We start from the raw sequence: 62,153 nt of genomic DNA on the forward strand, positions 1-62,153 counted from the left end.
TGAAATCACCGACAAAAAGGTCACATTTGCCGCCAACACATCTTTCGAGTAAAAACATTTTATTTTTATTTATAATAAAAAATAATGCGTAAGTGATAATTTTGTACAGCGTAAACTTTAATTACGCTAAGTTTTGCAAAAATAAGTTTACCCTGTCTGTAGCGACATGGGGTTATATGAGGACGTCCTACACTAGCAGTGAAACATTTCACAGAAGGAAATATGCTAGAAATGTGAAATTTCTTGACTTTTAGTTTTTATTTTTTGCAAATTTTCTAAACCTACACTGATCATTTTTCTACCTTCCTGTCCTTCACAATAAGCATTTCGTCTCAGATGACTAAACATTTTCGTGCAATGCTAGTTATATATATGTTAATGTTAGTTCAATATAAGTGCTAGTGCAATTAGTTTGAAATGTAAAAACGTCCAATAATGGCTTATATTTATGAGAAAAAGTAATTTTTTGTTTAGTTTAGCATTACTCCATGTTATAATTTAAAAATTACAATTTCAAAGCTATGTATTTTCTGGAAATTAGAGTAAAAACCGACTTTCTGACGGTTTTTCATCTCAAACACTTTATTTCAATAAATTTTTAGAGTAAAAATTTAGTTTCTATACGCACAACACACATGGCTATTATCTTGTAAAATATTTTGGCTCTGTGATTTTTATAGCTCCCGTTATTAGCGATTAATTAGCATGGGGATAAAATAGCCCGTGACGGAGCATACTTCGCGCGTAGGAAAACAGCTCGTACAAAGATTGAGTTAAATTTAATACGTTATAAAGGTGAAGTATTGAAAATTCTCATTATGGTTTCAACGAAGTAGGCTTATTTTGTTTAATGCGTGAAAGCGCTTTTTTTCTTGTATAAAATTATTTCAGTTTGTGAAATATTCCACAAATACTGAGCTTTCGTCTATGTATCGACGCTTTGCTAGCAGTGTTGGGATTCAATGTAGTTAGCATCTGGCTCGCTTTATCAAAAATTAACCACATCTGGCAGCCATGCGTAAGGTGGTTACATAAGTTCTACAAGAAAATGTTGGTCGGAAATCGGAACTGTAAACTTTTTTAGGAAGCAGTCCGCGCAAATCAGTAGGAACCGGTCGAATTTCACCACTCAATTTTCTGCTATCTATTATATTACTGATAAAGTTTATTTCACCATGCCGCAGTCTCACATGACGTGGTAGATTGTATAAAAGCAGAAAATATAGTTGATTGGTATCCATATTGAAAGCTACATCATTGCTTGCTCGCCATCCTCCAACTATAAAGAATTGATTATTGCGACACAATTCAATCACGCGGCTGAATATTTACTTCAGCAAGTAACAGCATCTGTTGATCGTTTCCTAACAGACATCGAGATTTTCGACTTCACCGAAAAGAAAAGTAAAAACAAGCGCAAATATAATTTTACTTTTTCGTTGAAAATAAGCCCTTGTTCGATTTGCTCAGCTAAGTATACTAAACTACATCTAGACTTGGTACAGTTATGGTATTGATAATGGCTAATATGTGTATGGCCGAAAATGTTTATGATTTATAATTTAATATCAATGTGTTGTATTATGTCCAATACCATGTCGCGAGCTAATTTTAAGAGAACTTTCGATTGCGACACCTGAAACCTAAAACAAACGCAATTTGAGTTAAAATATGTTGTTTTTTTGTTTGACTACATTGATTTTATGAATTGATTGAAGAGCACAGGTAAGTTGACAAAACGAGTACGGACATGCTTGAAAATATACGATTCAACAAGTAAGCACTTGTCTGAACACAAGAAGAGAAATTGAATGTTCCAAAGATACTGTACGGTTATTTTAAGCAAAACCTGTCGCCTTTTTTATATGCGAAAAATGTAAAAAAAACACACATACAGAAACTAGGCTATGTCTTCAAGATCCATCTGTTTTAATACAATAGCTTTCCCAAAATAAGGTTTTCTGCTCATCCTTCGCTTCTGACATGCATTTGTTGAGTTGATTCCAATGGTGTACCCTGAGGTGTTCACATTTTTTAGAAAGTTTCAAACAAATCCTTGACTTTCCCGGTGACTCACGTCAGTTTATTTTGATATGATCTGACCAGTTATTGAGCAAACCGAAAACCTAGTGTGTGTTTAAGGCATGCTGGAAAAAAGTAAATACGGAACTTACAACATGGTTCCCGTAAGCCACTGGTAGGTTTCCACCAACCAATGCATAGCTTAATTTCCTCAATAACTCTACACAAAGTTCAGTAACAAACAAAATTGAACGTAGCCTAGTTGTTTCATTTAATTTAAATTGTACCGTATTTGGTTGCAAAAAAGTTGATAAGTTTGCCATATCTGTATGCATTACTTGTGCATCTACAGTATTATAGTTCATAATGCTGACGATGATGATGGTCTACATTAGTATCCTACGTATCAAGTTAAAAGACATCGACAAACGTTCAAAAGCTACTGGGCTGAGAAGTTATAGTCCAGTCAGCCACTTCAAGTGGTACAGGTTGTCACCAGCTCGGATTAAAACTGTACCCGGTCGTGTTAACCTCTGTATCAAAAAAAGCGGTCTTCTGGGAGGAGACGCGAAGCAGGAAAGGTGATCATCTTTCAGATGTTGATCTGTTTGAATTTGTTTGGTGATGGAATAACCGACGTATTCACTATATTATGCAACATGGAGTTAGCAAACATTTAAAAACAGGGTAAAAGTGCAACTTTTCGTGACGAAAACAAGATTTGTTCCGTCTATTAGGCTACCTAGCAGCATTTCATCAATTTCTCATTTGCACTCATGGGAGTAGCCCGCAGCACGCCTCGCAAATTCGAATGATGAACCAATAAACAAAAATTGTTGCAAAAACTTTATATTTATGAATTACGCAATTGGCTGTGCAGGGAAGCCATAAAAAAGAACAAATTAAACTTTTGATATTGTTTATTAAACATTCTTGACAAAAAATAGATAATATGTCGCTTTTTCGTATGAGACAATTTTTCAAAGATTAGGTAAATAACAAAAAACCAGGCTAGCATACCTCTGTCCAATGCTGCTATGCCAAGCATTCTATTTAATGCTTTGTGTAGCTGAGACACTCAAAATGATGCAGAATGATGTTACTCTGCTCTGCATTCACAAGTGTTACTCTGCTCTGCATTCACAATTACATCATCAACGGTTGCACCTTATCACCCAACCAAGCGGAAGGTCTGCGCGTCTTGGATAATAAAATCAAAGATTGACTGCTCTCCAGTAGCCTTCTAGTGTAGCGCGGTAACATCGTGTACCTGGGTGGTAGGCCTAAAGGATATACTCTCGGCCACAGAAGCTCTAACGTGGAAGAACGCAGAAGATCAAAAGCTCCAGATATGTGACATCATAAAAATGTACTGTTTACAATTTATTTTGTTCATCACAACTTCTGTTGTTTTTTATTTGTCTTGTCGTTTGACGATATTACTTTATGTGAGTAGCTTTGATGGCATTGTTTTTCACAATACAGTTTATGTGCGTTCTTTACAATACAATGTGTTCAAACTACAAGTCATATGCCAACCACCTTGTCACTTTGCACACCTTGTCTTAAATCAGGTTTCCCATCACTTGAACTTTGAATGAAGTGTCGTTGTTCCCACTCAAAACCTAGATACTTGAAACGTTTTATTTTTACTTTTCCCCGCCTAAAATAACCCATTTTACTCATATGATCGGTTGAACACTTTGTGCTGCTAAAAGTCAGCTACTTGGTACAAATCGGAAGAGATTGCATTCCAATTGCAAGTGTCACGTTCTTTCTTGACTTGACTTCCAAACTCGGCTCACTGAAGATTCTGGAACGGCTTTCGTCATGGCCTGTGACGTCACGGCGTGATGGCGTAGTTGGGTGGTGTTACATAAAGACCCAGTGATTACAGATGTTTTGGGAAGTAAAGTTTTCTGGAAAAGAAGTATGATTAGTAAAATGCTTTAGAGAGGCCACCAAATAGCTTACATCTGCTATTATACTATACACTTACAGTATGTTTGAAGAATCACTTGTTTTAGACGTTAAATCTATGTCAAAATGACTGACTTTGCTATCTGGAAATACCCATTTGTAGACAATTATATAGTATTAAGCTCCAAAGTAAGTACAACAAGTTAGGAACCTTATGAACAACGTAACTCAAATACGAAGCACAATTCCGCTATGATGCAGTGTTTGATGCGACAGTTGACAATTATGCTTGGGCTTATAAACTGTGATTATTTTTTTTACTTGTTGTCGGTCAACTCCAGCATATAGGATGTCAATAATTAAATATTTGCTTTTAATAATTTGACCAATTTTTGGCCTATGCCTTGAGCCTGCTGTTCAAATCTTATTTTCTAAATTATAACCATTCTTTAAAGTAAGCTAATTTATCAATTTTGATATTAGTATTGTGCTTTCTTTTGTTGTTTTTTTCTCGTGCTACATTGACTATCCTAGCCTGAATAAAATGCGATTTAAAAAAAAACAAATAACAATAAATAAATCTTTTAGCGTAAGTTTAGGTCTAAAATTACCTCAAGCCAAACCGAATGAAGTGAAATCGTTAGTTTTACAACAAGACTTAGGACGGTTTTCAGCTTTTGCAGTGACGTTAACACTTTACGGATGACAGCCGCTTTTCCGCGAACACATATCCGTAAGGAAGTTCTGAGGCATCCGCAAGCGGAAATAATTTGTGACTGACTAGAACAGACGGACGAAAGCAGTTTTCCGGAAACCAGGACAAGTTCACTCTGAAGAATGTCAAAAATTTACGTAAAATCATACGGCAAATAAAATAAAATTTTACAGTGAAGCATTTTGTAAGAATGAGCGCATATAACTCAGGAATCCAAATGTAGCATATACTGTACTTTATAGTTATTATCACTTGTGTAACAGATAAAAGAGAAGGTACGTCCATGCATGCATCATTTGTAAAAAATTCCTTGTTTTATGACAGAGATTATAGAGTTTGCACAACAAACGTTGACACATGATGGAACAAAAAAGAAACTTCTAAGACAAAGGAGTGATGCAGCATTGAGAGGAGAACACTATTTGCAGAGCCAAAGAAGTTGATTATAGTATGAGCTAAGATCATAGAGAGTTATTGGTGTAGTTTGGAGATGTGTTGCAGAAGGGTAATGAGATCTGTGTCAAAACTACGTCTATTATCAAAATTGGTAGCAATTTATAAGCTTTTTATTGAACCATGAACCTGTAATTGTCTCAAACCGACTTGAAGTATCAAAATCCGTACCGGGTCGTTGACAAAGGTCCTCGAGTGTTGAGCATATTCATCCGCATGGCTGTTGATATCCGCTATGCAAGTAAATAGATCAGCTGTAGTCAGAAGAGGTGGTTTTCCTTTGGTGAAATTGAATACGTTCAAAGAATATTCGAATACCTGTCAGTACAAAATGCAATACGTTTTTTTTTCAGTGATTTTGCTTTTTGTAGTTTTCTAGCTAATTAAAAAAATATTGAATCATTAAAAAACGCAACAATAATCAATAAAAAAAAGATTCCTCTTCAATGTGAAACAACCTCTTATTGTTACTTTGATGAAAATGACTTAATTCACGCTGCACATTCAGTAGCATTGAGTTAAGCAATAGGCAAACGTAGGTTTGTGGTCTACTGTAGTGTATAATTTATTGCATATAAATAATATAAATAAAATATTAGCTCAACAAAATAGTGCTCGGGTCAAGCACTTTAAGCAAAAGATTATTATCTTCATTTGCAAGCCTACTGTAAATTTATAAAGTTAGGTTTTCTTAATTTACAATAAAAAAGATGCAAAAGTAAAGTAATCGCTGTATTGTGTTAATAGCCTACTGGAGCGGAAGTAACTCATTGCAAATAATTCTCTTCCAAGTAGCAAAATGAAGCACTTAAATGTGAAAAAGCCTGATTAAGATTTAGATCGACATCGTGAGCAATTCGCAAATATCCAACCAAGTAACATAAGACCAAGCTGACGAGAAGTACCTTTCTTACAGTGACAAGCAAGGGGTTCGTATGAAGATCCGTTTGGGCCCGGCTCCAATGCTCGTATTCGCTTTTACATTGTCCAGAGAGCAGTTTGATCTCAAGGCCAAGTCGGACAACGGCTGTATGTTCTTTTATGCTTTGGAACCCCACCTGGAACATGAGGCAAATTCTCATTGATTGCAAACGACGGCAAGTTAAAATAAATATCTTATGAAAGAAAAAAATAGCCTAACTATAACGTACGTGGTGATGTGCAGATCCACAAAGTAAGCATAACACAAGCAAAACAACAATGAAATAAACTGAACAATTTTGGAACTTTACGAGGGCCGCTTACAAGTTTACAATGTTTTTATTTATTTTGTCAAAGTAAACTATGAACCATTGTAGTGGCACTGCTAGCAGACATGTTTTTTGTAAATAGAAGTAACTTTCAACTCAAGCTGAATCAGTACACAAAAGATGAAACTACAATCTCACTTTGTCTGGAAGATCTTGTCCACTTGAGGTGCTAGTAGACTTTGTGAGAGCAGACACCAAAAATTCCAGGTCTGCTATTAAGGTATTTTGCCAATGTGTTGCAAATAGTTGCAGATTTTCGAAAGCCAGCTTACTGCCTCTCAACGATTGAGCAATATGAACAGACGTCGATACCTGAACGGTGTGCAAGATATTCGCCTTGATATCGTTCATCTCAGGCGGATAAGCGACCGAATTTATAAACAAAAAATATCAAGACCAAACAGTGCTGGTTTAGATTCTGGACAGGTCTTTATTCAGCAACATCTGGTTAATGGACGGATTAACATACAACAACACTTCAACATAAAAAAAACTTCACTCTTTAAATCTTGCTAACGGGCATGCGTCAGTGGGTCACAGTTTCTACAAGTAACACGAAACATACATGATTAGGCTAACAAAGAGGCCTTCGAAATCCGAAGATAAATACTTCTACAATCTACAATCAATCGTTTACATATTTTATAAAGATTACAAATACATCATTACTTACTAAATTTGCGAATCCATCGCTTTTTACGTTTTGCATCATGTGCATCACTTGGTAAGTTTAAAACTAATAGTTTTGTGTCGGTACACATGTCAACAAATCTTTCCACGAACAAACTGTTCCTCCATGTTTCAAATGTGGCCTATCACGAATTTGCTTCCTCTCGTCTTCACTGATGTGTGTTATATCCCATTTCAGAGCAGGTTGTCTACCCTACGTTCTTTGTATCATGGCTGGTGTAGTGGCAACAAAATGACAGCTCCATGTACATTATAGTGCAATAAATGATGTTTAATTTATGTTCGTCAGTCTTACCTGTTCTGTGAGATCATTAACAAACCCAATGATGTGATCAGTGGTCACAATCAGACTCGCGTCAGAAAAGCACTCTCTGGCCAAGCGGCATGCTGTGTGTGCCTACGTTTGAGAGAAAAACAATAAAATATACCAGTGATGAAAGATTATCTTCTTATAGGCCTAGATCTTTTTACTTGTTTCTTGCCTAACATTTTTTTTCAATACCGATCCACTTACCCGTGTAGACAAGTCTCTAAATATTTTCAAGGTTCGTTTACAATTCTCATTGTTTCGGCATAGATCGTCGTTGGATAAGTTTCTTAATATCAATTTGACTTCATTTTTAGTCGAATGGGTCTTTGTCAGAATCATTGCTAGCTCATGCAGTTGAGATATCACTGCCACCCGTATCTAAATTTACAAAATAAGAGTCTTCAAGTCGAATTTATTTAAAGTAGGAGTTCTTAACCAGCCGTGCTCACAAAACTAATGGGTACGCGATCTGCTCTTATTGCATTTTTAGTAAAAGTAGTCAATTTTTAAGTGTTACGTTCTGAATGATGACTTACCATGTCTTCCAATGCTGTAACCTCATCCATAATCAAAATAAATTTTTCAAAAACCTAAGAAAAGTATAAAACAATTTCACTAAGGCAGATTTTTAAATGTATATGCGAATAAGTATCCACAAACTTGCATCCTGTGTGTAATATTAGTGAAAAATCTCACAGAAATAATAAGAAGTAGGTAATCGGACAAAATGACATAATTTGGGTTTCAGTTCGGTTAGATTTTACTGCACTAAAAAAAATTTAAATAATATTCAATGGATTGTTTACGATGAAAAGCTTCCGAAACGAAAAGATAAAACTGTGGCAGTGACAGCTTACCATGTCTCCTGACACTCTGACATCAGCTCCAAGTGACACATCTCTATTATAAGTCTGAAGGAAGAAAAAAATCATGAAGAACATACAGTAATATTGGTCTACAGTAGGGTGTACCATTTTTCAAAAAGTTTTTAAAAATTAGTGCGGCTATGTATCACGGGTTTCCACTTTTGTTAAAAAGTATTTTGGTGGAGTTTCAGAATTTTCCCGCCAAAACTGTGGTTCTGCCGCCATTTTGAAAAAAATGGCGGCCAGATGAGATATCATGAAGATCTACAGCCTTAAACTGGCGCAATGTGATCATGTAATATGTCGATTACAGGGTTTTTGGGGTCAAAGAACACGAATCTGAAATCAAAAACGCTCTACGAGAACAATTTTGCAAAGTGAAGTTTTACCCCTTGAAATTAATGGTGAAATTTTACAGACATGGACACAACCTGATCAAGAATACCTCACGCCAGAATGAATAATCCTGAACTATTGTCAAACTTTTGAAATGACAACACGATTCATTTACAAACAATTTGAGTTAATCACTCTCAGACATGATCCATCCCTGTTTCTTCTGCATGCTATTCCTTTATTATCATCAACACAATACCAGAGTTAAGCAAACACCCAATTCACTAAATTCTTGACGAATTTCTTTGACAATTGAGTTTGGCTAACGTAGCATTTTGTAATCTGAAAACTGTTCTCTGTGCCTTTGCACAACAAGCAAGAGAGCTTGCCGGTGGCTCTCGTCCGAACACCTGTCAATAGAATCAGTGAATAGCTTAATCCCGCGTTCCGCAATATCGTTGACCACCCTTACGTTCAAAGTGAATTTGTTTAGTTTCTGACGTTCTGATGAAACATATCCTCTCATTTTCAGAATCTTACCGTCTCAGTGAAATATTTCCAAATCAGGGGCCTGGAACTCATCTCTGATATTTTGGGAGTGAGAGGACCTAGTCTTATTAGCCAGTATGAGCTATTGTGGCTGAGATATTAATATCAGACTTGTATGCCGGACGCTCGAGCCACAGCAGCCACGAACATTGTTCTTTGCCGATAGCTCAATCCAAGTCGATCAGATGTTAAAGCTGTAGGCAACATAATATTCATTTTCTTTCTCTTCCTTTCAGGAGTTTTCCAGTTGTCGCTTTATATTTCTTCATCTGTAGCCTACTCCAACTTCACTGTTTTAAGGTCAGCAACATCCTCTTTCTATTTCCTTTCACCAGCTGCACGTGTAGTTTTTCTCTAGCTAAGTCCCATCTCTTCTGCAGAGCATCTGTGCACAATGCGCAACCTAATTGATCTCGCTGGAGCTGATTTTTCAGATGTTCCAGATCTGTCTTCCAGTCAATGATACCAGAATGCATGAGAATTGACTGCGAAGTAGTCTTAGATATATTCAGAGCATCCTTGAGCTTTTCTTCTATATCACGCTAACGTTTTTTAAATAAATCACTTTTATTCCTCTCACGCCTAGAATCAAGTTCTAGTTGATAACAAGTTTCATACAAACTCCTCAGATGCCGGTCTATATCCGCATTTTAACAATAACCTTACACGATTCCTTCTCTGTACCAGATTGTTTCTCGTTCTTCTTACTAAATACCAAACCCACGCCAAAATGATGTTTCCATACCTGGCGAATTTCCTCCCTTGCTATCACGATGGATTGGTTGATCGTTCTGTGACTTTCGTCTCTGAGGAACAACAGCCTAGCTAGAACGTCAGAGCTTTTAGGAAGCTTAGAAACACCTAGTCTGTGCTAGTGTTCCCAATGAGGAAGTACTTTCTTTTTAGTGTTTGTGCCAATGACGGGTATGCTTCATCGGCCGTCTCATTCAGTGGCATAACTGATCTGAATCTTGTAACTTGGGTAGGATCACTAGCTACTCTTCGAGTCACTGTAGCTAATGAAGATCTTCGTCGTGTAGAATTAAGGCATTTACCCAGTTGGGAGAGTTTACTTCTGTTTTTCGAACCTTTTGGTTAAGGTTAAAATGACAATAAGATGCTCTTTTCATGTAAATCTGCAGTCCAAAACAGTGTGGTCACATCAATATGTCAAAATTCACTTTGCAAAATTGTTGACGTAGAGCGTTTTTGACTTCAGATTCGTGTTCTGTGACCCCAAAAACCCTGTAATCGACATATTACATGATCACATTGCGCCAGTTTAAGGCTGTAGATCTTCATGATATCTCATCCGGCCGCAATTTTTTCAAAATGGCGGCAGAACCACAGTTTTGGCGGGAAAATTCTGAAACTCCACCAAAATACTTTTTAACAAAAGTGGAAACCCGTGATACATAGCCGCACTAATTTCTAAAAACTTTTTGAAAAATGGTACACCCTAGTCTACAGCCACAACTAGACCAAGTGCTAAAACACAAAATCTATTTCAAAACTTGTGTTCATAGATGCAGATGTTATAGAAAGTTGAATACGATAACAAAATCTTTTGTTCCATGTTGAGCTCTTCCGTGCTATAGCAGCAGAACTTTTTCCAATGTTGTGATTAATTTACGATATATTCCATTGTCACCCTGAACCAACATTCCCCTAATTTTTGAATGCCAGCTATTATTAGGCACTCTCTAAATTGGTTTCTACCGGATGAGAGTTCATCAAATAGAGTGTTTTGTTGCTCTAAAATTATATCTTGTTGCATTGAATAAAGCAAAATAGTTTGCTGCACAGCGGTTAGCAAGCTGATGGTGTATATCAATGGTTTTCAAACTTTACGTACTGTTGCCCCTTTACAGAAATCTATAACTTAAATTACATCAATATTAGTTACTAGTGCACTAAAAACCTCAACAGCCTGTTTCACTTTAATAGGATCATCAGAAGAAACTTATACAGTATTATTGCCCCCAGCAAGTACCAAAAATAAAGTTACAAACAAATTTATTACACATAAGTTAAAACAATCGAATAATAATAGTAAATAGTGTTTCTTCAATGAGATGGATGAATTTGGTTATTTTCAACATGTTTTAATATTTAGAGACAATTTGGCCCGGTACAATCAAAATTTATCGTTTTGTTCATATAACAATAAGGCAAATACTGAAAACCTTTTTTTCCTCCAAATAAAACTAAGACGTTAGAAATAAAAACAAAATCTCCAGTCTTACTTCATTTCATATGTACAAGTATGTAACAAGTTTTTGTAAATGCGCTATTGCCAGTCTAATCGCCTCTTTCGGTGTTTTTGCCTCCTTCGTTGCATCTTATTTGCTACGAAGGAAGCGATATCACTCACTCAGAATTCGTAGTCTAGTTGTGGTTTTGAACCAATTCGGTAGAAGAAAGTGTGAATTCGAAACCCAGACTTTGGTTAAAAGAATATTGTAGGGAGTCAAAACCGTAAAAAAATTAAAAGTGAGTCGCGTTTTAATAAAAAATAAGTGAATTTTTGGAGGAGGTCTAAAAACGCTTGAGAATCACTGATGTATTTTCTGATTCTTTTCATTACTCACCGCTAACGATTGCACGCTGTTCTCTAATGCACAATGAGCTCTTTTTATGCGAATCTGGTCTTCATAACTGATATAAGGATTATTGGTGAATATCTTCAAGTGGTCAAATATCTGAAAAGAAGCATTAATGTTAATACGATAACTAGTTTGTATTTTACCAATATGCCTGATTTTGAACCAATTTAAACTCAGAGAGAAAATTTGATGATTACATTAAAGCCAACGATTCTGATGCATTGTTCGGTGTAGCCTACAACTGACAAACAATTGCAGCGAGATTATTGCGACAATTAGGTTAATAATAAAAGAAAGTATTTTTATGTTTTGTAATACCAATCAAGTAAAATTTATTCTTTTGTACAACATGTTTTGTTTGAATAAAAAGACCAAACAGCCGATGATTTTACATCACCATAAACTTTATTTTTCCTCGGTATGCTCAGGAATGCAGCATTCCAATATGCGAATGGCACTAAACTGGTGCAAAGTTTTCATTGCACATTTTTTTCAACTAAAAACAAAACTAAAGATGTGGTGTGTCTACTTTTTACTATTTACGTCACAAAGCATTAATAAATTCTGACCAACGGATTAGTTGAAACTGAGACAAGGGGTAGGCAAGTTTGAACGTAACCTGCGACATTACTAGTTACAACACGCCAATGTACCATACGTCATTATTGAACAATAATAGGCTACTGCAAAAGACAACAAAATGCGACATGTTTACATTGACTCAACGTTTGCAGACGTTAAATCAATGTAAAAATGATGGATTTGGCTGTCTTTGATTTTACCTCGTTCAATTGTTTTTCTTCTGAGTGAGCGCGCAAATGAGAAGTTGCTTTATTGATGACATCATCCTGCATTGCGTCATAATTGTCATATGGCTTTCGACTTGTTTTGTGTTCCTTGCAAATACAAGTTTTGTTACTTGGGTGCTATTAGCACAGCAAAGAATTGTCTTGTTTAACTTAATTGATAAGATTTTAATTTGTTAATACAGTCAACTCAGCTATATCGGGCCACATCGGGACAAAGCCAAACTGGTCCGATTAAACGTGGTCCGCTTCAGCGGAGTTGATTTTCTTGATGATTTGGTCTTGTAAGTTCCTAGAAAATCATAAAAATAACTTAGAAATAAAACACAAAGAAATTTACTTTGAGAAAATCCAGTAGCTTGAAAAGAGTAATATTTTCTTGTAAAAGATTGCAGTTTGATTCGTTCAATGTACATCTGAAAAGAGCAAATGTGTTGGTTAGAGTTGTGAAGACTCACTTGGCGTTAAGTAAGTACTAAAATAAAACTTACAACCATTTTTTCAGGTAAACAATTACCGTGTGGTACTACAGTACAATGTTCGATATGTATGTTGACAAATGAAACAATTATGACTGAAAAAGTATTATTCCAATTATTTAATAAAAATAATATTGAATTGTAACAGTGGAACAGAATAACTTTTATAATAATAATGCTTGATTTTATATAGCGATGATGTATCCGTCGCAGAATGCATTGCTCTACAAAGCAGTCAGTGTCAATGCAGCTGTATAGAGGCGCAACTGAGTACATTATTGCCTAAATCTATTCCGTTACTTAGTGCCAAGCAGGAATAAGATTCATTACCATTTGGTATGACCAGACAGGGTATCGAACCCATGCCTGCCGATTCAGAGGCGGACACACTAACCACTAAGCCACGAGTTTTATAACAAAAGGTTGAATATGTGCTTTACTCTTCTTTCTCAAAATATTTAACTTATTTGACTTTTATTGAATTAGTTTTACGTTTCATTAGTCTATTACTTCACAAGTGATGTTTCCAATCCAATGATGTCATTGGAATGTTGAGGAACAAGATAGATGGATGGAAGATTAGTTTGGCGACACCCCACGGATGTTTGCATAACATCTGTTATCAGCTTGAGGGCAAAACGCATTCGTTCAAAGCAATGATCCCGACATTTCCGAGCAAGACAAGACGAGGAGTGTTGAAAGCAAAGCTAAGCATGAATAAATAGGAAAGAGATAGTTGTTGACGCTATTTCGCAATCACATGTTGTATACAACATAATAACTAGCCGTAAGATCTTAAAAAGATGAAGGTTAGCTCAGTGGCTACGCTCCCGACTCAAGATCACATGGTGCTGGTTCGACTCTCGAGGTGTGCGCTTGAGCAACGCATTTTCAGGACTGCTCTCTTTTCAGCGGCACCCAATGAATGGAATAATTCCCTGGCAACAACACTTCAACAATCGGAAACTTCACTTTGCCAATCTCGGTAACCGGCCCTGTGTCAAGAGCCTCTACAAGTATGCGAAGCTACCAGAAATTACCTATCAAGGCTTTGTCAGTCCGAAGATAAAGATTCAAAACCAAACCTAAGTTTTGAAATATTTTTTTGATGTAAACACTGAGCTTTTCCCGAGCTAACATTTTGAAAATCAAACTTACGTTTTGAATTTTTTCTACTTAACTTTCTAAAATAAAGGGAAATGTTTTAATTATATTTGTCCATAGAATAGATTGAAAGGTAAATTAAAAAAAAAATTGGAAGTGTTTACCTTTGAAGTAGCAAGGCACAGAGATGCTCCTTTCTCTAGGGTCGATCTTGATGACAAAATGTGAGCTTTATCAACGCCTCTAATAAGATCCTAAGCAGTACATGGATTAATATGCAATTGAAACATACACATCAAATACGTATGTAGTGAAAGTATGATATAAAAGAAGAGTCTCAAACACGTAGCCCACAAGGACTTTTGGTGCGGCCCGTGATGCATTTTTAAAAACTTTGAAATATTTGACAATCACAGTAGGCCTACATATGTTTTCTATAAATTTAGAAATTCATGTAAAAAGCACTCTAAAATTGTTCAAAAAATCTGAAATTACCTATCAAACTTCACACGACTTTTTAGCAATACTGCGGCGCCATTCTATTACGTGCAAAAAATTCGTTTTGTTACAGCACAATCACATTGCCTATTCACTTATTGTGTTGTTATCGCAATAACAACTTTGGTTTTTGGCTATTTGCTGAAGTCAGTTCTTTGTTTTTTTTTTCCGCGCTTTTGAAAGTGGGTTGCAAGACTTTTACTCTTCAGGTCCGTTGCTTCGTTTGCGTTCATACAGCGTTTTTTATCTCTTTATTCTTAGCTTACTATCTTTGCTCGTGAACGTTCTTGGTATGTTCTTACAACCCTTTTTATTGGGTTTTAACTGTGTTATTTTGTCTATTGACGTTTTATTGTGTATTGAGGCCGTTTGGTTAATTCACAAGTGTTCATTTGGTCATCAGATCAATTTGAGTTTGAGACCTTTGATGCCAAGTATTATTTTTAAATCAACTGTGCAATATAATAAAAACAGTGCTCATTGGCAAAAAAGCAAACAGAGCAATGCATATACTGTATATAGCGACTACTACCCCAAAATGAGCAAATTAAAGTTTCACCGATGCTTCACGATGTAACAATGTCTCAACCTTGATGAGTAAGCAGGACGCCACAAAGTGTAGAGCAGACTGTTAAAGATTATTTAGAGAGTATAGTAAATATATATGCGTGCACAGAGAAATATATAAATGTATGTATTATAATTATTATGCTATAGATTTTGTAGGCGCTATACGCTTTCTACAAATTTCAAATGGTAAAATAATTTAATAAATTTATTATTTACTTGCTTTACCTACAAAATTGTTTTTCCGTTTCAGAGCCATTAAAACTATAAATGGTCTGTAAATAAATCGTTGTATTAAAATAAGGACTTTATGATGATCTTCCTTTTAGAGTGAAACAGGTTGTAGAGATTTTAGAAAGTAGTAACTATATTGGATGTAAATCGTCTGTATGTGTTTTATAATCCAACCTGCTGCCTCCGCCCAGTAAGCTCAGCAAGGTGTATGATTCTGTTTCCAAACGTAGAAAATTCCTCCATAAACCTATGAAAGTCAACACTTTTCTTCATATGACCAAGACTGTTTTGAACCTGAAAAAATTAAAGCGACGTCACAGACCAAAAATGAAAAATGATGGCGACGTTGTACATGCATGAGACTTTAAATCTTGAGCGTAAAAAATTGTATGCTTTTAAAATGTTCAAAAAATGCCAACAACAAATTGCCAGTAGTAACGTAGTTTGGCTAAACAACGTAAATAAGCATGTGGTATTCAGCTTATCTTAAGAGAAATGTTTCTTTCGAATGTCAAAGATAGATAATTTCCCACAAAATGCATTGCTGTTTTTGCAATTCACTATAATACGATGTTTAGAAGAAGATTTAGAGTCACCAGTGATACCGAACATGGGTAACACCTTGAGTATTCGTAAAATGATTTAGAAAAAATGTGCTGCTTTAAAAACTCACTGCTTCCGTTGACTCTCTGATCTCCAATACTTCCAACTGGTCTACTAAAGCAAGCACTCTGATCACGCTCTTTAACACTGCCAGACAAGCAGATGCTAACTCTGATAGCTTGATGTCGTCATCAGAGTATGACGTGGTTGAACTGAGGTCATCAGTTCTCAATAGGTTAATTGGATGATCAAAGTGACTTCTTGTGTCTTGTAGGTCGTTAAGAAGCCATTGGTGGAGGTTTAATCTTTCTTCATTGTGTGATAAAGCTTGTAAAATCTAAAACAAAACACTGAGAATTAAATGAACGAAAGGTTTAGGTACTGCACAGGACAGACGATGAATAACAAAAATAAAAGTGATAATCTACGAACATCCTTGTAATTTTCAGCAATAAATGTTATTAATACTACAAAAAGTGCTCGATGCCACGAAAAAAAGCCAAGCAGAGCAAATTAAATCAAATTCAGTTAGCATTTTTTAATAATCTATACACCCTGTTTCACTCTTACTGGGAATCATCAGAAGGCCTTTATTTGCCCAATATCAACGTGAAACCAATGTTTTAGAACTACCGCACAACTTGCAAAACAACGTCAATTGAAGAACATGTGATTCTATCATGTTTGTGTTGTTGGGCTAATCTGGAAGAGTGCATTCATTTGCATATTAGTATCCTGTCAATAATCTGTCATAAATGTCATAAATCATAAATCCTGTCAAATTGAAGGATGTAAAAAACAATAATCAAAATGATGACGTTGCAGGGCTCTTTACCAAACTTACATTTTTTTTAACTTTTCACAAAGCTTGAGGTTATTCTTTTTCATTGTAAAATTATATAATAAACGAAATCAGAGGTTGTGCATATGCACGTATATGGTATTGATAATTTCAATGTGACATCATTTTAAAACAAAGTAGTTAAAAGAACGTGAAAAGTTTAAAGGTCGTAAGCGATTTACCTCGCTACCAGATTCATCGTCAATATCTTCTACCCCACTGTCAGTTCCTGTTTGACTGCTACTGGAGCTCAATCCTTGGTTTGACTGTTGCGTCAGCAAACGACACAAAGATTCTCCTGTGTGCGCATAACACAAACAAGTCACAGATCCTCCAATACAAGCACTAAATATTTCATAACGACTGGTCAAAAAGTGCCTCACGTTTTCAGTATTTTCAGCATTCAATAATTCCAAAGCTTTGCTTCGTCATTCAAATTAATATAAAATTTTAATGATCTCATGTTAGTCATTTCTTTGTTGTTCTGAAACTATATCGACTCATTATTATCTAACAAAGATCAAGAAGCTATCTCTGTCAGTGATTTTATAATGAGATTTATGATGTCATAGATGCTTTCGGATGAATAATAACTATTGCTGAACTTTTTGTGCACTTATTGTTCAGTTTTTCAACACCATTTTTCTTGTATTTACAAGCGCAATTTTCTAAAAGGTATTTTCGAGGTTGTGTTAATTTGTTTTATTGTAGTTTAACGATTTTTCTCTTTGGCCGAGCAAAAATTGAACTGGAAAACGATTAAAGACCTGAGTTTGAACTATTTAAGTCACATTTTGTGATAATTGAGTTATCATCACAAATAGGTTGTACTGTATGATGGTTAACATAATATGTCCCTGCGCAAAATTTGATTTAAAAAGAACTAAATTTTGCTAATAACACGCGCTGGTGTTTGCATAAAAAAAGATTTAGCAACATGGAAAAACTTCAACTTGCTTTGTCTCAAAAGCTGTGTTCGTGACTTAACAATTATAATTTTCTTTTGATAAAATTTGCAAACACACCTGCAGATATGGCTTCTTGGCAGGCCGCTTCTAGATCTTTCTTTACTCTCGTGTTCTTTACAGCAATCGCTCTGCCTGCCTGCACAGTTTGTGAAACAACTCCCGACACCACCTGAAATTAAATTTATGGAATTTTGATTTCACAGAATCGATTTGTAGAATGAAATTTCCAAAGTTCTTGTAAAACACAAATGAGTATAATTGTAGCCATTATGCAAATAACTCAGTTTAAATGCAAGCAAATTTTTTGTTCAACTCTAGTACTCAGCCAAACGAAGTATCGTGTTTACATTGATTCAGTGTTTGCAAACATATCCGTAATAGCAAAATAAAAAATAACAATAAAAAATAAAAATTAATTAAGAACTGGTATTGGAAGATGTAAGACGTTGATGCGACACTGGGGGTATTCCTTGGAAAGCACAAGTTGTAAATGTGGACAGGAGCAAACGATGCAACATCTACTCGAATGCCCTTTCCTAAAGGAAGATGCTCTGCACAGGATTTAGTCGAGATCAACGATAGAGCAAGAGCTTGCGTGATGCTCTGGGTTACGGCCGTGTGACACACGATGAAGAATTCATCCGAGGCCCTCCATGCCTGGTTCAGGGAAGGCAATTCAAGGAGTTACGGGTGAGTATTTTGATGTTGTTAACTAACGTAACATTTCAATATCCTATTGATATGACTTGGTCTAAACTTTTACTATATGTTGGTATGGTTTTGAAGTTGATATAGTTTTTGAAGTTGATGTGACACACGATGAAGAAAACGAAAGAAACAAAATGAAACAAGATTCAGAAAAGCACAAAATAACTTTTGAAGAAAACTCTCAACCACATCGACCACATTCAAAATGGAAACCTGTGATATCTGATTAAAACTTTCGTGTCCGACCAATTTGTTAGGAAAGCATTTTTATCATACTCACGTGAATACTGTGATCGGTAGAGACGTTTATAGCTGGAGGAAAATTGGTCGTGCAGCATTTGTGATGCAACAATCCAATTATCTGAAAAAACAGTTTGGGGTGGGTGTTGAGTGGCGGCAGTAGTTCAAATAATCTAAAGCATGAAGAGTTTTAGTCTCGTTTTTTGTTGCAAAATATCTTCAAATTGACATTAAAGTAATGTCTTTATTTGTTGTTGAACCACTATATTTCCAATTGAAGCAATCTACAAATATAGAGAAAAACTCAACTCAGAGTGTGGGTTATATTCATTTTTTTCTTCTGCAAAGCCACAGCCTCATGGCCTGCCTGCAGAATAACTTCTTTTTGCGAAATGAGACCTGGGGATTCTGAACTGGCCAATAAAAGTTGTTATATTGCTTTCTTACAGAGAATGCAAGAAAAGATACAGTCCGCCAAACAGGTTGACAGAGTGTTGTTTTGATGTCAGATCCTAAAGAGCATGTAATTTAATTCGCAGTATGCAAAGTTTTATTTTAATCAAAAGTTATCAAAGTTTCGGGCAGCGTTGCGTTTGACGTCATTACGCAAAGGAGATAAAATAGTCACGTGACAAAGCAAGAAAATCAATTGTTACTCAGTTTTTAGAAAAATGCTTTTATCAGCTTTTAGCGAATGATGCTCTCAACTGTCTTTAATGAAGACAGAATCGATGTCATCCTCTTAAGCAATTCAAGTAAGACCTATTCCATTTTTTTTTTAGTTTGTTTAATTTATAACCATGCAAACATAATCTTCGCTTCATGTTGTTGTCAAAAACTCGGCTGATTGCTTGTATTAGTTACGTAATGCGACGTAAAAATGAGGTGACATAGACGAAAGGTGACGTAAACATGAGTTGATAACATTTCATTCTGAGCTTAGAAGAAATTTCGAGTCGTTTTAGTTTCTTGTATAGCCCGGTGATGTTTATTTGGAAAACTACAAACAATTTGGAAAACTTTAGTACTGTATTAACGGTAGCCTCACTGTTTGAAAGTACAGTATTTTCACCTTGTTCTAGTGTGCATTGGCAGTTCACGTAAACCATGGCGTACATTTTGAAAGTTTAGACTTTAGAGCAATAGCCGATATACAGTAGATTTGATTTGTAGCTTCGCGTTTTCACTAAAAGCTGTTTGAAAGAAAACAACTTCAAATATTCTTTTTTTTTTCATAAGTGGCTCGTCATTTCACAAGACAAGGGATCTGTGTTCCGAAAGCTAGTGCAAACCGCTACCACCACACCCAACACACAGCATAAGGCTAACACAGGTCGTTTGAATCTACACTTGTGAAATAAACGACCATCATGCTGCTAAAAGCGAAAGTTAATTTATTACATTTATTTTTGTTAGCAAAACTTAATTGTCTTTATTGTTTTAATTTAAATATCTTAGTGAATAATTTCTTTTAGTTTTGTTTTGAAGTTGAAACGTCCATTCCTCGCTCGTCCGATGAAAGCTAAGCACGAAACATTTTAAAGTGACTCGCATACGTCATGGGGTCAGAAGTTTTGAAAGTTATGGTACTTGTCATTGTGATTGTTCAAAGCAAAATAATTTTAAAGACCTTGCAACACAAATTTGTTTTTTCGGACTTTGTTTAGTTTCGTTTTGTTTTGTTTGGACAAAAAGTTTATTTTGATTGTTATTTGTTGTCTGCCACTGGCACGTCTCCAAGCAGGCGACCGCTTAGAGAGAGATTCTCGCATCCTTCTTTTCCGGTGATTTAACCGAGGGATTTGAGTTGCTTTTGAGTTATGCTGTTGAATAGTTCCGTATCTTGATGCACACAGTTCTGAACGTGTACATTTGCGATATGATTTGTAAGCCTATGAGAAATTCGGAGCATTCTTCTGCAAAACCACATTTTAGCTATTCCAATGTTACGCCTACTTTTTACTGTAACTCTTCTAATCGATATTAACTATAACTAACACAATAACTTAAAAAATCCTGCTTGACAGCAGGAATAAATTTCATTTTTGAGTTATTCTGACATTGTGGCCTTGACGTTCGTGTTTTGTCGCTTTAAAGCTTTTTTATGCCTCTGCTATGTCGACGTGTATTGTTTCCATTGTGATGGTCACAAGCAAACACCAACTGAATTGAAGCTTAGAAAACGTTTGTGTTGCAATAATGTAGGACTGCAATTGAGGGTAACACCGATGTGGGTGGAGAAGTTTGCTGTGAAGTACACGAGTCGATGACGCGGTCGATATTGAGCCAACAAACCGGTAATTGAAAAGCTATTTCATTGTACGAGATAGCTCGCATATCTCGTTTGCGCCATCCGGTCTCCACCTAAAAGGTTAAGTTACTTACTAGAATGGCAATCTCTATTATTTCATCACAGTCGATGCTCCTTCAATATCCAATCTCCTCACAGTAGCAATCGATATGTTCGCTGGTGTCATGCAGCCATTCTAGGAGTTCCTAGTACGACTGCAGCTTTAGCCACGATGCTACTTTGTGCCACTTGGCGATTTTTTTAGCACAACATTGTAACAAAACAAAACAGGCATTGTTGACGCTCAGCAAATCTGAAGTTCTAACAAGAAATAGACAGTTGCTTTAAAAAAAGTACAGTTTTAAAAAAAAATGAATGTGTTTACGGAGAACAAAATTAATTAAATTTTGTTTTCTTAGCAAAAAAACAAATCCAGTTTTATTTGACTTGTACAAAATAATAAGACATCTTTGTTTAATTTTAATTTCGACTTTTCATTCTTAACAGATGGGAGCGGTGGTGCTAATTAAGATGTCGTAATCCAATTTACGATTAAGATTTTTTAATGGAATTCAACTTCCAAGGGAATACTTTTGTTAAAACCGTGCAAATGCCAACATCTGGTGCAACCGATGTAGGCCTACATTGACAATACCGCTTAAAAAAACACGCGTTTCATTTTGCTGGTGCAACTAAGACTAGTGCTGAAATTGAAAATAATCTAACAAAGCTATCTTGAAATTTTGAAACAAATGCAATAATATCGAGATTCTCACGTAATAGTCGCCTCAAGGCCAATGTCGCTTCACACAGCAGGTTATTATTTTTCTTTTTTTTTTCTATGATTGATACTGTAGATCAGGGGTCACCAACTGGCGGCCCGCGGGCCGCATGCGGCCCGCCACGCTTATTATGAGCGGCCCGCGGAAGGTATCAGAGCACAAGTATAACCAAAAATACTTCTCTTGAAGAGTTAAACAGCATGAGGCAAAAAATACTTTCCGGGAAGCATATTTTCGCTTTGCATACGATTCCACCGACCGACCAATCAAATTGTAGTTCTAGGCAGGGTCGTTTAAAGTTATTCCAATGCGATGTCCAGCCACACTGTTCCATTGGTTGCTTTAAACGTTTGTTTTCGAATTTCGAAAATGTCTGTGAGCATAGGGTCGCTTATTTTAAGTTTGTAAACGTCCTGTAAACACTAGTGTGCGTTTTACCGTTATTGGGTTTCACGAGCAGTGTTCCTTTATGAAAGTTTTTGTTGGCAAAATAGGTCGGTGTGCCAACTCAATTTATAATAAATTGAAATAATATTATATATAAATTTAAAGACTTTTTCTGGTATTATGAAAATATTTAGCTTAGAACTGCAAAATGTTGTTAATCAACAATTCTTGCCATGCTGATAAGCACCGCAAATGACATTTGTTTAATAATCAAGGAAAGACGGTTTTATAGACTCTCACAAAAAGGATGAAAAACCAACTCATCGCTTTTTTAGAGGGAACACTGCTCATGAGTTACGATAGAAACGTTTTTTCGGTGATTTCCACAAGCGTTTGTTTTATGGTGCCTGGTTTCTTTCTCCCTGTTATTGGAGCCTATTTTTCGCTGATATGTTTGCAGGTCACTATTGTTGCCTGTATTGCCATGTGTTAAACATTTCTATGTTTACTGAAACTGTCAATGGCAAGATATCTTTTGTGAAGCGAAGTGACAACACCACTCTTGCTTGGCGATGAATATTCTGATGAAACCGCTCGCCTGGCTATTAGTGGGCAAAACAAGTGGCCTCGTTTATTAGGCAATGTTAAAGAAGTCAAAAGAGTTGTTAAAGGAGCTTGGCCTGGTAGTAGCGTTGTTTGACTAATTTTGTTGCTGCGGTATTCTAAGATAAATAGCCTATTAACAATATGTATTATAACGCTGGATACTGGGTACGAAATGCGTTCTTTTCTAGCATAAGAGTCAACCTACCTAAAATTTTGTTAGTGCGGCCCGCCACAGCTCTCCTAAGTGCCAAAGTGGCCCGCATGCAAAAAAGGTTGGTGACCCCTGCTGTAGATGGTATTTTGGGGGTTGTTTTGCCTACATTTTATTTACGTAGCATTTTGTTTACCTGTTTTCAAATCAATAATTTTGATTTAGTTTGAGGTTTAATATCATACGACAACCAAGGTTTCAGATAGCAATTTTGTTTTCCTTTCCAAATAGAGGTTCGAATGAGAGTTTGTCTTGTTGCACCGTAATTTTCCAAAGAGTTTCACAATATAAAAACACTGAGATAAACACGCAGAAAAGTTGTTTCTAAATTTAAATGGAAATTTTTTTTCTTTCTCAATATCAACAAGTTTTATAAATTAGCCTACTGGAGAGAAAGTAGCAATGTACGCTGCAAACTTTTGTTTAATTTGCTCGTCTTCAAAAATTAAAACCAATTGAGCCATCACACCAGGGGCTCTATCCACTTTTAGAATTCGGGGGGGGTGATTTTTGGACAATGGGCTAAAATCGTCATAGTCATTTCAACTTCTGGGGGGCGCAGCCCCCCAGACCCCCCATTGCAGCATCAGCTTCTTTCTGATCGAAGCATAGGGTTTCCAAGTAGTTTCACAAAGTATGTTTCGGAAAGGGCATTTTTGGGTAAGCAAACTGGTAGTCACTTAACAAGAAATTATTCTGGCACTGCAAATGAAAACTCGAACCAATCATAAACTACGTTTTCCGTGACGTGAAAAAGGGCGAAAAGAAGATGATACAAAGCAAATCAAGTGCTGGATTTTCTATCAGCTGTTTGTTTATTTGTTTTTCATATTTTTACCCTGCATTGCGAGAAAGCGGACTTGAGCGCTATGCATCGGTGTACGCCTTCCGACGTACACCTGACCCACGCTGCAGCCGAGGCAATGTCTGTTTCCGGTTGTCTACTCTACTTATGACTTAAATTTGGTACTACCCATTACTCGAAATCGATCACTGAGTACAAGCAATTATACTCATAGTGAAGTTTCTTGCCCAGAGAAACAACAGCAAGTGCGGGGGGGTGGAGTCGAACCAGGGTTGTCGGTATTTTACCCGACCCAAAAAAACCCGGGTGGGTTTTTTCAAAAAAATCCACTTAAAAAAACCCATAAAAAAACCCAGAGCATCATATTTGTCCAGTTTTTATTAGAAAATTGAAAAAATGAACAAAAACACTACAAGGCACTTAAAACAAACTTTAAATTAGGACTTAAGGATGTGATTGTGAAGTAAATTTCCAAGAATAAACTGAAAACGCAGTGGATATTGTACAGTACACAGAAATCAAGTAATGCCCCTTTGTGTATACTACACTAAAACTCATTTATGCAAGAAGGCCTTATAGTTAAACTGCTGAAAGTACTACTCTACTGTAGTCTGTATATATGATGTGAAATGCAATTTAGGAGGCTATTTACCAATTACAGATTCTGCGAAGTAGGACATTAAGGCGCGAACAAAACGGCGCAGACATAACGGCGCCAAAGTCAACGCAACAAGTTCAATTTATAGAACGATAATACTCTGCAACCATAACGAAAGTTTATGTGTGAATAAGGATTTTTGGAGCTGGTATACAAGTCCCCCCCCCCCACCACCCTTGGCAACTCATGACAAAGAGGAATTGACCAAAAAATGTTAACAAAATGAGGAAAAGGTTCTGAGCTGGTTACGTTGACTTTGGCGCCGTTTTGTCTGCGCCGTTTTGCCTCTGCGCCGTTTTGTTCGCACCTTAATGTCGTGGACCGCAGATTCTGGATTCTAACGCTTGGCTGTTTCAGAGCATTTGCCTAAATGGCCATTGGCCACGCAATCGTTCAATTGCTCATCCATTACTATATATAGTATGTATATATAAATGATAAAAAATATTTAAACATGATGGCATAAATGCTCCTTGCCTTCAAATCTAAAGCAAATGATGCAATAATGTGATTTCTACCACGGTAGCATCAACTTGGTATAGAAATCAGTGGATATGCAACATCCAACTTGATCTTGAAATTAATGGATGATGCAACATTCAAGCAACAACAACCTTAGTGCATTATTTTATTGAGTTATGCAAGCATGTACTGTGAGTGAAAGGCACTTCATTCGTAAAAAGTAGTTTTGAGGTGAAATAAGCATGAATCTACCTTTTTTTTCATCTTTTTTAAAAAAAACAATAAAACCCAAAAAAACCCGGGTTTTTCTCAACCCTGAGTCGAACATGCAGGCTCTCGACTGCGAGCCCAACGCGCTAACCACTCGGCCACTGCTGCTAACTAAGTTGGCAGCTGGTTGGCTTTTTAGGGGTTAGGGTTAGAAAGTAGTCATTTCATTGGCGTGGGTTCGATTCCCACAACTGCTATTGCTCTTTTTTCTTCTGTAATTACCAAATAAAGTTCAAAACAAAGATTAACTCTCTGGCTAAGTGCGAGAAAGGTCACAATTGAACGGTAGCCTTTTATAACATGTTCTGATTGGTTGGCGGTGTCATTCTAGTCATTTGCAGTGGCAGAATTTTTTCTTGTTAAAGTGGCTACCAAGCAAACTAAGTTAAAACACAGTGTAAACGCCAGTAGGCACTTTAACATTACCGACTAGTCGAAAAGGTACGCAATCATGCGTGACATGTTCATTCGCGATTCAGCTGATTTCAGTCATGTGACTCGACACGTGATATTCTGATTGAAAATTTTTGATACAAAGAAATTTAACTGAATGCTTCACCACAACCACCGTTGCCTAATGGTTAGGGCAGAGGAGTAGTAATTTCGATTTTGTGGGTTCGATTCCCACCCTCTGCTAATACTATTTTTTCTTCTGCAACTGAACTGAGTGCAAGAAGGATCTTAATGACTGCAATCAATGGAGTTTATAAGGAAAATTGTGACTAAAACACAAAGCAATTTCACATTGAAAAGCAGGCACTCTTCGACAAGTGGGTGATGTAAAAGTGCCTACCGTAAACGCCTGGTAGGCAATTTAACGTAGGACAGGTTTCCTCGTGAATCAGCTGTTTGCAGTCATGTGACTCACGCCATTATGATTGTAACCTAATAAACTCAATTGATTGCAGTCTTTAAGATCCTTCTTGCACTCAGTTCAGTTTCAGAAGAAAAACGAACATTAGCAGAGGGTGGGAATCGAACCCACGCAATCGAAATGGCTATTCCCTTTCCCTAACCCTAACCCATTAGGCCACGCTGCTGTGGCGATACATTCACTTAATTTTTTTTGTATCAAAAATCTTTGGAGAAGATCGGATCGAGAAGATCGGAGAAGATCGGAATATCACGTGCTGAGTCACATGACTGAAATCAGCTGATTCGCACGGAAAACTGTCCTATGTTAAAGAGTCTACCTAAACGCCTGGCTCGTAGTTCAGGGTTGCCGAACCAAAAAATCATATTGAAATGAAATGTATATTCATATTGATAAAAAATTCAAAATGTGTTAACAGCGAAAATATATTTTTCAAAATTTGATCAATAAAATATCACAAAACCTTTTCAAAGCCAAATGAGTGGGGGGGTGATTTTGCATTGATCACCCCCCCACTCCAACTAGTGGGGGGGTGATCACCCCCCTCACCCCCCCCTTGGATAGAGCCCATGCATCACACTACAGCTGTAATTAGCTACAGTAATCAGAAACATGTTATAGTGAATTGATTATAGACACTACCTTCCGCAAGAAGACATCACGATTTATCTGAAACCAGTTTCCTATCCACGAAGTAGCCTATAGCCTATATACAGTGATATACAGGATAAGTAATGTACAACACTAAAAGAATCACCTGCGTCAACAGTGGTTGAACTTTTGCTTGGATTGTTTTAGTTTGGATAGTTTCCAATTCTTTATTTATGTCCTTCTTGGTGTTCTCAAACAAATTACTTCCAGTCCTATTGCTTGAAAGATGATACATCATCTTTTCTACTATTGACTTGAATCTTTTCTTTAAATAAACAAAGTATAAAATTGATTGATAGGAAGGCAAATACTGTGCTAGATAGCTATTTAATCGCTGGATATAGTCTCATGCCATTATTTGCCTAAAAGGTTTTCATATCTCAAAGACAAATATAGTTTTGAGTAAGCAAACGCAATTGTTACCAAGTACGTGAAGTGTGTCATTTGCGAGAACGGCCTTACAAGAATCTCATTTTCAAATCAAAGTCGATTCAAGTTTCAACAAATAAATTGCACTCAGGTTGTGTTTTTTTGTTTTTTCATAGAATTTAGACATACGAAGGCGAACCCTTTTTTAGCAGCTTATCCAGCTGTATTAGCCAGCATAAAGTGCTGAGTGCTGTGCCCCGTATGTTAAGTGAAGACACGCAGAGAGCTCCTGAGCGTCCTACGATTGGTCCTAAACTGATTTACGATCTCTGCAACCCGTCTGGATTCCCTGTCTGAAGAGGTACTGACAAGACAGCTCAAACCGCTTTTACTAAATGGCTAAGAAGAGCAAGAAGAATAAGAAGGCAAAACAATCTTCGTCGACTTTGAACACGCAAACTTGGAGATTCTCCACGCCGAGGACATTCGCCTCCTCAAGCTTCACGACCTTGAGTGATGGTTATGTGGCCTCGGCACCTTCCGGAGGTTTTCTAGGTTTCTCTCTTGGAGACTTCGCCCAATTTGCAGCCTTGCAAGGAGTGTATGATCAGATTTGGGTGGACTCTGCTACTATTAGGCTCCGGCATCTCGTTCCTATTGTTGGTGGGACTTGCCCTCCTTCCGTTGGTTTTGCGTTTTGTCCTGATCCTGACGGTGGCATTGAACGTACGATGGACATAGACCACGCTTAAGGTGTTGGCGTTCGTCACTACCACCTGTTCTCTAAGGGGTCAACGGTAGTAACTCATATTGTTTTTCCTCAAATTCGCTTGTTTCAAGGTTTCGCTTTCGACAGATACGCTTCCTAGTCCCTGACGACTTAGTTGGGCCGAGACCCAGTCGAGCTTAACCGCTCGTCCGAAAAGACGTTAAACTAGTGTGATACTGTTCCACTTTGATATTATTGTTTACGCAGTTTTCTCAACGTGTAGCTTTATCCGTTGGCCTTTATCTGTTGTTCGCTTAAACCGTTTCGCTACTGTCAAATCTCCTGCCAGGTAGACAATGATGATGAAGCATTTGTTTCGTCATTGTTGCCTACCTGTTGTTTTCGCATTATACATACTGGTTCATTGTAGTGTTTATTCATTCGCTATTCAAGCTGTACTGAAGAGAGTTTAATACTCGAAATCTAGATATACAGCAATTCATGTTGTGTATAGAATGGAATTAAAAGCGGATTTGACGTTAGAAGTCTTGTCTCAGATTTCATAGAATTTAGACATACGAAGGCAATGAACCAAAAATCTCAATAGGCTATCACTTTGCAAATACATAGACAACAAGTGCCAATAAAAATTGTCTATGTAGATTTCAACCTGTTCCCTCAATTCCGTTGCATTATATTTAGATGTTGATTCAGTGATTTGCATGAGTGCCGGGTTTCATATTGACCAAGTTTTTTCGTTTTGGATTGTTGTTGAACAATTTCAATACCCTTTGACGTTTCCCAGCTGTGTTCTTTACTGTACTCCAACAACAGACTTTATGAAGAAGATACGTTGTTGTATGAAAAGTGGTAGCCCACTTTCATATTTATAATTTTAACGCTGGTTGCTATTACAAACTTTTTTGATTGTAGGTGTCGTTGTGTGTCCAGTGGCCCTAAAACATCATTAAAAGTAACCAAATCTGTGATAGAACTTGATTTAAAGTTTATTTTTTCATAAAATAATCTAAATTGTCAATGCCTATGATTGGTGAATGTGATGATTTGAAGATTTATTTGATACATTGAAACATGTGCTCAGGCCGCAAGCGTCGCGTTGATATTCAGTCAGTGCTATTGGGAATTGTACATTCCTCTTACATTGTCACTTTACAGTATATATTTTTTATAAGGGTAGGCCTAGTGCATTTACAACAGATTTGTAAATTATTGAACTTTGCCACGTAAACTTTATCAATCTAAACTAACCTCATCTCTTGCCATTTATTCAGAAAAATAACAAAGTAAACAAACGTTTGGAAGCAAAATATGATTTGAAGTTAACACACAAATATTATCGCTTAAACTTTCTATAAGATCTACATCCGTACACCTTTTACTGTTCGTAGCAACTTTCCTGACAATACGTCCTCTACTGGTGAAAGCTTCATAATGAGCCAATAACAAGTCAGTGCAGACAGAAATGAGAATTTTTAATGTCACTTTCGTTTGCTACAGCTATCAATCAAAATGGTTTTAGATCTTGCGCTAAAGAAAAGTCACTCTCTGACCGCAAGTGCTATTGGATTACCATCAATTTAAAAAAGCATCGACTTTATAACTACTTTTAAAAGTTCTTAAGTTCACATCAATAGCTGTCGAGATACTTAAATGATTTATAATGGTTGATGCAGTTCAAGTGTGCAAAAACTTCACTTTAGTATCTTCTCAAACTATTGATTTTCAAAGTCTTTGACGTTGCTATACCAACGATCGTCATCAAGCAGCTGTTGTAAGCCACTAAATCCTGTCCACTATACATGAAAACGGCGGGTAGTATAATTTAATGGAAAGCATAAACTAAATGCAACTATTTTTATCGAATATGAGCAAATAAACAATAAATTAAATTACCTTACCTCCCAAAACAATGTTAACTCACTCTTCACCTCTTTTGGGGGTAGTTTGGTTAAAAGTCACTGGTGTAGCTTGCTCAAACTAAACAAACACAAAACCATACTCTGTACCGTGTGTTGTTCAGCCATCACTGCACCATCGCGCGCCAAGAGACTATAACAGTGAATTGTCGAGCATTTGCAGTTGGCCAAATCTTTATATCGATTAATTTTGTCCTTTTCTCTTTTTCGTCCTTTCGCTCTTCAAAGTAGAAAGCGACATTCTACTTTATTGCAAAGTACCAATCTTCAATAAAAATAGTAAACGTGCTTTGTGACAGGTATTCTCTTGAAGTAGGACAGTTAACCTAACTCGACTCATAAACTGTACATTGGGGGCATTTGTAAGAATTATCTATCAGTAGATACAGCAAGACATGTATTCTGTCGTCATAAATTTGAACATTCAATTAAAATGTTGAAAAACTCAACATTGATGTTAAACGTGACCTTCAACTTACAACTGAGATTTTTACTAAGTAGATGCTTATGTGTTGGTTAAAGTTTGTAACCTGCTGCTCATGACAGAATATGTTTGTTGTATGTCCACATAGGCCTAATTGCAAATAATTTGACAGCTAAAGTGGCTTCTCAAAATATTATCTTACAGAAACTAGGAAACTCTGATTGGAGTGCCCCTTGCAGGACACAATGCGATCAACTGCTTTAGCCTTACGCTAATTAGCCGCAGAATATGCTTGCCCAGTGTGGGGAAAGCTCGACACATTCCAAGAAACTCAATCCTGTATTAAGCTAAAGCTGCCGTTCGATCACAGACTGTCTCAAACCAACCAACATCACATCGCTACACATTCTGTCTGGAATTGCTCTTTCCAACATCAGAAGACGCTTGACCAGCAGAAAAGAAAAATCTTGTCAAGACATGGATTTAAATCACACACTATATGGCCAAACTCCAGCACTCAGGCGATTGAAGTCAAGAAAAACTTTTCTTGCTTCAGTTGTCCCACTGGGTCAAGATGAGGTTGCCGCCAATGTGAGGGTCCAACTGTGGAAGGAAGAGCTGGCAACCGGGCTGATACCGGCCAATATGGAGCTTTCTCCAACAGAAGGCCTTCCCCCTGGAAAGCGTGAACCCTGGAAGTATTGGCGATGCCTCAACCGCTTAAGAACTGGTATCGGAAGATGTAAGACGTTGATTTGACAGTGGGGATATTCTTTGGGAAGCACAAGTTGTAAATGTGGACAGGAGCAAACGATGCAACATCTCCGTGAATGCCCTTCCCTAAAAGCAAGATGCTCTGCACAGGATTCAGCGATAGAAGTTCAACGATAGAGCAAGAGCTTGCGTAATGCTCTGGGCTACAGCAATGTGACACACGATGAAGAAGTATACTTTGACAAAACCAGGATCTACACCAATACATTAAGACGGTCTGACACATAATTCTTTGATAAATGTGGCTCAGGAGACAAACGTCCGGTTTTTTCAACATATATTTACATCATTATGTAGTAACTAGCGTTCTTCCTAGCTGTCAGCACAAGGCTGAACACTCACTAATAGGCTGCAGTGAGCAATTGCGATTTGCTAACCATAACGGTGTAGCTTTCATGCTAGCTGTTAAGACTTTCTAATCAATTATAGGTTTCTCGGCAGCCGATTGTAGCATGAATTCGCAGCTATAGACACTTTTGTTAAAAAATCCAAATCTCTATCAATATAGTACACCCTTGAAGTGACTATTTAGTTTGTAATCACTGCATCACTTGTCGGCTGCATTGCAGAGTGGTAAAAGTCCTGGATCAACACTTAAAAGGGCGCCGGTTCGACACCGCTCAAGAGCATGTGGCTGTGTCTTGGGTAGGACACTTAATGGCATGTCTGAATGTATAGCCTAGATACGATTGGCTTCCTTGCTTTCCCGTCCACTAAATATAAATCGTCAACCACCGGGCGTAAGCTTGGATACGGAAAAAAGTGCGAAAATGAAATCACCCAATTGTGGCCCATAAAGGGGTGCGCCGCATAAATAAATTTGCTTTAATAAAAGTAAGTTAGTTACCGTTAATCAACGTAGAGCTAAGCAAAATATATAATTTCTTTACAACATCAAAAGCCTTTGTGAAGACGTCGTATGTTGATCCTGATCCTTAACTGTCTTCTGATTGAAAACACAAAGTCAAATGACTTCGTCGCAGCACTCGTCTCTATTAAACAATAATATTGAATCACATCTGAAGAAAACGAAACATAACTGTAAATAAAAATTTACAGTTATGCAGCTATAATGACTGCAATATGGCACAATTTACATTACTGTAATGTTATATCAAATTCAGTTAGCAATCTCTAAACATCTTTACAGCCTGTTTCAATCTGACTGTTTAGTGCTTCATTTAAGGTTTGATCAAAAAAAGCTTAACTCTATCATTGTACAGCACTTTGTTAAACTTTATTGTTGTTAGTGTGTTTGCTTTCTTTAAATAGTTTTGAAGAGATGTGTTATTTGGTTTCAGAAGCCCAAAGGGCAACCCCAGTGCATGATTGACATACAGATTTTTAAATGTTTAATTTAAAAGCAGTTCAACAATTTAAGTACCGGTGGGCCTGCTCGCTTAACCTCTGAGCCAGTGAAAAACAAACCGACTGAAACCTAAATAAATTTGACACCACGTGTAATTTAATTTACCCAGCATTTCTCTGTACATTTGCCAAATATAGTCTTTCTTCCACTATTTCAGTTCACTGTTTTGTTTCGTCATTCATGCAGTTATATGGTACAATAGCGAATTATTTATTTTTATTTATTTTATTTTTTTACAATTTATATAAAGATGTCAATTATTCCATACGCACAGAAACAACGCCGCATTTAACATGATAAAAGAAACAAAATAGGCGAAAACTTTGCTATTTGTTTCTTAAATTAGTCTAAATTATGTTTTTGGTGAGTTTCATCTTTCCGCTTTTTACAACCAGTTTCACTTTGACACCGATGCAACTTCACTTATTATACAAGCAAAGTAGATACGTGATGGCAGCCTGTTGAATTGTTTTGTATAGTAATTCGTTGCTTTGAAGATGATTCTAACTCTTTTAAACCATAAACAGACATAACTAAGCAACAACACTACATTTAACATTATAAAAACAAAAAACAACAAGCGAACGTTTTCGGCTAGTCATATAGCCCTTTTCAAGCCTATAAGAAAAATACATTATTGGAAGACATGCTAAAGAATCATATAGTATCACAGCAAAAATATGGTCAAATCTAAACATTTGAGAAACTGCCTCGCTCACACAAAATGATAACTGAAAATTACACAGCGCAACAGGTCAAGTATTTCAGAGATAAAAATAATTGATTGTTCAGACAAGGACTCAGGCAGATTACGCAAGAAAGACAGAAGCACAAGAGATAGTGGCACAAAACAAAGTAATGCGAAAAGCACAAGACGTGATAATTTAATCAAAAAACTGTTAAAAGGTAAGAAGCTCCGCAAGCAAATAATTGCCTGTTGAGCCCTGGGTTTAAAGATAGGCGAAAACTTTGCTATTTGTTTCTTATTTTTGTGTGAGCGAGGCAGTTTCTCAAATGTTTAGATTTGACCATATTTTTGCTGTGATACTATATGATTCTTTAGCATTTCTTTCAATAATGTATTTTTCTTATAGGCTTGAAAAGGGCTATATGACTAGCCGAAAACGTTCGCTTGTTGTTTTTTGTTTTTATAATGTTAAATGTAGTGTTGTTGCTTAGTTATGTCTGCTTATGGTTTAAAAGAGTTACCTCTCTACCCAAATTGGATTCTAACTCTACTCGAACGGTATCATGGCCGGATATGCGAAGCTCACCTTCTTTTATGACGCATAAAGATAGAAATATCGGTCATTGTTTCAAGTATATGACAAACTTCAAGTTATAGAATAGCATTGAATGCATTAGGATCACATGAGTGACCAACATTAGGCTACCATGTTCTCTGAGTCATTCGAAGGCAGTTAAAATGACCAAACTTTATTTAGATTTGCAAGTTAGAGGAAAAAAGTTTTCATTTACTTTGTAATATCAAAGTGACAGAGCTTTGCTGACCTGGAACAATATTAGCCACAAGCAACTAACCACTACATTAATTAATTTGCAGATGTTATATCAACGTAAAAATAAGCAGATTTACCATGTGGGATCTTGTTAAAGTGAGGTGCCATGCTTGTGACCACACAATGAAGGCTCACCACTGGTCACGCGTTGCTCATTGTTCTTATTCCATTCGGAACTCCTAAAGTGGTCAGACTGAAAAATAAGTCAAAATCATTTTTTTTTATTCTGAGTTTATTATGTAAATCAGCATAGGTGGAATTATTTGAGATAACGTTCTTAATAAACTTGAAAATATTTATAAAATAGAACTGTTTTTGGTTTATCACTAGATAGCATTGGCCACTGCATGATTTGGTCCTTTTAAAAATTTCGAACATGGCTCTGAATAAACAATGTAGCCTATCATAGTTAAATGAACAAAAGAATAAGACGAAGTAGCTTTGAATATGCTTTGCTTGTAACACCAACATGAGATAAACTTCAATTGCAACAACTTGGTCATCATGAAATTAAAAAGGCTGTAAGGATTGAAACTAAATTACGACAATAACCTGACTCACCTTCACCGGGTCATGAATCACTGGAATCCACGTGTTTTGAGCTTGCGCATGCTTGTGACAACAGTGTGCACTTCCGTGGGTTACGTCATTTACTAGAACGAGACTGTTCTTTCGTTCATTTTTAGCCCATCACAATAGCGCAGCGTTGTGGATCCATTGCAATGGTCTGTTTTCTCACTAACCGTGCTCTTGTCTGCATGTTATAGTTTTTTTTTTTTTGCTTTGTCCTAATACTTTTGAAGAGGTACGGGAGTTTAATTTTGGGTCATTAGTAATAGAGAGATGTGTGCCTGGGATGGCGTTGCGCCGTCCAGGCACCGGGTTTGAACTTGGTCTTTGTCTGGGGTATCATCTTTGTAAAACTCAGATGAGAAAGAGCCTAATTCGTCATTTAAGATAAAATAGAAACGAAACGATTCATAAAACCAGAGAATGTAGAATAAATAACAATCATTTTGTATCAAATTCCAGCAATATACGCTACCACAAAAGGTCGGACCCAGTGAATAGCCTTACAGGGGATGATTTCAATAATACGCATTGATGTTGTACAAGTATCCGACCTTACATTAAAGCCATAAATCAAGTCACATTTTTGTGTTTAAGTGGAGGAAATTGCTCCAATCGCTTCCTAACCTTTGGATCCACCAATGCACTCATATCCACAGTTTTCTCCGATTTTGTTTAACTGAATTATCTTCAACTTTCTTTCATAAATGTTGTTTAGATTTATATTGAGTTAAAGTAGTGCTCAGTTGGTTAGCGTTTGACTTCGTAAACGAAGAAGCTTCAAGATCAAGCAGCGCTGGTTCGACTCTCGAGGTATGTGCTTGAGCAACACATTCTGAGAACTGCTCTCCATTCAGCGGCACCTAATAGATGGAATAATTTCCAGGCAGCAACACTTCAACAATCGGAAACGTCACTTTGTCGATCTCGGTAACCGGCCCTGTGTCAAAAGTTTCTACAAGTATGCGAAACAACCAGGAATAACCTATCAAGACTTTGTCAGTCAGAAGATAAAGATTTAAAATCAAAACCAAACCAAACGAAGACCGGTTTATTTCATGATGTAAATTAAAAGATCTCTTATAAAATATTGCCATTGCAGCAAATATGAGTGCTGTATATCAGAAGAAATGCTGACTTGATAAAATTTGATAGATTGCGTTGCTGTCGTTTGGACTACGATCTCTTGCTGGACTATACCCTCGTTATGGGAGAGTTCCTCACCTAGACGACCTCTAACATAATGACGGGACTGTTTATTCTGGTGGAACCACTCTTTTTAGTTTGCTTTGAATATTTATCTTCGAATTGAAAAAGTCTCTGATAGGTTATTCCTGGAAACTTTGCCGGCTTGGAAAGGCTTTGAACCATTGACACAGGCCCGGTTACCAAGATTGACAGAGTGGAGTTTCCGATTGTTGAAGTTTTCTTGTCTGTAAATTATTTGGTCCACTTGGTACCGCTGAATGGAGTGTAGTTCTTGAAAATAGGATAGGAATGCCTTGTTTTTCCAATGGTCTATGCCTTATTGCTAATAGCACCAAAACTTCACTTATAACCATCTTCTAATCTGTTTTGAGCCAGCATAAGAGCAGTATAATTAGAAAATCAGATACAATTGTACAATCGGTTTCAAGCAAAAATGGCAACGAATGATGAGATTGCATAAAGTTGCTTAAGTGGTGGAAGTCACTTCGTAACGAGAGACGAAAATTATGTCGGAAGAAGAATAAGACAATTGAAAGTTAGTTAAAGAAAGTGAGAAAGACCGAAAAGAAGGTGGGGTAGATGCTATGACAGTATATTATATGGAAATAGTGGGAGTGAAGGAAGAGGATACTGTTGATAGAGTGATGTAGAGGACTGCAATCTGCATGGACAACTCCACTTGAAGTGGGAATAAAGCTAGAAGAAGAAGTCTATTTATCAAACAGAAAATCATCTTGGAGAGAATCAGTTGAAGCCTTCTAGTTAGGCCAGTTTGGTAGCTATCAGCACTATAAACAGACATTAATAATGTGACTTAGCAATAGTTTTAATGATTACAACTCGATTTGAAACCAAGAGCTTATTTTGGCAGCGGCTTTCCCAAAAGTACTATCACTGACATGATAAAAGCAAAAGACATACATTTCACACACATGAACGTACAAAACAAAACATAACATGCAAAACATAAACAACTTATGCAAGCAATGTATACAATGTATCATAGCAATGTATCTGAAAGATGCTAAAAGGATACGTTTTGCCATCAAACTTTTACTAAATGTTTAGTTCTTGCAAAAGGTGTAAGAATATCATTGTATCTTACAGGAAAGTAAGATTACGTTGTACAAACGAAACAAGACGTTTCTCTTTTCACTCACTTTTGTTTCGCTTTTTATGCTCGGACGGACAGAGAATCCTACTTCAGCTGAATGAAGTTCGTAGGCGACTGACGCATCCCTTGAACCTGGATAGCGCTCAATTTGAGAAAAACTAATGACAAAATCAACATTGAGCCGCAAAACAACAAACTATAGAATATCATCTCGACTGCTGTTTTGCGTGTTTATTTTTTATTTGTAAATTGTATTAATGATGATGATAATGATTATGCCCAGACCTAATGTGATATAAAAGTTGGTGATCATCGTCTATTTAAAAGTCTCTGTTATTTGTCAACTGAAAAAATTATTGATTTTAACATTGTGTTTGGTGGCTCATGTTTCAGAGCATTCAAGCATGTTCTTCTTTATCGGCATTTGTTCATTTCTATATTTGCACGGGCTGGTTTTTCCGTTTTATAAATAACACCAAAATTGAGCAAAATATCTTCACAGAAAAGCTAGCCTTAAGTTGTACTAGTAATATCTAACGTTTTCTTTATATTTTTAATACGAAATTTCATAAATTTTACATCTAGACTTTACTTAAAGAAAGTACGATAGTAGTACAAAAGATTACAATAAATCATTATTCCAATTTTAATGAAGTTCTTGTCAGCTGTTATGCGCATTCTTCTTATCGTATTTTATGTTCCGATTGAAAAAAACAACCTAATTTTTAGAAATTCTTGTCACATTGTTAGAAGTACTTTGTATAATTTTCGAGAGTCTGAATTATGTGACCAATCGGGCTGCATTTCCAGATATCCAGAGCTTACTCATCTGTAGAGTCATAGTTCGAAACTCTCCTCGGACAATATGAAACAAAGCTTTCAAAAATTATCTTTATCGATTACCTTCTAAAGCTCGTTTAGTGATTGCAAGTTGAATGTTTGCTACGATTTCTTCCAAATCATTGAACTGGTTCAGATAAAAAACATTTTTCGAACTGTTTGTTCCTGTCGCTATCTCCTGGAAAAACACAATTTCGTTAATATGTGGACAAAAATATCAAATAAGACCGATAGTGTTTTCTGTTTGTTACAAAAAAAATGTTCAACTTAATGTAGGCTACGATGCACCATTCAATGTAAAGTTGCAAATAAAAAAGATCAACCGAAAAAGATTTTAATTAAAACACGATTTTGTATAACAAGATTTAAAAATTTTAACTAGAGATTAGAGACTCCCACTTGACATTTTCTTTCCAATACAGTCCAGTGGTTAGTCTATAGGGGAAAGTGAGGTAAGTTGAGCCACCACCGTAACTCAAATAATAAAAATCGCATCAACTTTCTACTGCCACCTACCTGACCGTTTATCTTATATGGAGCTGTTCTGTAAAGATTATAGGTCTTTGTCTTGTAGAAAGACAGAAAAACTGTTTTTAGTGATTTTGGGAAGTTTTTTGAACTTTTTGAAAAAATATATTTTTTGAGTTTTACAAAATGTCTATGGCATTCAGCAGTATTGATATGTCTAACAGTAATCACTAATGTTAGCTTATTCAGAAACTATTAAAGTGAGGTTGCTAGCTCATATATGACTGGAGAAATTCCTGTTTGCCTTTTAATGGCGGCCTTGAGGTAAGTTGAGCCAGTGATGTACAGGTAAGTTGAGCCGGTGGCTCAACTTACCTCACTTCAGCTGCCAGTGTTAAGTGATGATATATGTAGTCATTAAAGAGATAACAAAGTGTATTTTACTCTTTAATAGTCTAAATCTCTGGAAAAAATAATTTGTCCATTGGTCTATTGAAGTTTAAATTTATTTGTAGTGTAACTTGCAGCCTACTAGCAACATGCAAGGGAAAACCCGACCTGTGCATTACATTGGTAAAATCGAATGCTTCAATGAAGACGGAGAAATTGAGGCCAACTTTTTAAGAAAAGTGCCTGGAAAGTCCGAGGAAAAGTTGTCCTTTGTCTTTAAAGCAGACGATGAGTGTGCTTTTCTTAAAGAGGATGTCGTTAAAGCTTCCTCACACGACCAGTTGGAGAAACTTTCTGCAGTCAGCAGAAATTCCGGTTTCCATGCTCTCTTGATCAGTGGCATATGGAATAAGTTTAGATCTGACAGACAACGGAAATTGATTTAGAAAATTCACATTTGGAGGTTTATTTAATCAGGATTGTGTAATAATTCATCGTTTTATTTTCTGTTCTGCAGGTCAGTTGACACGATCTGCTAGTACTACATTGATTCAACGTCTGTTGACGTTTAATCAACAAAAAAGTGGCAGATTTGTCGGCTGGGAAGTGCGCAATTTCACAGTCGAACAGTCACAACCAGGCCCGGATTTAGGGGGGAAGAGGGGGCAGGTGCCCCGGGCCCCCCAACTTTTGAAGGGCCCCCCTACGTGGAAAAAATGTGATTTTGTGTTATTTTTTCTTCCTTTCAGCCTTTAAAGTTTCTGCAAAATGCTGTGCAGTGCTGGATTGATGCTACTGTAGACGCAGAGGTGGTTTTTCGCGCCGTAGGCTTGAAAATAAATTTTGCAGGGGGGCCCCCCGATCTAAAAGTGCCCCGGGCCCCATCAGCTAAATCCGGCCCTGGTCACAACAAAATAAATTTATCCTTTTACATGTTGTTCTTTCTTCCTGGTAGCAGCTATGTATTAACTGCTACCCAACCTGTCTTCTTTCTAACTTTCGACTCAGGTTCCACATGTGTTGAGTTAAGATTGTATATTGTCAAAAAGAGACGGGTTCAATTGTGATGTGGAATAGTCACTGCACACTCTAATACGTCCGCCCGATAGATTTATCACATCGTAAAAGGCCGAACCACGTTTTCGCCAAGCAGCAAAACACGAGTTAGTGAATGGAGAAAAAATAATGAGAGATTGTCGCTCAAGCATGACAGTGCATCGCAATGATGACGTCACCATTGCGTCACAGTCCATGTTACAATTCGGGACAAATATCTGGGCAATAATTTCGTGAACATATGTATTGCATAGCATTTTATAATGTAGGCTACCATCGCTACAGCTTTTGTTATTGAACAAAAACGAGTGGCTCAACTTTCCTCACACCCCGGCTCAACTTACCACGTGGGGTAGGTAAGTTGAGCCAAAATAACGTAATATTTAAAACATGTTTTTTTTTAATATTCTTATGAGTTATGAAAAAAAAATTTTTGTTAAATTAAGGCCAAAGCATCAACCATTATGCTGCCACTTTCACTTTTATTGTAAACCAAGCGGTTTTCTTAGTAGAAGCGTTTAAGTAAAAAGTGGCTCAACTTACCTCATCCTCCCCTAGTCTTTTTAACTGATTCTTGATATTACATTGCCCACCGGTAGCGGTATATTACAACTTAAATTGATAAAGTTGAATTACTATAGAAACAATGCTACAGTATATGTATAGATAGAGTGTCCAAAAATTCGAAGGCTATTGTTTAAAAAGAATGAGATATTGTTGTACACGTAGAGTTAAGTTGCATCAATACTGAGCCAATAAAATGTCAATGGTTGACTTTCGATAAAAGAATTGACCCAATTTCGATTGATTTTATAACTCAAATGTTAGTCGTATCTAAAACAAGATGCATTGGGAAATACTGCTCATTGTATTTGACGGTAACCACAATTTAGAAATGTTTTAAACTTTGTAATAATGTTAAACTTCGCTATTGTACTTTACGTAATATTCTACCTACTTGACTTTTCTTTCGCTGATGTTAGGTGGTGTTATTTAGTTTCAAAACCATGGTTTGAAGTGTTGGTTTTTAAAAATTAAATTCCTGTTTATTGTAAATCTAGGTTTCCAGATGAAGGAGACGGAGCCGGAAACAGACGGAGCCGGAAACGTCAGACGGAGCCGGAAACGTCAGAGTAATTTTGTTTGTATAAAATTTCTATTACTTCCTGTAATCCTATTGGATTCTATTTGAATAAGGACCTTCTGATAATCTCCCTTTTTAGGGTGAAACAAGAGGTTTTAGAAAGTAATAAATATATTTGATGTAATTTGCTCTGCTTGGATTTGTTGCTTGGCATTGAGCACATTTTGTAATATTAACAGTATTTATTGTTTGTGTTACTTTCTGTGTTATTAGTGTTTTGTTGTAGATGTTAATAAGCAAAAAACACAAACCTTTAGCTCTTTTGCATCAGCGGCTCCGATGCCGACAGCGAGTGGAGTGATACCAAGAGATCTGGCGTAAGAAGCACTACTGTCAAGAAAAGCATGGTCGCTTGATCTGAGGAATAGAAATTACAAATAATAGGTGATCTTTTGTCAACAATTCATTGGTAAACAATCGCTTTAGTTTGGTTATTTCTGAAATTTTAAGAACATCTGGCAGTATTGCTACGATACTAATGTTGTACGAATTGTTAAACCGAAGGCTATATAGGCTACATATAAGCTCAGGGCCGTTGACATGATTTCTCGGGCCCGGTACCAATTTATTTTCGGGCCCCCTTTATCGACAATGTTATGAATATGAAGGTTATGTAGGTACTAACTGTGCTGTTAAAATGAGGATGACACACATGCCGTTCAAAGTAGAAAATTAAGAAGAATATCATTTATATATATAGGCTACCGGTATTATTATATTCTCAAAGATTTGTTGTATCCACGAACTTCCCCAACTGCGCAATTACGCATTAGGGATTTCTCCGTAAACCGCGAAATCCTTGCTCTCAATCACGATCTTATGATCCACGTCAGTATGTTTAAAGTTGTTAGAGTTTTCGGCGGAAATTAATTCTTTGTAAAGTAGACGTAAGTAGCTAGAAGTGATTACCACTAGAAAATATATATATTCAGTATTAAAGAGTGGGTGCAGAAAAAAATTTCATGTTTTTGAGAAAAAAATTTCGTGAAATTGTGGTTAGGGAAATCATTATATACCCGGAAGGGGGCCCGGTACTTTACCATTAGACGGCTGAAGTGGCTGTTTTAACCTCTGATGGCAATTCCTTTAGATCTGATTATATTAAGATATTGATAATATTTGAAGTCGCGGGGAATCTTTCAAATCCGGGCCCCCTAAATATTCTGGGCCCGGGTCCAAAAGTACCACCTAGACCCCCCTGTCAACGCCCCTGTATAAGCTGCTCATAAAGGGCGAAATGACAAATCCACAAAGTTGTAACCGACAAGGTATTTCAACCAACCCTGCAGCCATTAGTGATTAGAGTTAGACTATGCTTTTTTCAAGCGCCGTAAAGTTATAAATTCAGTGATGAATAATGTGTTATGTGCTCTTATCGTTCAACTTCATAGAAGTGGAGATTTATTGACTTTTTGAAATTTGACAGTTTTCTTTTATGTGATTTCATGTATTAAATCTAAACTGCTTGTTAAAAATGCACACAATTATTTACAAAACGCACAAAATACAAACCCAGACTGCAAAAAACGACTGAATTGCTATGTAACAAATTCTTTAAATTCAAACAAACCCTCCATCAGTAAGCAAAATCATTATTTTTGGGACTGTCTTGAACCGGTCGGAACGCATGAATTCCATCACTGTCACGTTTATGCCAAGCGCAGTATGTGTGTCATAACCAAATTTCTTGATCTTGTCTACAGCAGCCTAAAATGTTAGATACCATTATTGCAAGTAGGTATGCTTAAGCTATTCATAAATATTTACATATATTTGTAATTATTGATTAAAGAATTTTTTTGATTTTTTTTTTCTTTCATTAAATATTACTGAACATCAGCCTATCTTGTTTCAACGTAATTTGCCGATGCTTGACATTTGTCACATTAAGAACTGGGAAGCAGCTGACTCGATGACTGATATAGTCTTTCGCTGCTTCCTGTCTGTTGTGGTATTTAGATAGCTATGGTACTATTTTATTCGTATTGTTTATAATTGTACCGTACTATTGTCGCAACAGACGAAATAAAAGGTTTCTCTCTCTCTCTCTCTTATTGATTATAAATATTTAACTACATCTGAATAAAATACAATGGTTAATTAAACCTATAAACAGGAAGACAAAAACTGCACAGTACTTCTGACTAGCTCAAACAAGATGCATTGAGAAATACTGCTCATTGTATTTGACGGTAAACACAATTTAGAAATGTTTTAAACTTTCTAATAATGTTAAACTTGCTATTGTACCTATCGTTGAGTTTGAGCTAGCCAGAAGTACTGTGCAGTTTTTGACTTTTCTTGTGTATAGATTTAGTTAACCATTGTATTTTATTCAGATGTAGTTAAGTTGTTTGTATATTGATTGAATCTTTATCCTCGTACTGGGAAAGCTTCTTGCAGAGCTTAATCCTGGCAGTTTAGCATACTTGTAGAGGCTTTGAATCACTGACGCAGGCCGGTCGCGAAATTTTTTTCCCACGAGATTTCTGTCTCATTTACATATTTTGGTAAAAGTTTGTATTAAAACCGTGTGAATGCATCATTTTTCTCGTTGGCACGGTTGGTTCAGTGGTTTCATCCTCAGCCTAGTGTTCGTGAGAACGAGGGCTCGACGCCCGTCGAAGTTAAAATTTTTTTTTTCTTTAAATTAATTTTTGCGGTGCTCAAGAGCTTATCAAAAAAAGTAGGGTTAGGGTATAATTTATTATTTATTTTATATTTTATTATCATTGCAGAATTTCATTGGCAAATAGTTATTTCGCAATTTGAATCAACCAATCTCTCAAAACACTTTCGGAAAATTTTACTTTTAGAGTGACTAGAATCAATGAGACAGAAAAGCTCGTGGGAAAAAAAATTCGCGGCCCGGTCACCGAGATTGACAGAGTGAAGTTTCCGATTGTTGAAGTCTTGTTGCCGGGGAACTATTCCATTTTTTAGGTTCCGCTGAATGAAGAGCAGTCCTTAACGTGCGTTGCTCAAGCGCACACCCCGAGAGTCGAACCAGCGCCGTTTGATCTTGAAGCTTCTTCGTTCCAGAAGTGACGCGCTAACCAATTGAGCTATCGGGGCAGACTATATTCCTGAAGAGGACATCTTGTGATGTCGAAAACGTTCGATACTTAATTTGTTGCGTAGTTTTGTGTTTCTATATGTAATAAACTTGAAGATGTTAAACTTGATCACGTTACTCGACTTTGTATGCTTATGGTTCAACAAGACAAACTCTCTACCGAAGCTCTATAAATATTTAAGTAGTGCACCATACTGCAGTTTTGTTGTATTATACTATCATGTGCATCGCGGCAGATGAATATAGGCTTGCCTATAATTACTCACTGTAAGAACCACTGGTCTACGAGAACTGGATGACGAGTCAATTCAGTGGCTGCTCAACATCGGCCCGGACGCGAATTTGTTTCCCACAAACTTTTTGTCTCATTTGCATATTTCTGTAAGTGTAGCCATTACTGGTTACCGCGCGGCGTGCGTAACTGTTTTTACCAATTTTCGCCCTCACAGCTGCCGATTTTCGCCCTCCAGGTCCAAATCTAAACATTGAACTTGAAAAAAAAACGTAGCCTGGAAACATTCCTAGTCTAATCAAGTCTAAAAAAGTTGAAAAAATGAATTGATTCTTATCACTAGTCTAAAGGTAAGATTTTCCGAATTGATTAAGAATTAACCCTACAACCCTAAACTTATTTTTTTTTAAAAGCTATTGTGCGCCGCAAAAATTAATTTGAAGAAAAAAAATTTACTTCGAATAAATACAAACTCTCTGCGAAGTAACAAAAAGTTTGTGGGAAAAATAATTGCGGCCCGGACATCTAGTCCGAGTCGCCACCACTGCTAAAGGATGGTAAAATGCTAATCCCCTCTAACCCTTTGAGTAGCGAAGAAGAAAAGGTTCACATGAATAAGACGACGCTCTGACGCTCTGTAGTTGCTTCAAGACTTCTATCTACATCCAGGGTATGGACTCATATTTTCAATTGGATAATTAAAAGTACAGTCTTTCAGCTCAGTATCACTTTACGAGATAAGTCACTTACCGATGACTGAGTGATAATGTAATTTAAACTTTTTATATCTGGAAATGGACATGGTTTGTTTAACGTTTCGTAATCTGCTTTTCCACTAGTGGGTGATTGACCACACTGACTTCACCAGAGTCTCGATAGTCTACTGGAAACATATTTCAGCGTCTCCACGTCTGCACCCTGCTTTGCACCCAACTGATTTGAAATGAATTATTATTATTATTTCTTAAAAAATACAATTTGTCTTTTATCCAACTTGCTGAGATTTTTAACGATTCCGAGTTCGAGAAGCCTTCACAGTCATGCTATGTAAGACGATTATGACTCACATTAAAATCTACTTCGTTTGTGTGCTCTCCAAGTTTTATTTCTGTTTTCGTGTAAGTTTGATCCGCGACTGATCTGAAAATAGTCAAAAATAATGTGACGTCAGATAAGACGTCGAGCAATGTCTTTAAACTGTTTTTGCTTTGAAAGCCAGCAAGACATCTACTCCAGTACAATTGTTCAAAACAGGTTTTACCTAAAGACAATGGTTTTTAACTTTTTTGTTTGTGTACTAAAGCGAAAAAAGAGTTTGGTGATGGTCTTAGAGTAGTACGTTGTCATAATGATGCCTAACGGACTGTTTTAACAAGTTGTCAGTCTATTTTATGTTTATAACGTCACAAGACCAATCTCATCACAGTCCGCGTTTGAAGATAAGGGAGATCAAATGTGGCTGGTGGCATTGTTAGGTAACGAGTTCCGTCATAAACACCACATCGGTAAGGTAAGATTGTGCCTCTTATTCGATCACAATGACATTATTAAAATTTTAAGATTTTAATTGTGTGTAACGTTTTCTAATCATCATTCGCATTGCCTCCATTCTGTCAAGCTTTGTGGCCCACTGGAAATAGTGTCAATGCTCATCTATGGGCCGTGCCCGACCGGTTACGATCCACTGCCTTAAAATAATGTCTTCTCTGGTCAAGGTTATTGCGGTAGAAAATAATTTACTATTGTACAAGAATTTAGAGGAAAACATTGGGAACAAACGTTATTGTTATAAGTTTAAATGAGAACAAATATATTGACCAAATTTAAAACGTAGCAGTAGCCTACATGCTGGGTGTGAATTTGTAAGAAAACCAACAGACTGCTGCAGTTAAAGTTGCTAGCCCATAGTTTTTGTAAATGTTAAATGAATTTTAATTTACTCAAGATTAGAAAGTAATTAAATTAAAAATTGCAACAATTTAAAAAACATTTTAACATACTTTAATTTTTCGTAGCCCGAATATTGCACAACTCCAACCCTCAGACGTTTTCTTGAAAGATCAAACATTCTTGTGATATCCTTCACCCATTCTTTGACCTTGATAAAATCCTCTTTACTTATAGAGCCAGAAGCGTCCAATGTAAACATCAAATCCAGGGACACCACAGGACATGCTGGAATAACAAGTTTTGTGACTTATTATGAATTCTAAAGTAGCTTAAGAATCGAAACGGAATCGTATCAGCAGATAGGGAGCCTCTTACCGACTGCACCATTCTATCGCACTTAAAGGATCATCTTAAAATGCAAGTTTCGCGGTTCTGCTGTTTACGCCTTTAATTCAACTGATGAAAATTTATCTCGTCTTTGATATGAACACACGGGTATAAAGACAAACCATCGCATTCCAAGCATTCAATTCTGCTTCGATTCCCAGCTTAAGCATAGTTGAAAAAACACGAACTCTTCTACCAATATATAATAAAATAATTGGTAGGGCTAATTAAAGAAGGAAAGTTGGCGGGGAGAAAGGTAATAGTTACCCTACTCTTGCTAGTTTTTGAAGCGTCAGTATACGCCTACTCTAATGAAAACAGCATCTTCTCGTCTTTCAATGCTTGGAATCAAGTAGGCTATGGGGTCAACTTCTATCTTTATCTACAGACAAAAGTGTCTCTTCAAAATCTTACCCAATCTGTGTGTGTACGCTTGTAATCTCCAATTGCCTTTTAGTGACGGACGATAAAAACAGTATCCAGGTGTGTACTCAGCAAAGGGACACTCCTGTTTTCTAATAGGTGAACACGTCTGCATTTGTATAAAGATTTTCAACATTTTTTGGTAAACAAATATTTAAATGCAAAAGTAACGAGGTAGGCAATATAACGTAAAAGAACAGTTGCACTCCCAGCAAGCCGATGGTGCTAGAGAGGAACCCATGCAGTTGCAGATTCAAGGATACACTGCCTGGAAATTCTATATTCAATAAAAATGTACGAGTCCAAACTATATCAAGTTATGCAATAGATTGAATTCGTTTTCAGCAACATGATCGTTGCTTACTTCACAATGTAGATATTAACGACCTGTATATCTACACTGTGAAGTATACATCAAGCCATCTTGTTGCACAGCAACGATAACTTGATGAAATATGAACTCGTACATTTTTCATGAATAAAGTATTTAAAATGCTCAACAAAGTTCCTATCAGCATTCCGTCAATAGTTTGTATTGAGAAGTTAAACGAAACCACAGTGGTTGTGAGCAGTCATTTGAAATGAAGTAGTGGTAAGTCAATAGCTTAATGGTACAAGTTTGAGAAGTGAAAACAGAGAAAAAACTTGTAAGCGATGTTTGGAAATTATATCAGGTCTATCACTTTCTGCGATTTTTAGTAAAGTTAATAAAATTCACTGAGTGATAAAGTTTAATTTGAACAAAGATAAGCCCGTTTGTGTGGTAATCGTGTTTTATTGTAAAAAAAAAAACTATTTCGGTATTCATTGATCATTTGCCTTTTTATTATTATTTGCATACTCACAAGCATCACTCCATCAGGATATGAATCCAAAAGTAAACCAAATGAGGCTTTGTGCATTGGGTTTGAATAGAAAAATGGTTTGCAAGTAGCGGGAGATGTTGAAGTAAAAATATTGGAAATGTCGCACGAAACTATATTCCCTCCAGCTAAAAAACAAAGAAACATTCGTGAGCGTTCACATATGTATGTGGAATGATTTGCAAGAGTTATTCTTGTGGTTGTGATAACTTATGCGGCCCGAACCAAGCCTCGATGACGTCATAAATGTTTAAGATATATTTTGAGCAAGAAACTGACTGGTATAAGACATTGTCACATTTTTGATTCCATTCTTTTAATGCTGATGACAAAAACGAATGAGATGCAGTCCCATTTAAAATTTCTTTTATCAGACCGGACAAGGGGCCGAACTACCGTCAACTGCATTCATTAATGCTACTAGACGGTTGTGCTAGTATGCTACATTAAACCAAACTACTTCCTATGCAAACCTTGACGAAGTAGAGATCTTCTGTCTGAAATTGTTCACACACCACATTTCACCACTGCTTTCGAGGGAATCCATCAAAGACTGCCAGAAGGTCGTGTGCAGCGAGTAAAAACAGTTTTCTTGATTGTAACTGCTTCTGGTTTTCTCAATGTGGTGGAATGTAGCAGATGGCCGAAATTCTAGGCCTTACAGGTTAGGGAAATAACTGCACGTTAGCGCATTGTATACTTGTACGTTTCTCATTGTACTAAACGCCACTCACCTACGCTGACGCTTTCGTTCCCTTGTGCTGACAAATCAAGGGAATCCACACGCTTTGGAGCTCCAATTACAAGACTGAAAAAGTTTATAAATAATATAAAAAATATACGAAGCTTTCTGTGTACGTGGATTATTGTTAAACAATTGGGACAAGCATTTTTAAATGTAGTCAATGTTGGTAAGAACTAACACTTGTTTCAACCAAAGGTTGTAGCCTACTGTGTGTTTTCATAATTTGTAATTATTACAATGTAAAGGCTTATCTCATTGACTATACAGTAACTTAAAAATAATTCAAGTATGAGGTCTATGTAGTAAAAACTTGCAAGCAAATCAAGAGAAATACCGCTAGTCGATAAGCAAAACCAAATTGCTCGCTTGCTACGCTCGCCTGGTGTGCCATCACATTTTCAGAGGTCTGCAAGTGCGCCCTGAGTTAAAAAAGGTTAAAAAACACTGGTTTAACCTAATAAAAGAAACTCATTGCAGTGCAGCCACTCCATAGTTTAATAGTGCACCAACATTACAAACAAAAGATATAGGTTATAAATTACAAAAAAATTTCCTATTAATATTTTACTAAAATTTATGCTTCAAATATTCAAGCAGAGTTGCACAATCTTGATTGAGTAATTAAATGAGAAAACAAGAATGTTAGAAAATCTTACGAATAGCTTTGTCCAGAAAAAATGAATCGAACTTGATAGCCAAAGAAAGAAGAATATTGATGAGAGAAAACTGGACCTTTTGATGAGGTCTCGTCTTGTATAACAGCCGCTTCAGCTTCTTTTTGTTGTATACTAGACAGGACATATCTAGTCGATTGCAAATCAATGTTGAAAGATAAAACAGAACATCCAAAGATGATCGGCAGAAAGAAGACGTTCAATTTATGACGTTTAAAAATCATACTTTATCTTGTTTTCAAAAACAAAGTACAAACAAATTGATAACTGGTCTGAAATTGAAAGCAAAGCTGTTGTTGTGTGAGCGTTAACGCGTGATGTCCGGATGCTAGCTAAGTAGAATATGCCACTAAGTTCAGAGAGGGATAATAATAAATACAACGTTGTTTTTTTTTTTTGTTTTTTTTCAATTGTGACAACACAATCAGATACATCCGACACCACAAGCAGCACCGAAAAAGCATGTAGTCATCTAGTCAGCTGCTTCCAGTTGTTTTGGCATACTGTCTTACACCACAGTATGATTTTACCTTGTGGTGTCGAGCTGACCTTCTTTGAAGAGTCACACAGATGTTTTCACCACTTCCACTTGATTAAACTGGCTGCTTTGTTTTAATGTGGGAAGGCGCAACGGATAAGGCTCTCTCTTTCCAGTCATGCAATCCTGGTTCCATTCCCGACTTAAACTGGTTGCTCAAAAGCACCACTCACCTCTACCCAGGGTGTAATAAATTGGGTGGGCGCAATTATTTCTAGTGCTTCTGCAGCCTACCAACCAACAACTTCGTCTTTATTATTTATGGTCACAACGGTAAATCATAATCTCTTCGTGGGAAAATTGTAACATAAGATTCTCGGATCCGTTCGTCTGTATGCAATGACCGAAAGAAACACTCTTTTGAAAACGTCAATTCAAAAATTGTATTTCTGTAAAAATAGCCCAAGGCTGTCGAAATTGGGATGCAACGCGATACACCACTAAACTTGTCACTACAATGCAAATTACTTGGATAAAGACGGAAATTTCGTCCAGCTGGCAAGCACTAAGCAAAACAATTAAATATGCGACCAACTCTCAAGTAACAATTTTAAGAATGACGAGAATAGCTTGCAATATTTTAAACGCACGTAGGCAGCTACTGTGACGTAATAATGATAAGCAATGATAAGATATTCAAGCACCTGTTTAAGTTTGGCTTACACGTGTTCAAGTAATTAAAGATTTAACGATGATGTAAATGTTATGCTGCAGCTGCAATGTTTTACAGGTCTTGCAATCGATAGTGCAAATATTTTTTAGAAATATTCCATTACGTAATACGCTAAGATTCAGTAGACCTGAACAGTTTTTCATGACGTTTGATTTGGTGAACAATTGTCTGGAACAGTAATTTCTGAAGGAAAAGCAACCGAAGGAAGGAAACTTACCATCCTACTCTCGTTTGTGCTGAAACCTTGGTATAATGAGAACCTTATCTTCTCATCTCCAGACGGTTGGATTCAAGTATGAAACCACGTTTACCTTACTGTAAATATCTGCCCAACCTTTCTTGCTGTTGTTCAGCAAGCCTGGATGTTTGTCATGTAGCCTACCTACAAACAAACAAACAAACAAAAGTTTGCTTAGAGAAGCAATACAGTAATGTAATATGAGTTTATTTTTGCGTTCTTCCAGCGATTGCAGCATAAGCTGTTATCATCAGACTGCAATAAATTTCAAATTTAGATGTTTAAAGAACAGACTCAATCTACTGTATAGTTATTGAATTGTTAAAATGTGTAAAGGAACGCTGCAAACTTGTTGCCTATCGTTTGCCTTTGAATATACTGTAGTCCTAACCCAGGGATGTCAAACTCAAACACGCTGACGTGCCAATTTTATTTCATAACTTATTTCCGTGCCAACATTTCGCGAGTGAATGGAATAATTCTCTGGCAACAACACTTCAACAATCGGAAAACTTCACTCTGCCAATCTCGGTAACCGGCCCTGCGTCAAGACTCAAGAGCCTCGACATGTAGGCCTATGCGAAACTACCAGGAATAACCTATCAAGGCTTTGTCAGTTCGTGGATAAAGATTCAAAACCAACCAATTATACTTAACTATTTTTTTCTAATTTAAAAAAAATTGTTTTTTACAAAGAAATATAACATTTTTTTAAACCTGAAAACCAGTTATTTAATTATGCAAACCATTCATGATGACTAAAACTTATTTTTTGTAAAGGTTTGCTTTCAACTCAGCTTAAAATATCGGCCTTCAACGGAATATGAGGCTATGCGTATCACAGCTGTATCTGAGTGTCTGTTGGCAAGCTAGCAGCGCAATTTAGATTTATCAAGTTTCATGACTGAAAATCCTTATTCACAACGGTATGTGATTCCAAACTGAGTGATCCAGAAACGAGCATTCCCCACTAGAAGTAAACGGGTTTCTTCTCAAACAGAGAGTAAAAATAAACTATAGCTGTTCCTGATATAGCCTACCTTTTTCATAACTTGTTTTGGAGAGCTCAGATGCAGAGCTTGAGCCATGCATGGTCTTGAATAATACAATTGACTGTGCAACAAATCTTTCCCTTTGGCACAAGAATTTTTGCAAGAGCTCGAGTGCCATTTTCAAATACGCTACGTGCCACATTTAGCAGACGCGCCACGTAGGCCTATTGAACACCACTGCGGCTGCCCTAACCCAGACTTGGACAAGTAGATAATTCTAGTTATAATTCTTATTCTAATGCAGCTTGATAAAAACTTGTTTACTCTAATTCTAGTTCCAATATGATCTCCAATTTTGCTAAAATTGTAGTTTATTCAACATTGTTTTTGCAGCAAATAAAAGGAAACTGCGCTCTTATCAATCTCATTCAAGAAAAATGCAATAAAACAATTAAGATCAAAGTGTCATACTTTTCATTCTATCGCTAAAGCAGGGGTCATCAACCTTTTTTGCATGCGGGCCACTTTGGCACTAAGGAGAGCTGTGGCGGGCCGCACTAATAAAATTTTAGGTAGGTTGACTCTTATGCTAGAAATGAACGCATTTCGTACCCAGTATTCAGCGTTGCATGTTGTTAATATTTATCTTAGAATACCGCAGTAACAAAATTAGTCGAACAACGCTACTGCCAGATTAAGCTCCTTTAACAACTCTTTTGACTTCTTTAACAATGTCTAATAAACGAGGCCACTTGTTTTGCGCACTTGTAGCGAGGCGAACCGTTTGATTAGAATATTCATCGCCAAGCAAGAGTGATGTTGTCACTTCGCTTCACAAAAGATATCTTGCAATTAACAGTTTCAGTAACCAAAGAAATGTTTGACACATCGCAATACAGGCAACAACAGTGACCTGCAAACATATCAGCGAAAAATAGGCTCCAATAACAGGGAGAAAGAAACCAGGCACCATGAAACAAACTCTTGTAGAAATCACCAAAAAAACGTTTCTATCGTAACTCATGAACGGTGTTCCCTCTAAAAAAGCAATGAGTTGGTTTTTCATCTTTTTGTGAGAGTTTATAAAACCGTTTTTCTTGATTATTAGACAACTGTCACTGGCGGTGCTTATCAGCATGACAAGAATTGTTGATTAACAACATTTTGCAGTACCAAACTAAATATTTTCGTAATAGCCTACAACCAGAAGTTGTCTTATGAAAATACAACCAGAAGTAATAGGCTACAACCAACACCTGTCAGAAGATATTTCATTTTCTTGATACAACCAGAAAATGTCTTCAAATTTATATATAATATTTTGCTAATTGTTATAAATTTAGTTGGCACACCGGCCTATTTTGCTAACAAAAACTTGCTTAACGGGAACACTGCTCGTCAAACACAATGACGGTGAAACGTACACTAGTGTTTACATGACACTTACAACTTAAAATAAGCAACCCTATGCTCACAGACAATTTCGAAATTCGAAAACAGACGTTTTAATCAACCACTGGGACAGTGTGGCTGGACATCGCATTGGAATAACTTTAAGTGACCCCCACCTAGAACTACAATCTGAATGGTCTGTCGGTGGAATCGTATGCAAAGCGAAAATATGCTTCCCGGAAAGTATTTTTTACCTTCATGCTCATTGACTCCTCAAGAAAGGTATTTTGGGTTATACTTGTACGCTGATACCTTCCGCGGGCCGCAGCGATACAGCGTGGCGGGCCGCATGCGGCCCGCGGGCCGCCATTTGGTGACCCCTGCGCTAAAGCATCAAAGTCATTAAAAACCCGATTAATTCATCAATCCTCCTACATCACAGTCTATACTATGACGTAGGCCTATGTGGTTTTGGTGCTGTATAGGCCTAACATTGGAATGACACTGTGATCCAGCATTGCTATATTTGCGTTATTATCCATGAATAGAGAAAGATATGAGACAACTGCATCAAACTAATACTAATCTAGTTTAAATTCTACTCTAACTTGTGAAAACGTGGGTAGCTCTAATTCTAAATCTAGTCTAATTTGTAAAAACTTGAACAGCTCTAAATGCAATTTTAGTCTAATATCAAAAAGCTAGAAAATTTCTAGTTGTCCAAGTCTTTACTAACCTTAAATGATCCACGTTCTTAGTGGAAGCATGTGATGCCATATATCAACACGTGTCATGTAGACTAGTCCAGTCAATGGTTAGTTTTATATCAACTAAGCAGTTATTTTAAACCGTCGCTTTCCCAATTACTGACTCTGTTATTAAAACGCTCCTATATGTTGCGACAGACGGTGTACAAAGGTATGAGCATACGTCAACACAAACACTTTCCTGAATGCTTGATAGCCTAAAGTCTATTGAATTTTAAAACTCCCTATGAGTTGTCGTATTAGCCTACATTACAAGCCTGTTGTTGTTCATTACCACGCTTGAACAATGAAAAAATGTGCAGACTGAGCAATTTTTTACAGCTTTCTAGACCTCTGCTATATTTGGTACATAGCCTATTGTTTTTCGTTGTGATGGTTAGAAATAAAAACAAACTGAACTGAAACACATAAGGTAAAGCTATTATGAGACAGCTTTTTATAGAATGTGAGTTGTGACTTGATTGTTTACTTTGCGTTTCTATCTTGACTGCTATAAACATTTATAGCACTGAAGATGAAGACAGTATAGTTTTCGAAACATTTGCTGAACATGAGTTTAGTATCTACATTTTGGGTTCCTTATGTTTTGATGTAGTTTGTTTTCGTTCTAAACGAGATAAAACTTAAACATGTAAAAAATTAAGTAGCCTACTAGGTAGCCTGTCATATAATCTAAGAGTAAACATCAACGTTTAGAAATATAAATATCACTTACTTTGGCAAACTACTTTACATGTCATGGTGGAAATGAAAAAGATCCTCAAATATATGCTGAATAAGTTAGTAATTGTTTGTTATCTGAAGACTTTTTGTTGAACTGTTTTTATCAAAATATAAAGCGAGTGACTTAAGACATGTTTTTCAAAAGTTCTCTAACTCGGTCGTCTTCAATCACGCCAAACCGTTTAAATTACGTCTAAAAACTAATCCATTATGACTAAAGATAATTCGGATCTACGGTTTCTTACAATGAGAGGTAGCTATGCGGCTGAGCCAGGCTGCATTACCAACACTAAAAAAGTTTAAAATTAGAAAATGTGTCTCTTTTATGTTGAACCTTATCTCTTTCTACTGATGCACATGGCTGAATGAATGGGTTTTATATAGGAAAGTAGGTTGAGATATTTCCTGCGTTATCTCGTGATCTTCATTTAAAAACTCGTCTAGTGACATATAAAGTAGGCCTACCGCTAAAACAACATTAACAATTGCTTGATGCTTTGTTACGTCACATGCAGCTGAATCAGGTTCTTTCAAGTTTCATTGACAAAAGTAAAACTTAAGTTTTGAAATACAAAAAAATTCAGAATAGTTTACTTTATCAAAGTTTATTTCTAAAGCAACTATAGCTCTACTCAAATTCACGCCCGTCAAGAAACTTTCACTGAAAACTAGTAATAAAGTGCTTCAACCCATGATACAAAATTTCAAACGCACTTCTTAAAATCTTTTTCGTTTTGAAAAAGAAATGAAATAATGAAAAAGCTTAATTCTGTAACGTTTGTATCGTATAGTGTAAGTAGCCTAAGTAGGCTACAAGTACCAAGGTCTACTGCAAATCTGTTCAGCTTGCTACACAATCGACCTCTGTCAAAACCTTTGTGGATACAATGCCTAGTTTAAAGCATTCCCTAACTTTTGTGAGTTTTCTTACTTGTGCAAAGTGCATCGAATGTCGCACTGAAACTTTTTTCTGAAACTGCTTCATAAAACCGCAATCACTTTTTTTGACCTATAAGTCCACTTCCTTCATTTTTGACAAGAGCGCTATATCTATCGAGGAAATGCGTCTATAGTGAGAGACCGATACGAAATTTATTTAAGATCTGACGCTAGCCCAAGAAGTAAACGGAAGCAATAAAAAGTGTCGCAGGTTCACAAGCAAAATGAACTCTGTTGTTATCTTGCTTCGTAGCAGAGTAACATGAGAGCCCTGAAACAATGCTCAAACTAACGCAGGTTCGAATCCATTGAAGAACATGGGATGAAGTTTTTTTTTAGTAAGATACTCAATGACGTGCCCACATCAAATATAGTTATTGTTCTCTACACCTCTACAAGTCTACAGCCTGTTTCACCCTAAAAGGGGAATAATCATTTTAGGGTGATACAGGTTGTGGAGGTGTAAAGACTAATAACTGTATTTGATGTAGTTTGCTGTGTTTAGCTTTTTGCTTTGCATTGAGCACTTTTGTAGTATTAATAGTATTTATTGTTTACTGACATGCCTTAATGTGAAATTGGTTTCTATGTTGCTATGGTTAGCCCTTTCCCATGTAGATCTTCGAGCATCCATCTCTCAGCTAACAAAGTAACTTTTATATCAAATTCATGCTACATAAGCGTGACAATTGATAACTGTGTTGATTTAAATTTTGTTTTCACAAACTTGTTATTGTTTTGTGCTATTACTTTACATTTTATGCAGCGGTGTACCCACAAAACTACGCCAAGGACTGAAAAAGATAACGTTAGTTTACAGTTATGTGACGCGTTTGTGCAAGTGACAAAAAAATTACACATTCTCCCGATTCATTTGCACGTTGTAATTTCGTTTCTTTCCAATTAAGATTCAACGTCGTATTCCAGCGAAACTGCAACGAGTAAAATAATCTATTAGCCTAAGTACCATATTCTACAAAACTTCATACCACTGTCTTGGGTCACTGAAGTCGCAGTTGGTGATTGCCTAATGAAGACGATCACCAGACTCTCATTTAGCTTGGACTCGAACGCTCATTTCCTTTTCCGTTCATATTGCAATAGTACGTACGAGCAAACAGGCTGCAGTATTATTGTTAATGGATTGTCGGAATCTTTGTCCTTGGACTGAGAAAATTTTATGGAAGTTTAATTCTGGCAGTTTCGCATACGTGTAGAGCAGGGGTGTGCAACCTTTATTACAGGAGGGCCAGATATGAATAACTGGGTGAAACCGCGGGCCGCACGTTTATTTAACATATGATTTTTAGTAGTTGCAGACGCAAAAGAGTATTTTTTTTGTTATTCATATTATTCTTATATTAGGGGTTATCTCCTTCCAGAAATAATAAGTTAGGACGCATACATTTCTGAAGAAAACTGCTATTCAAATTTATTGTCACACCGTCTTTAAACGAGCTCAGTGAGAAGTTTGCAGCTGGCTTCTTTTCCCGACGGCTTTTTCCAAATTTACTTTAATGGATACTATACTTACTTTACTTTAATACTTTACTAAAATGGTTAACAGAAGGTGCGAAATCTGCAATAATCCACTCCACAATGAATTGTTCACACGTACCAGACTAACTAAATTATAAACACGTTTCGCGGGCCGCACACAATTCAAAATTGGCACATCTTCGCGGCCACATAATTTTTCTTCGCGGCCGCATTTGGCCCGCGGGCCGCACGTTGCACACCCCTGGTGTAGAGGCTTTGAACCTCTGACACAGGCCGGTTTCTAAAGTTGATAGAGTAAAGTTTACAGTTGTTGTTGAATTTTAGTTGCAAAAATACGTCGGCTGCATGGACGAGTGAAAGCCCTGGTTTGACCATCGAAAGGGCGCTGGTTCAACACCGCTCAAGAGCACGCCGCTGCATCTTTACCACAACACTTTGAAGGCTTACCTGAAAGTGGACATGACGGTTAGCTTCCTTGCTTTCCCGTCCATTTAATCTAAATCTTTAACCACAGGACGTAAACCTGGACACGAAATGTTGTTGAAGTGAAATTGTTTGTGAATCATCACACCCACAATGTGCTGTTATATAGAGACCTCTTCATGGAATGCGTTGGTCAAGAGATGAATACAGAGTTATCCTATGCTACACCTCTGACTCAGAAACTATCTATTAATTCTGTTGATAGTCCTAGAAGACAATGTTTGGTATTCCACAATATTATTGATGAATTTTTTTCATTTTTATTTTACTTTAAACGATAGAAAATTTTACAAGGATTTTAACCCTATTCGGACTAACGGGTGGACGGATTCCGTCCATATCTAAACCTTTCATCGATTACATAAAAGTTACTGGCTCAAATTAGCTGAAGTTTTATGACTTTTCCTAAAAATTATTCATCTTTGTTTTAGTTATAAAATGACATTTTTATGTGGTCTAGTTTTTTAGATATTAGCAGTTTTTGACACCCTACTCCTAAAATTGCCAGGTCATCTGAAAAACTTTATCATCTTGTACAAGCAAGTTAGCAAACATATGTATTGTTTTGTGACTTCCAAGATTTACTGCGTGACCTACATGACTACTGACCATTTCGGATTACATGCATGACTGGACCGTGTGCCTTTTACGAAGATATTAACGATTTCAGGAGATTATGACGGAGACATCAGAAAAATTAAAAAAAAAATGACTACTTTTAGCAAAAAAGCAATAGCAAATAACTGGTAGAGTATGTGTGTCCACTTAAAATTTTAACCAGTTTTTCAATAATTTTGCTTTAACTTTGCAAAAAAGCAACCTCGTAACGTTTTTATATCAAAAGTTATTAGCAAATGAAAGTGTGGTTGGAATAAGTCCACACGTCAGGCCATTACCTCACAAAAATAGCTTAGTCCGAATAGGGTTAAATGTGTAAAAATTTTACTGAATTTTTAAGTATTTCAATTGTTTTTAGTCTTGGTACGCTGCTGCCTGGAAAAACTTAAAAATCTATAATTTGGCATTGACTTTGATAAGCAATTCACTTCGTATATTGAGCTTTTTAAATTGTTCTAAGAAACTTGTTGGAAACACATCACATAAACTTTCCGAAAGATAAAAATTGCTTCTCATATAATATCATCACTGGCTCCCTCACCGGGATGCGAGTGTGGCGCCACAGACCAGACAGTAGACCATGTCGTCCATGACTGCCCAATCCATCAACCACCACATGGAACGCTTGGACTGAAGGCACTGGATGATGAGACTGTCGAGTGGCTGATGACATCATGCCCAAACATATAGTCCGGAAGAATAGCTCATACGACGACGAAGAAATAATAAATCATCATGTATTGGAAAATTGTGTTGTTGCATTTGTTTTTCTGTTAGTATGCTATGCAACACACATACAATAAAGTAGCGTTTTCCCAAATCGTTTTTTTTTTCGGACAAAAAAAAAATATTTAACTTTTCATTTTTTGTTTAATCTTCTTCATATTTTTAGGAATTGTTTATAGCAACATGTGCATTTAAAAAATGAAATAGTTTTTTTTAAATTCTATTTATTACCTTTTAATAAAAAAAATGCAATTAAAGGAAACCTTGTTCTTAAGTTGTATGTTTTATGACTCAATTTTTCTCGTAATTGATCAGTTATCCAAACTTTCTCGCATTATTTTTTTGTCAATAAGGCAATATAAACTGTAAAATGTTTCAACTTGATAGGGTATATACCCCATTTTGTTTTGAAGTTTCAAAAATTTTTGCTTTAAATTTTTTTTGGCTTCAAGGCTAGCTAATTAACTTGTTTGTTATAATTTGATGGAGCTTTTGATTCTACCTAATAGACCATTTTAAGACCTTTTACAAATATATAACTTGTTAGGGTTGTAACAAACATGTTGTGTGATTTCGACTTATTTATCTGCAAAACCAGAAAGTTCTTAGCATTATTATTGTCGCCTTAGCGCAGACATCAATACTAAGATGGAGCAAAAAACTTTTTTTTTTTTTATGCAAAAATCAAATGCGTTAAAAAAAGACGTTTAAGTCTAAAAACAACTTCCAAAGCAATTTTTCCTGTACCCACATGGCTAAATGGCCTGAAAGGCCATGTGACCTTCAATGTTATCGTAGATGAATTCATGATAACGATGCTAATTGTTCTCAAATAAAGTTAAGCTTTATAACTTATGTTATCATTGCAACAAATATGGGAAACCATCAATAACAAAGTTGACGATTTTAGTCTATTTTAAAAGTTCTTCGTTAGCGCTTTTGCATTTTCTTATTTCAGCAAGCATGGCTACCTAAAGATATGGCCTGATTTGTCACATTTTGCAGAAATTGCCAGATTTTGCTAACTTTGGGCGAATGTTTAAATAAAATGTTCTAAAAATTATATTTTTACGCTTTCTTTACTGCTTTCCCCAGATGACAGAATAGCTTTTAACATCTTCAGATGTTGAAAAACAAAGAAAATTTGATTTCGAAGATTTTAGTCAGACTGTTAATTTTTCAATAACAGTCTGATTCAACGCTTTTCAACTTACTTTTTCTCATTTGCTACTGCTTCCCCAAGTCAACAAAAACTTTTTATATCATTAGGAGACAGCAAAAAGTAAAAAATTCTCAGAAAATGTCAGTCAAACACTAGCAGTAGCTGTAATCAAAATCTGCAAAATGTGAATCAGGCCGCATCTCCAGGTGGCCATGCAGCAAGTTGGTTTAAGCTTTCAAGTAAATCGATTTCTTTTGACATGGGTTTAACGTCTGCATATGTTGAATCAATGCAAAAAAAATAAATTTTTCTGCCTAGGAAGTATTAAGCTGCACTGTTTAGATTCATAACACTGACATTTCTGCACAAAGTTGCATTGGATGGTATGATAAGAAGCATTCCTCTAGAGAGGAAAGACAGCCACTCTTCAGCTGTGGGTGGCTGGTTGGAATACTTTGAGGGAAGTGGGATAAACTACCACGCGTGTGGAGGCTCAAACATGGATCAAATAACTTGAAAGTCAACGTGGACTAAGAAATTAGTCATACAATTACGTTGCATCAATTTAAAAAAACTGCTTTTTTTGGTTTAGTATTTAAGAAATCTAATATCTGTACAGGAAGCGTATTTGTAATCTGGAGAGCGATGCAGCAGATAAAGTTTATTAACCAATCAGAAGGCAAAATTTAAATCAGCTGATTGCATTCATTAAGTAAATTAAATGAACGCCCCATTGTCAGCAGCGTGGCCCAGCGGTTTGAGTGTTAGGTTTGAAGAATTTGTCATTTCAACGATGTGAGTTCGATTCCCAGTAAACAAAATTTAAAGCAAGAATCAATTCTCTGCTCGAATGCTAAAAAGGTCACAATGACTGCAGTTAGCTGGTTCATAGGGGAACTCGTCATATGTTAAAGAGTATCCAGTTAAACACTCTTGTTGCTGCAACGATCTATACAGTTACAAATACGCATACAGTAACTCTGCAATTTCTGAATATCCTCGATTTCTTTGCAGTAATGAAAGCATTTTTGTCACCCTTGTGGTATTAGAAAGAAGCAGACCAGAGTTTAAATTTAACAAGCATATAAAGAAACAAGTTCTAGTTTTTGTAAAGACTTTTAACCTATAGGCTAGAATACATTACATTACCGAGTTTCTAAAATAACATTGACTAGATTACATTAAACTAAATACAGTACAGTAGTCTATACAAAATCGTGTAAAAACTAAACAGACTAATAACTGCTATAAATATCAGGCTTTTACTTATAACTAGGAAATGATTAGTACCCACCTTCATCACTACCGTTGCTTGCACAAACTATTCTAGAATAAAATAATGGTTTTCTATAGTTGAACACTTATGATAACAACAAAACTGATGCATTGTGTAATAATTGTTGATGAATCTTTCAAACACGACACATTTTCGCCTCCACTTGCTTGTAACTCTGTAATAAGCTTCAATCATTTTTGAAACTTTCACGATGTTCATCCTAATCTTCGAATTACAACAAACTCGTAGCGTATTCTCGGAAGTTCTACACACTTTCACTTTGGAAAACTGATAGTGGTACAGTTTTTCATTGTTTTTTGTAGTAGTCTTTCTTGTAAGCTACTATACAACTAGAGTGCTGCCGAGCGGAGAGCTGTTCTAGTGTAAAGCTGAACTGACCTCACTGAAGATCGACCAATCGTGCCTTGACTTCCCCCTTCACCACATACAAAACCGACTTTATTAACTTCGCTGGGAGGTAGAAATGGTTATATTTCATCTATATTTTTTTTCAAGTAACTTTACAAAAAACAAATACAGACGCTGGCTGTAGCCTATATTGGAGTCTCGAGAGCCTTGGTGCGACATTCATAATGACACCAGTTCGACACCGCTCAAGCGCATGCGGTTGTGTCTTTGACAAGACACTTAAAGGCATGCTTGAAGGTGGACACGAAGATTGACTTCCTTTGCCTTCCCGTCTACTTAATCTAAATTTTCAACCACCAGGTGTAAGCTTGGGCGCGACAAAGTAAAACCTAATACGGGCAATGTTTGCGAAGTTGTTTCTCCATATGAACATAAACTAGCAAAATGTCGTTTTACAAGACAATTAAAGTTTGATTGTTTACGCTTATAATTATACTTAAGCATAGCCATAAGTTGCGAAAAGTGAGCCATATACTGGACACTGGCGTTTCTAATAACTCTAACCTGACTTTCCGCCTACTGTATGTTCCTGCTCTAATAGCTTATCGTATAAGTATGCGAGCATGAGAAACGACGGCAGTTATGACGACCTAGTCGAGCGTCATGCTCAATGGATCGCTTTCGATGAACATCAAGAAAAATTGAAAAAAATCTTGCAGAAAATTTGCATGAAGGTAACAACATATACTGTACATACGTATTTCATACATGCACATTTCCAGGCTACAAACAACTTCTCATGCTATTCATATT

At 36.5% G+C, this 62,153-nt stretch overlaps 3 protein-coding genes across 3 annotated transcripts in view; 1 reads left to right on the forward strand and 2 right to left on the reverse strand.

The window, feature by feature from the left end:
• Positions 1 to 590, forward strand: part of LOC145774485 (scavenger receptor cysteine-rich domain-containing protein DMBT1-like) — a 14,276-nt gene extending 13,686 nt beyond the window's left edge. Inside the window, exon 12 of the mRNA XM_082585742.1 lies at positions 1 to 590. This exon is cut by the window's left edge and continues 256 nt beyond it. The gene's annotated coding sequence lies outside the window, so the exon portion shown is untranslated.
• Positions 591 to 2,763: 2,173 nt separating this feature from the next.
• On the reverse strand, positions 2,764 to 26,996 carry LOC145774486 (alpha-catulin-like). The gene is made up of 20 exons (XM_082585743.1): positions 26,868 to 26,996; positions 18,806 to 18,886; positions 17,875 to 17,986; positions 17,032 to 17,147; positions 16,079 to 16,345; positions 15,580 to 15,699; positions 14,271 to 14,360; positions 13,513 to 13,709; positions 12,864 to 12,939; positions 12,500 to 12,613; positions 11,703 to 11,813; positions 8,218 to 8,271; positions 7,897 to 7,950; positions 7,565 to 7,738; positions 7,346 to 7,447; positions 6,499 to 6,672; positions 6,016 to 6,168; positions 5,282 to 5,428; positions 4,554 to 4,772; positions 2,764 to 3,941 (listed from the first exon to the last, which is right to left on the reverse strand). The coding sequence occupies exons 1-20, from the start codon at positions 26,994 to 26,996 to the stop codon at positions 3,789 to 3,791; spliced, it is 2,643 nt and encodes an 880-aa protein (XP_082441869.1). The 3' UTR covers positions 2,764 to 3,788.
• Positions 26,997 to 40,320: 13,324 nt separating this feature from the next.
• LOC145774488 (matrilin-3-like) lies at positions 40,321 to 57,197 on the reverse strand. Its single transcript, XM_082585746.1, has 9 exons — positions 57,154 to 57,197; positions 48,260 to 48,333; positions 47,508 to 47,653; positions 46,654 to 46,771; positions 45,963 to 46,137; positions 45,030 to 45,102; positions 42,225 to 42,361; positions 40,906 to 41,011; positions 40,321 to 40,344 (listed from the first exon to the last, which is right to left on the reverse strand). Exons 1-9 carry the CDS (start codon positions 57,195 to 57,197, stop codon positions 40,321 to 40,323), a joined length of 897 nt encoding a protein of 298 aa, XP_082441872.1.
• Positions 57,198 to 62,153: the final 4,956 nt, after the last annotated feature.

The sequence above is a fragment of the Aplidium turbinatum genome, chromosome 7 (assembly GCF_918807975.1).
Source record: "Aplidium turbinatum chromosome 7, kaAplTurb1.1, whole genome shotgun sequence".
In the NCBI taxonomy this organism is placed as follows: domain Eukaryota; kingdom Metazoa; phylum Chordata; class Ascidiacea; order Aplousobranchia; family Polyclinidae; genus Aplidium; species Aplidium turbinatum.

Coding starts and splice junctions, on each gene's coding strand:
- LOC145774486 (XM_082585743.1), bottom strand. CDS start 26,996: ATGTATCATCTTTCAAGCAATAGGACTGGAAGTAATTTGTTTGAGAAC. Junction 12,940..13,512: donor TTGGAAACATCACTTGTGAA/GTAATAGACTAA, acceptor TGCTCTTTTCAG/ATGTACATTGAACGAATCAA. Junction 5,429..6,015: donor TGCTTGTCACTGTAAGAAAG/GTACTTCTCGTC, acceptor TTGTACTGACAG/GTATTCGAATATTCTTTGAA.
- LOC145774488 (XM_082585746.1), bottom strand. CDS start 57,197: ATGGACGGGAAAGCAAGGAAGCTAACCGTCATGTCCACTTTCAG. Junction 45,103..45,962: donor TCGGGCTACGAAAAATTAAA/GTATGTTAAAAT, acceptor GACTATTTTCAG/ATCAGTCGCGGATCAAACTT. Junction 42,362..45,029: donor CAAACGAAGTAGATTTTAAT/GTGAGTCATAAT, acceptor CTAACATTTTAG/GCTGCTGTAGACAAGATCAA.